The sequence below is a fragment of the Coffea arabica genome, chromosome 4c (assembly GCF_036785885.1).
Source record: "Coffea arabica cultivar ET-39 chromosome 4c, Coffea Arabica ET-39 HiFi, whole genome shotgun sequence".
In the NCBI taxonomy this organism is placed as follows: Eukaryota; Viridiplantae; Streptophyta; class Magnoliopsida; order Gentianales; family Rubiaceae; genus Coffea; species Coffea arabica.
The window spans coordinates 45779574-45851662 of NC_092316.1; the positions used below are offsets into that span (position 1 = coordinate 45779574).

General features: G+C 36.3%; 2 protein-coding genes, 1 long non-coding RNA gene and 2 pseudogenes across 3 annotated transcripts; 3 read left to right on the forward strand and 2 right to left on the reverse strand.

Annotated features, from left to right (window-relative positions):
- Positions 1-17004: 17004 nt before the first annotated feature.
- On the reverse strand, positions 17005-25849 carry LOC113738602 (sugar transport protein 8-like). The gene is made up of 5 exons (XM_072044976.1): positions 25629-25849; positions 25435-25532; positions 18317-18537; positions 17600-18220; positions 17005-17463 (listed from the first exon to the last, which is right to left on the reverse strand). The coding sequence occupies exons 1-5, from the start codon at positions 25847-25849 to the stop codon at positions 17005-17007; spliced, it is 1620 nt and encodes a 539-aa protein (XP_071901077.1).
- Positions 25850-33804: 7955 nt separating this feature from the next.
- Positions 33805-34500, forward strand: LOC140004988 (dirigent protein-like; annotated as a pseudogene).
- A 1224-nt stretch (positions 34501-35724) lies between these two features.
- LOC140004989 (uncharacterized) lies at positions 35725-36981 on the forward strand. Its single transcript, XR_011812810.1, has 2 exons — positions 35725-36351; positions 36456-36981. It is a non-coding gene; the product is annotated as an uncharacterized lncRNA (long non-coding RNA).
- A 2802-nt stretch (positions 36982-39783) lies between these two features.
- LOC140004990 (dirigent protein-like) lies at positions 39784-40503 on the forward strand (annotated as a pseudogene).
- Positions 40504-54260: 13757 nt separating this feature from the next.
- Positions 54261-56235, reverse strand: LOC113739214 (sugar transport protein 8-like). Its single transcript, XM_027266450.2, has 4 exons — positions 55981-56235; positions 55732-55884; positions 54856-55254; positions 54261-54719 (listed from the first exon to the last, which is right to left on the reverse strand). Exons 1-4 carry the CDS (start codon positions 56233-56235, stop codon positions 54261-54263), a joined length of 1266 nt encoding a protein of 421 aa, XP_027122251.2.
- Between the last annotated feature and the right edge of the window lie 15854 nt (positions 56236-72089).

Sequence of the window (72089 nt, forward strand, 5' to 3'; positions counted from 1 at the left end):
AAACAAAAGGAGCACATTCAAAACATAGACTTCAAATCTTGAATATCCTCTAGCAAGGTGACCAAAAGGAGCACAGTATCACCTTTTAACTTCTATATATTCTCGAAGATCCTTGTTTCTGACAGCCCTAGCATTGGTTCATCCATATATCCTTGCAATTCCCCTCTTTTCCTTTTCACAAACTAGTGATACACTATATTGGTAGAAATCAAAAGTGTTTTAGCTAAAATAGGTACATCCAATTCATCCCAAGAATGTCATGCCAATCTCCCAAATTCATGATCCAGAGGTTATCATAAAATTTATATTACTATATTTCACAATATAACCTTAGACATTATTAAAAATGGATTCGTCATCTAATAGTTAAGACCCATGTTCTTGACTTGCTTATACTGGACATAGTTGTTAGAACTTCTTGTGTCTTCTAATATGTAAATCACTACTCTCTAAAAGACACTACTAGGGTAATAGTCATTGCATATTGGCCTGAACTCATATCCCACAAAGTTCGAATCTAGACCAATGTATTGAGTTAAGGTGCGGAATACCTTGACCCTTCTAAACCACGAAACTATGAATTAAGAAGATTTTTAACCCACAACTTAATAATTTAGTGAACCAAAACTGTTTGTAGAAGAACGCCACAACCAAGGGTGATGACGTGAGTTCAATTTGAATACTTTCAAGAAACTCTCAAGTATTCAAGAAGGCTCTCTTAGGCAAGAGAAAGTGAATAACTCACAATAAAAGCTGGAAATTCTGAACTAACATTAATGTTGTAAAATGTCGGCTATTTATAGCCTTACAAAGACTGGAGACCGTAATGTGATTTGGAATCATTTATTGACTTAAAAGTTCAACTAGAATTTGGACTTCTTAGGAAGACTAAGTTGGCAGAATAATTACTCATTGGATAGCAAGCAAAAATTGATAATTAAACCCTTACTAACATTACTAACAAATGACACTAACTAACTAGCTAAAACAACGAGCTAATGATCAGCTTCTTGAAGGCTTCCATCTGAAACTTGACGTAAAGTGTAGAATGTAGAATTCTCATGTTTAAGATCTTTAATGCTCCTTATGTTGTTACCAACTTGATCTTGAATTGTGCATACAAGTACTTGTAGTGACTCCTTAAGTTTCTTGGCGTGAGACAGAGTAAGCGGACCACTTGATACTTGGACAACTTGACCATGCGAAGCTTGGACAGCCTTGAGCCTTTCGTCATAACAATTGGCTAGAAAAAAGATACATGTATTAGCTTACATTCTTATATTTCAGGGATGAGGCAGTTATACGATCTCTAGGATATAGGAGTGGCAGTTACTACTACCTATGTTTGGAGACTAAGGCTCCTTTTGATAAAACTGAATCTAAATTCTGAAATCTGAAATTTAAATACTAAAATAATTAATTTGCTGAATTTTAAGCACTGAAAAGAAATATATGAATGTCTAAATTTTAATACTAAACCTATTTATACTATTTGATAAATATTTATAACTAAATGCTTAATAAATTTAATTTGACAATTTTGCTTTTATATTTTTTCATTCAAAAAAGAAATAGAACCTATAATTTAATTAGTTTAAAATTGTTAGGTATGAAAATAACAATATTTATTTTTAAATCAAATTACTATAAAAAATGAAATATATTATATGCGGATTATGAAAAATATGTGAAAGTCATTAAAAAAAGAGAAAAAAGAATTGGATAAAACATAATTAGAGAATATCAGGATAAAACATAATTAGAGAATATCAGGTCGTTTAATTGGATAAAAATTTTGAACATAATTAACAAACAATGGTAGATTTGGCAGATAAGATAAGGTAGTTGAAGTAATTCTATTGATTCTTATCAGAATTAAACATTCAGTTAGGATTCTTGTGCTGAAAAAAATACACACAAGTTCAGCACTACTTAACAAATTCAGCAGATGGATTTTCAGTTATCAAACACTCAAAATATCTGAATGTCTGAAAAGATTCAATTTCAGCACTTTTTTATGTCATCAAACAGACCCTAATATGGTTGATAGAGAGCATAATGCTGGCATTAAGGGAGTTGAATTGTTGATTTTGAAGGGAAACTCTACCTCTATAAATAACCAAAGATACATCAAATTGAGGAACCCCGACTTCCAATTCCACAACTTGACAAATTTGATATTTCTCTCATTTTAAATAGCTTTGTTAGAAATCATAAGCTAGAATCAAGAATTCCTAAACTTAGAAGTATTAGGCTAATTTCTAGGATTTCTAGATTTTTGTGCAATCAATTCATTCTTAGTTCATATTTTCAACAGTTTCATGTCAGTCTTCTGACAAATCAGCAAGACTAGTTTGAAATTTCTTTCCATTTCTAAGCACATTTTATGTTTTATAATTCATTAACTTTAGCCACCAGTCATTGTCTGTGTATTCTTTCCTTCTTAGTCGATTACTCTTGGCACAGATTTTTAAGTCCTTGAGGCTATTCAAGACAGACAACAATCGTCCTAGAAGTCAACATAATCAATGCATTCTCATTTCCTCCAAATCAGTTCATTCATAAGGTTTTCTTGGTTTGCTCGTATAAATCGGGCGGCTCGCCAACAACTATCATTTCATCGACATCAACTTGTCGATTGGTAAAAACTGGCACAAACATAGTGGCATGTTTCAGTGGGATTGTGTCAAGAGAAAGTATGTGAACAATGTCAAAAAATAAAGATGCCACTAAAAGAACAACTCCTAGAGGAAATAACACCCCAAACACCAACTTAGGAGGAGGGCCAAGGAGAGTAGACCCTTTCCAGTTCTCAGGCCTCCACAGTAGGTGTTGACACTGACACCACAAGTCGGTCATAGCTAACCTTTTGGCTTTTCAAATCAAGATTGCAAAAAACATGATACACAGACAGGAAGCCTGCTGGAATACTATAGAAAGAGATCAGAAACTGTACGTGGAACAGACAATGAATAGAATCACTGACCACTCGCCAATAAATTCAGCCAAGAGACTGAAGGAGTAAAAGAGGCATCATTTTGAGCCTTTTCATCTCTAGAAGAAGAAGTTAGGTAAGTTTGCCAACAGACTAGTGTTGCAGTCAATGCTATGAGGTCGAAGTTGGACATTCAGACCGATCTATTAGTTGCTGATCTCAAAAGATTTGCAACCTCAATAAAAATTCAGATTAGGGGACAGATTATGGTAATGACAAGATGTGCAGACAAAAGGGCCACAGTAGTACCCATAATGGAAACTAGTTTCAAAGAATTGGTAGTAACGCAATCACCCATCACTAGCACGCGAACAAAGGGTGCCTGGAAAGGAAAAAGAACAGCAGTTGAAAACACTTCATGGGCAAATGAAAGGGTGGTGATGCCTTCTAGTATGTTGAAGGTGCCAGATAGGGTGCAGTTTCTGAAGAACTAGCCCGGAGCATATAATCATTACCAACATGGTGGAAGCATATCAAAAGAAGGGTTCCCCATCTTTCCACCAATAGGAGACCGACAAAGTTGGACTAACCAGGTATGACAATTTTAGTACTTGTCTAATAAGTATCGACCTAGTCAACAATTATATGCACCTCTAGCCATGAGGAGTGGAGAGTACGTTAACGATAATAGTCGGCCATCGAGGCCCCACAATACAAACAGACCCTTGAGGAAATAGTGACCGATGGGAAGCATGGTAGAATGACATCTTTTCACACCCTTGGGAAGAAAGTTAGAGTGGTCAAACAATACTACTACACACTGATGCAGAATTCTCACGGATGACTATTCAGAGAGAAACCACCAGCCTTTGGGCTGGTGGCCACCACCTAAGTGGGTGGGGTGCCTCCTACCCAAAAAATGCCATATTTTGCCTCTCACCCAAAAAATGTCACATTTAAGTGGTTTGTTTCTAAAAAAAATTCAAACAGGTGTGCCGTTCACCCGTCTGGTCGGTGGTGGTTCAGTCCCCTCTGAGTTACCCCTGGACCTCCTTAGGTTCGCCCCCTCCCCCTTAGTGTAAGATAGAATAGATTTATCATCTTCGAAAAAAAAGACTATTCAGAGAGAGTTCGATCAAGGTACCAATTACGTTAATTGGCAAGATCTAAGGGAGTTGATCGGGCTTATGGTTACTAATATGGTAAGGGATAGAGAAAGGTTAGATTATCACAAACCATACTCAAATTGGATTGATAGAACCTGTGTCCTTCCCAGGGGTTTCAAGTTCTTAATTTCACCACATTTATGGGGGAAGACAAGCAATTGACAATTGAGCACATAGGCCAATTCAGTATTTACTATGGGGAGGCTGGGACTAATGTGTTCCTGAAGTTCAAACTCTTCCCATATTCATTGACGGGTGTGGCACTTGACTGATACACCAAGTTGGCACCGAATTCAATAAAAGATTGGGATCAAATGGAGCAGGCCTTCCGCAATCGATTCTATAGTCTTTTGCCGAAATTGAAGTTTACCGACATTAGCCATATGATCGCAAAGGTCAATGAGACAATTGGACAATTCCTGGAACAGTTCAGATTGGTTAGAATGCACTGTAATACAAAAGTTTCCCCAGAAGGAGTATATTGATGCTGCTCTTGTAGGGATGAGGAACTTCGGGGTGGTCAAGCATTTTGAAGAAAAAGTTTTCAGGGACCTGGGGGAGTTGATAAACAGTATTAATCATATCAAGTGCGTATAGGAATAAGAGGCAGAGTTGAAGGCAGGATCAGCACGAGAGCTGGCATTTAGAGGAATAGAGCCTAGTGCTTTGTTCGTATATATAGAGCATGCCGATTCTACAGCTTGCCCAGAAATTGACGCGGGAAAAATTCTGGAAGATTGGGTATATTTGAAGCTACAACCGTATAGGCACAAACCGTCGCAATGAGGAAGAATCCCAAGCTAATTGCAAAATATTTTGGCCCGTTCCAAATCCTAGAAAGGATCAATGCAGTAGCTCATAGGTTTAAACTGCCTACTGGAGCAAATATTCATCATGTCTTTCATGTCTCACTTTTAGAGAAAAACTTGGGACCACAAGTGAATGTGACACCTAGTATCCCAGAACTAGATTCTAATGATTAATGCTTGTTAGAACCAGCTGCCATTCTCAAACAGAGAGTCATTATGATGAACCAATTGAGTACTTGATCAAATGACACCAATTGAGTGATGAAGAGCCCTCTTAGGAAGACAAGACATTCATTAAGAAGCAATTTCCTCAATTCTAGCCTTCAGGAAAAGGCTCCTTTCATCGCCAGGGAAGGAATTTGTCAAGCCTAAAAGGACTTACTAGCAAAATATTGTGAAATAATGGGCTTTAATGATAGTAATAGAAATTAGCAACCATCATGAAAAATTATTTGTAGCTAGTGTAATTCACTTAGTTAGTTGGATTGAGTTAAATCTATATAGCTCAGGCATAAGTGTATCTAATCAAACATGATGAATAAGAAATCTATATATCTCTATTCTCTCCCTCAACTCTCTCTCCTTCCTAAATTCTCATTTTCTAATAATTCTGAATATTTTCTCTCCTTAGTGAGGGTCAAATTTTCTCTCTTTTGGGAAATGTGCCAATCTTCCTCCTTGGAAGGGTACTGAAGCGTTTTGTGTCTGCAAACAGAGGAACAATTTCAGCACTAAAAACAAATCTTCACTTTAGCATTAAAAGGCATTCCGACATGTTTAGGACTACTATTCATCCATTGTCGACAAGATCTCATTGCCAGTTCTGATTGGTGGACAAACGGATGTAGCAAAGTGTAGGCATTACACTACCTTCCCTGTCGGACCTTTACTCCAAGCTACGACAGGTATCTTTAAGGCTGTTGTCCAAGGATCTTTCAAGGTCCTGCATGTACTCTTGAGCTGCATGTTTTTTTCTATCTGCTAGTCTCCTTTGGCTTTTTACACCAGCTTTTATTTTAAAAAAAAAAAAGATGATCAAGGGTTTTAAAAAAAAACTTTTCTAAAACTCCCAGTCCTGTTGGGTCTGTATCGCACACATTAGATGCCTGTTTTCTCTACATGGTTTTTTTGAGACAAATAGAGTAAGAGCGGAGCTCAGGGAGGGCTTCAGGTTTTCTTTGTCTGAACTTCTTGCCCTCAGTGAACCACACATTTGATACATTTGTAGTTAGGGGTCCATCTGGGGTCTGCCATCCCCCGCTTCTGATTCCTTCGATCTGGACTGATTTTGAGCGGTGATATTCCCCCTCTAACCATCAGTAGGAGTCATGGCGGAAGAATTAGCTGATATATTGGAAAGGTTTGAACTTTCTAGCAAAGAAAGGGGAGAAACAGAGCTGGACTTGGGAGATGTAGGAACAAGTGTGAAGGAGTGTAAGGAGAATCTGGTTGGGAAGATCATGGGGGAGAAAATCATTAATTTTGTAGGAGTAAAAAATTTCGTTACACTAGCATGGGGCTACCCGAAAGGTCTCAAGGTGGTGGAGGTTGGTGTAAACACCTTCCAGTTCTTTGTACCAAGCGAGAAAGACAGAGATAGAATACATACAGGAGGTCCATGGATTATTGATAGCCAGATTCTAGTTATTAGACCATGGTTCGCAGGATTTGAGGAGGAAGGAGCTGAATTTAATCTTGCTCCATTATGGATTCAAGTGTAGAACCTCCCAGTGCATTGGATTTCTAAAGAGGTGGGGAAAAAAATAGCATCAGTGTTTCGTGAAACTAAGGAAGTGATTATCCCTCAAGGAGGAGGAAAGGAAGGGAGACATATCAAATTACTAGTGCTGGCTGATATATCCCAACATCTCATGAGAGGTACTACGGTAAAGTTGGAAGGAAAGGTGAAGTGGTTAAGTTTCAAATATGAGAGGGGACTAGATTTCGGTTATACTTGTCGTAAAATAGGCCATAGTGAAAGGAAGTGCCCAAATAGCAGTTTAGGTGGGAGAGGTCAGCAGGATAATCAATTTGGCTCATGGATGAGAGTAGGAGGGGGGAAATTGTCGCCTCCAAAAGAAATGAGAGGGAGACAACCTGTTAACATTTCTCCAAACAAGCAAAGATGGGGTTTTAAGGATGGAGAATTAGTACCAAAAACAGGGGATAAGGTGCTAATGGAGAGGAGCATGGCTCGGGAGGATGGAAGTACACGTAAGAATAGTGGACCTGCTGGGGGAGACATAGCAGTAGATGCTGTAATGACAATGTAGGAATCAGAAAATACGGAAGACAGGGGTGAGGAGATGGAAAACAGCAAGGGAAATGAAAAACTGTCTCAGGAAATCATTGAAGGGAGAGTAGATGGTGGTCAGCTAGACATAGTCCTTGACAAGGAGGTAGAGCAATCCTCTAAGGAACCTGAAGCTGTGTACATGCAAGTGGAAGAGCAGATAGATGTTATGGATGCACCGAGTAACAATGGAATGGCGAGAAGAACATGGAAACAATTAAAAGCTCCAGTGCTAAAGAGAAAATCAATGCGACAGGCTAAGCAATCTAGGCTATGTAAGGAGACTACGGGGAAAAGAAAATTTCTTCTGACTGATGCGGATATGGTAGATTTGGAAATCACTGAAACAGTGGGAAAAAATGGGAGAAAGGGGGATGAGCAAGACAGCTGTGTAAGCCAATATGAAGGGGCGGTGGCCAGCCTAACTTGGCCACCCATGGATGAATGAAAGCACTGGTGTAGAATTGCCAAGGTGCTGGGAGCCCCTTGACAATTCCCCAGCTGAGGGAAAGGGTTCCGAAAAGTTGGGTAACGAGAACAATGTTCAAAAAAGGGGTAAAAAACTGAATGGAATTCTCCTTCTTGCCATATCATCAATGTGCTTTGCTGTTTTGGAGAAACTGGTTTAGTGAAACTGGAAATCCTATACATTCCATCAGTAGCTACTTATGTCACTTGTATAGTGACAGTGATGCAAAAATTTGAATTAAATTGCTTGACCATTACTTGAATATTTCATTGCAGAAATGATCATTGTTAACACATTTAAAACTTGACAAACCTTGCATTTTATGATGCTGAGGCCAAACAAGATTCAATATGTTGTTATATTTGTAGGCCCTTTAGGGAGTTCAGCATATTAACTAATTAACATCAGGCCCATAGCCTTCTGCTTGTATATGTCTTTACAATTTTTCTTAGACGTACATACATACTTTTGAATATAGACAGTATTGGTAGGTTTAGGGTTTCTTGTTGTTGAGATGCCTGTTTTGGTTCAATGCCATGTTATACATAATGAATAAAAGCCTTCCTTTTGAAATTATCTCTAAAGTCCCTGTAGAAAATTTTGTGCTCTTAAATGCCAAAGAAAATAGTGAAACAAGTAATAGGTGGAATGGAGGTGCTTTGATCTAAAAAATCAGTTTGCGGTACCTTCAATTACTGGCCATCCAAATTATACTTTACAAGCTTTAGAAGCTCATATTTCAATTCAAGTTTTGTGAGGATTTTTTTTTAGGATAAATTACATTTACCACCCTTGAGGTTTTGCCAAATTGCGATTTAAACCTTGATGTTTTACCAAATTAACCTTGAAACTCACAAAAGCATAACAAATGGTCCCCTACCGTTTCTTGATAAACATCTGACCTCTTATCCTTAGTAATGTCAACAAAAATTTCCAATTAAAGTCCCAAAACCATTAGTCCTCTTTATCCTCTTCCTCTTCTTTCTCTGTCTCTCTCTGAAAAAATCATATCAGCAGAAAAAGGTAGTATATTCTATTTGCCGTCATCTATCAATTTCATAATTCATAAAAATTTAAATTATCAAACTAAAATTCTTCTTCTGTAAACAAAGTTTTCAAACATCAAAACTAAAAAATGTAGAACAAAAATTATTCAAATGGAAGCTATTCACCAGCAATTTCATTACCACATTTACCAAACCATTATCAAAGTCTATCAAATCTTACATATTGTCAAGAGAATATAAGTATTCTTGTAGATAATAAATTAGTAAGGGTATTCTTGTAAATAGTTTATTAGGTTTGTACTCCTATAAATACTAGTTGGTCACTCATAATACGGTGACTAGATGTTTTCCTCCCAAAATACCTATTGTCATGGTATCAGAGCAAAAGTCCTAGGGTTAGGGTTAAACATCTAGCAAAAGTCTTGATACGATACTGTTCATCGCGCACTGTTCACGTGATACTGTTCATCACGCACTGTTCACCCGGTACTATTCACGGCGCACTGTTCATAGCGAATTTTGATTGCTGTTTTGTTTAAAGTGCTATTCGCTATGGTTGAAAGTTTTGCTAATGGGGTTACCACTGATCAAGTTAAATCAAGTTCTTCAGCACATGGGTCCCAGAAAACTGTTACTATATCCGAGGAAGATTATGTTAAATTCTTACAGTACCAAGCTACAAGTCACGCATCTCTTCCCTCTGCTTCTTTAGCACAAAAAGGTAATGACTCATGGATTATTGACTCCGGGGCTACTGATCATATGTCAGTTACCTCTAAAATTTTTTCTAATTTTCAAGAGTCTACTCCCTTTCCTCATGTTACTTTGGCTGATGGATCTACCACTAAAGTTAAAGGACTAGGCACTGTAGAAATTAATCCATCACTTCCGCTGTCTTCTGTTCTTTACGTACCCAATTTGCCATTTAATCTAATGTCTATTAGTAAGCTCACTAAATTTCTACAGTGTACAGTTACTTTTTGTCCTGATTCCGTTGTCATTCAGGATTTGAAGACAAAGAGGACGATTGGTGGAGGGCATGAGCATAATGGTCTTTACTTTCTCAACTTCAATGGTCCGATAGCATGTCCTGCTACTGTTTCTCCTCTTGAAATTCACTGTCGTTTAGGTCATCCGTCTTTACAAAATTTGAAAAAATTGGTTCCTACTTTGAATCAATTATCTTCGTTAGAATGTGAGTCTTGTCAGTTAGGAAAGCATCATCGTGTTTCTTTTGCTCCTAAAGTCAATAAACGTGTTTCTGAACCCTTTTTGTTAGTTCATTCTGATGTTTGGGGTCCTAGTCGAGTCACTTCAAAGTTAGGTTTTAAATATTTTATAGTCTTTGTTGATGATTTTTCCAGAGTTACATGGCTTTATTTAATGAAAGATCGTTCAGAATTATATTCCATTTTTTGTGCATTTGTTACAGAAATAAAGAATCAATTTGGTGTGCCTGTATGTATACTTCGCAGTGATAATGCGAAAGAATATTTTTTCACTCCTTTTAATACCTTTATGACTAAGTCTGGTATTATTCATCAGTTCTCTTGTCCTCACACTCCACAACAGAATGGAGTTGCTGAAAGGAAAATTGGACATTTAATCGAAATTGCTCGAACACTGTTGTTGCACATGAATGTGCCCAAACAATTTTGGAGTGATGCAGTTCTAACTGCATGTTATTTAATTAATCGCATGCCATCTAATATTCTTGAAGGTCAATTACCTCACTCCATTCTTTTTCCTCATGAACCTGTATTTAAATTGCCTCCTCGTATTTTTGGATGTGTGTGCTTTGTTCATCAGCTTGCTCCCGGGGTGGATAAATTAGATTCTCGTGCTATTAAGTGTATTTTCTTAGGATATGCACAAGCGCAAAAAGGGTATAGATGTTACAGTCCAGTTTTAAATCGATTTTTTACTTGTGCTGATGTTACTTTCTTTGAATCCACTCCATATTTTATCAAACAAAGTATGTCTTGTGAGTTAGACCAGTGTCCCTCTTTTTCCTCTCCTGATTTACCAGTCCCTTCCCCTTTATTATCTGAGTTATCTAGTCCACCAGATTCCATAGCTCGATTATCTTGTCCTCATCTTCAAGTTTACTCTCGTCGTTCCATGGTTGAAAAAGTTCCTGATATGTCACGCACTTCACCAATTAACTCTCAATCTTCCAATCCAGGTATGACGCCCTCCTCTGAGTTAGATCTTCCTATTGCTTTACGCAAAGGTAAGAGACATTGTACTTCCCATCCTATTTCTAATTTTGTTTCTTATTCTCGTCTCTCTATATCATATTCTTCTTTTGTTGCTTCCCTTGATTCTATCTCCATTCCTAAGTCTATTACCTATGCTCTTAATCATCCTGGTTGGAGATTAGCTATGCAAGAAGAGATGTCTGCTTTGGAACGAAATGGTACTTGGGATCTTGTCCCTCGTCCTTCAGGTCAGCCTGTTGTTGGTTGTAAATGGGTATACACTATAAAAGTGCAGCCTAATGGTTCTATTGATAGGTTGAAGGCTCGGCTGGTAGCTAGAGGATTTACTCAGGTGTATGGAGTAGATTACTTAGAAACTTTTTCTCCTGTTGCAAAGATTACCTCTGTTCGTCTTCTTATCTCTTTGGCAGCAACTTATAATTGGCCATTACATCAGTTGGATGTGAAAAATGCATTTCTGCATGGAGACTTGAAAGAAGAGGTATATATGGAACAACCTCCTGGATTTGTTGTTCAGGGGGAGAATCCGCGGTTGGTTTGTCGTTTGAAAAAATCCTTATATGGATTGAAACAGTCTCCGAGGGCTTGGTTTGGCCGGTTTAGTAGTGTTGTCATGGAGTTCGGTCTGACAAGATGTGGAGTAGATCACTCTGTATTTTATCGGCATTCTAATACTGGTAAAATTTTATTAGTTGTTTATGTGGATGACATTGTGATTACAGGTGATGATGTTGTAGGGATCCAGAAACTTAAATCCAATCTACAGGCAAACTTTCAGACAAAAAATTTAGGACATCTACAGTATTTTCTGGGTATTGAGGTAGCTCGATCTAAATATGGGATTTATTTATGTCAAAGAAAATATGTACTCGATATATTGAGTGAAGTTGGGATGTTAGGTTGCCGACCTATGGATACTCCTATGGATCCCAATGTGAAATTAGCAGGAGATCAAGGTGCATTATTTGATGATCCTAAGCAATATCGAAAACTTGTGGGTAAATTAAATTATCTCACTGTAACGAGACCTGACATTTCGTTTGCAGTAGGTGTTGTGAGTCAATTTCTTGATACCCCTCGTACTAGTCATTGGGATACTGTTACATGGATCGATTCTCAGGTATCTTAAGAGTGCTCCTGGAAAAGGGTTGCTGTATCAAAATCATGGACACACTGATATTGAAGGATATAGTGATGCAGATTGGGCTGGTTCTGCCTCAGATCGAAGATCGACTACGGGATATTGTGTGTTTGTTGGTGGTAATTTAGTGTCGTGGAAGAGTAAGAAGCAAACAGTTGTATCCAGATCAAGTGCAGAATCTGAATACCGCGCTATGGCTCACACTGTGTGTGAGTTGGTTTGGTTGAAGAGCATGTTACTGGAACTTGGGTTTGAGCATAAACAGCCTATGAATTTAGTGTGTGATAATCAGGCGGCTGTTCATATTGCGTCTAATCCAGTGTTTCATGAAAGGACAAAACATATTGAAGTTGATTGTCATTTCATTCGAGAGAAATTGTTTGACGGGGTCATCAAGACATCTCATGTACCGTCTGTAGATCAATTGGCTGATGTGTTTATCAAGAGTTTAGGGGGCTCTAGGGTGAAATACATTTGTAACAAGTTGGGTACTTATGATATATATGCTCCAACTTGAGGGGGAGTGTCAAGAGAATATAAGTATTCTTGTAGATAATAAATTAGTAAGGGTATTCTTGTAAATAGTTTATTAGGTTTGTACTCCTATAAATACTAGTTGGTCACTCATAATACGGTGACTAGATGTTTTCCTCCCAAGATACCTGTTGTCACATATATAAAACGTCAATTGCTTGTGAACAGTGCCTGGTGGTCCGGTTATATTGTGATTTTTGTGAGCTTGCGGGGTGTTATGGTCTTTTGGTGCTGAATGGCAGTGATTTTGCTGTAAATTCACCGCTCTCCACGTGTTGTTCTCGAACAGGAACAAGCTTAGTGGTGAATTAATGTACAGTGCAAGAACCACCGCTTGAAAGCTCTGCAATCTCCATTACCCTCTCATTCTTTTCTAGCCTTCTTTGCCGGTTGTTTTTTTTTCCCTCATCTCTTCCTATTTAATTGCCTCCTGCACCACGTCTTCCTCCATAATTGAATCTAAGTGTTCTGGAAAGAGTGCAAGAACCACCGCTCGAAAGCTTTGCAATTTCTATTACTTTGTCTCGTTCTTTTCTTAGCCTATTGTACCGGTCATTTTTTTTCCTCGTCATCTTCCTATTTAATTGCCTCCTACACTGCATCTTTCTCCATAATTGACTTTTAAGTGTTCTAGAAAGAGTAGGGAAATTTATGTTAGCCAATTAAGTCTAAGAAGGAGCAAGTGACTTGGTAGGTGTTATTTGCAGGAGCTGGTTAATTTTTGCTGTTTTTGACAGTGGTGCAATTTTATCTGGGGATGTGTTGAAATGGAACAGTGGATTTTAGGATTTTTCATCATTATTTAGGTGTTCTACAGGTGTTCTATGTGAGCTTTACTCTGTTTTGTTGGCTTACGTGAATGGCTTATGTGTAACTAAGAAAGCTCGGCAGCGGATATATGAGGACGAGTTGCTAATTGTGTTGGGTAAATTGAGTTGTAGTCTTTTCTTTTGCTTTTGTTTTTGTGTTTTATGATGCCAACAAGTAACTTGCTAAGACACGACCTGGAGGACATGTGGCAATTCCGTGGCAAAACACTGATAAACTTTGCTTCCCACTCTTCCTCTTCCTCCTCTCTACTGTTTTCTATCTAAAATCCCCTAGCAAATGCAAAACAAGATCTTCAATTCTCCTATGACTGGCAGAGTTTGAAGTACCAACCTCATTAGTTTTGTTTTCCATATACCCATCTTATATCCATCTCCTACACCAAGGGCAATTTGATTTTGCTGATTCAATCCCTTTTTATTTTTCATATACCTATCTTATATCCATTTCCCTCCACCATCATTTCCCTCCACCAAGGCCAATTTGATTTTGTTGATTCAATCCCTTTCTCTGGATCCTATGAGACTTAATGCCCATCAATTTCAGTTTTGGGACTCTCTCCTAATCTCCGGTCCTTTGAACTGATCTTGTGCTAGATATGAGGTATAATTGGTCTTGTATTATTCTGCTATTGTTGATTGTCATTCATGTGTGTTCTTCAATCATGTTGAGGTTTATATAAATTAGAATCTGGCTGGTACTTTGCATGCTGTACTTCGGCTTCTTTCCTTTCAATTCTTATGGAGCCTGAGCATTGGATTAAGTTTTGTTTATCTCATGGATATTTCTGAATTAGGATTGGTTTTTGGTGGCAAATTTGCATTTACTACTCATTACTATTCATTGGTTGCAAATTTTCTACTCATGCAGATTACTACTCATTACAACTCATGACTACTCATTGGTTGCAAATTGGATGTTTGATGTTCGTATATAAGTCATGCTTTCTCTTTTTTAGTTGCTTTACTTTTGTATCATAGTTATGCTTTTGGCTTCTGTATCATTGATCTAAGCTTAGCAATGTTTCTGATGCAAGATAAGTCAAAGATATCGATTGTACTAAGCCATATCTCAAGCATTTGAAGCTTCCCCAATAGATGGTTTCAGGTAATAATTGAATCTTTTTGCTAAATGTGTCTATTGCGATGTTAGATTTGTCTGTTTCAAAGTTCCGTTTCATTTAGTTTAAGTTTATATTGCTGACAAGGATCTTCAGAGAGGCTTGTTATCTCTATGTGATTAAATTGTGTCTTGCTTTATTGAGACTGATGCTATTGCGTGTTATTCCTTTGGGGTATTTCCAATTGATTGAATGTCTCTATGGTGATTATCAGCTCACGTAGTAGTGCTTTAGCAGGAAGTAGTTAAGACTATCTCAGTTTTGGGACTCTCTCAATCTGCTGCATTTCCTCATGTTAATTGGCAAAAAAGGACTAGATAGATCTTGGCAAAATTGAATGATCTGGTAATTTTGAATTCTCTCATAGATCTATTTGCATTTATCTTTGGGTATTTTGTTTCTTTACACATAATCTTCGGGCAAATCTAAGTTGTATAACTGGTATATGTGGAGCTTGTGTCTATTGGCTACGGAAGTGTGTAAAGAGTACTCAAAACAATTACAACTTTAGAAACTTTTGTGAAAAGTCTAAATTAGACAAGGTGATAATTTCACGAATTGTCAACAGATTGATAAAGCATGAGAGAGCTTTGGCGTTGTTAAGTTGGAGGACTGTAGTTTATTAAGATACCACTTTTTCCCCTTTTTCATGCATGATATTGTTTGGAAATGTTCTCCCACATCTGCCATTTTATTAGGTGGCACTTTACCTATTTCTTCTATAAATGTACCTTTTATCCTATGCTCCTATGCCTTTTGATAGAAAATTACATCATTTAAAGATTAAGTCTTGCAATGCCACTTCTGAGGTAGTTCCATCATTTTAACATTCTCTTTGTTTGTATTAAAGCTTTTGAGTCATAGTTAAGATTGTCATTAACTCTATTCATCAATATTTCCGTTCCACATGCACACACATGAACACTACATCTAACGAAGGGAAAAAAAACACACACACACACGCGCGCACATAGACCAGCTAAATAACGAATCTCAGCTACCTAAATTTTGGCAGTCAGCAATTTCGACCTCCTCCTGTCGGTTGAATAATTCTTTCTGCCCTCCAATTTTTCAAACTCATACTCATTATAATAAAATACCAGGTCGTACCTACCTGACGCATAGCGTCAGGGCAGAATACCTAGTTAACCAAGAAACTCCAAATGGAAAGTCAAGAATGAACTGGTGGCCTTGGGTTCAACCCAAAAAGAAAAAAGAACCTCAACTTTAATGCAAACATTAGCATAAAATAGATCAACATTATCAAAACCAAAATTAGGTCGAGAGCACCAACTGATTCCTCTACTGGGATCTTTGATTCCTTATAAATCCAACAACGTAGGTTTTCTGTTTGTATTTTTTTTGGCTTGTACAAGAGAAGATGACAGTGGAGGAGGAAATCCTAGAATTGAGAAAGATGGAGAGAACAAGAAAGGATGATAGGAAAGATGATGGGTATGCCATAAGCCATAGTGACAGCGAAGGATAGTGATGAATGGCAACAGTAGCAGGGTGATGGTGGTATTGGTGACAGTGGCAACCATGGAGAACTATATGTTTTGAGGAAGGTGGTAGTAGTGGAGGCAGACCTTCTTTCCTTCATTTCCTTTATTTTTAGGGCTTGCTTCTGTTGTATTCTTTTACCAATCAGGGGAATGCCTTTTTTGGCTTTCTTTAGCATAATTTTTAATTGTCCTGTTCTTTAATATGTATATTTCTTTTTTTTAATCATTTTCTTTATTACTATAACTCTTTATTCATCTCCTATTTTTTCAAAGAATAAAATATCCGACTTCTATGTTGAGTATAAGGGCAGATTTGTCACTTCAGGTATTTCTGTTTGTGGGTTTAAACAGTTTTACTAAAAGGGGTGTATGTAATATGGTCAAATCTCAGGGTCTGAATTGTAATTTGCCCAAACCTCAAGGGAGGCAAATGTAATTAACCCTCGTTTTTTTACTTTTCCCACAGGCTTGGTCTCCTCCGTGCTTTTTTTTTTTTTTCCCCTTTTTGGGGTGTAAGAATGTGCTGTTGGGTTGCTCAAGCTGAAGTTTATTAGTATAGGTTGTGTGCTTTCTTGGGGGAATAGAAATGAAGAAAAAAGAAGATGGGAGCAAAGCTGCAACCTTCTCCATGCAAGGAGGATTTTTTATTTTATTTTTTTTTGGGGGGGGGGGGGGGGGGGGGGGGGGGAGGGAGGGGTTGGGTGGAGGAAGCAGAGAGAGTTTTAATTTTTATCAGAAGTTGAGCTGAGAGCTGGAGGCAAAATGTCCTTTTTAATCAAATCCAGTAGAAGACATCCAAAGAGTAAGACTTTTTACTTCAGAGCAAAGAACCTCCTAGAATATTTACCGATTGTTAACTTGTATTTACCCTCTAAAAGTGCTGTGTTGGAGCTACATATAGCTTTGGTCCAACAAAGATTCAAGTTATTATTAATTACAACAATCAATGTCATGCCTTAATAACAACTATCAACACTATACTCTCTGCTTTGAGCATGAGTCTTCTTCCTTTACGAATTTTAAGTCTTCTTCCTTTATAAACTTTTTCCAAAACCACTGCAGCATCCAGATGAGCCTTGTCATGTTATAAGTTCCAATTTGAGAGGCCTCCGGCACTAAAATGTATACAAAGGAAGTAGTGAAAGCTGCAAAGAAGCCTGTGAACACATAAACAAAGGCCTCGATTGTACAAAACATATGGATTAATGCCACATTCATGATAACCATCATGAAAGGGCCAAGACTCTTCAACCAAGCGTCTGCTAGTGCTCCACCTGGTCCCTCTATTGAGCTCTTGATCCAGCCATATGGGTTGGTTAGCATATTGAAGCCAGCATAGTTCAGAGCTATTGCTCCTATCATAGTATAGGCAACAGGCTTTGTGAAATCGCTGTGTGAATTTGCAAAGAAGTGTAAGACTACCCACAAGGAGATCTGCAACAATTAGAAAAGTACTAATAAACCAAGAAATTATTGCATGTCTATATGGTGAACCCTTGAGTGTAAAATCATAAAAGGAGGATGAATGTCAAATTTTGAATCAAAAGGGGAGAAGGGTAAGAAGTGAAACCTGTGATAATAATGTAAGGAAAGAAGAACCAATGGCCACCCTTCTTCGTCCACATCTCTTGAGTAGAAAGAAAGAAACAAACAGTGTCATGAGGAAACCCCACAATCCAGCCCCGGCTGATGTGATGAATAGGATATGTGAGTTAGAAGAGACTGATGTTGAAGCCAATGGCCCGAAGAACATTAGAGAAGATGCTCCTAACAATTGAGGCACCAGTTCTGCTACTGCCTTGATGATCAAAGTAGCTCTGTTTTGAGGACTTAGCAAATCTTTGACCGCACTTATCTTTTTCTCATCCTCTATGGCTTTTTCAAGCTCAGCAAATTCCTCATCAACAATGGTCTTCCTCGGATCCCTATACTTTGTGAAAACATGTCGAGCAGCTTGCACTTTGTCTTGCTGAATTAGGCATCGTGGACTTTCATCAATAAAAAATGAGATAACTAGCAAGACCACAGCGAGGAAACAGAGGATGCCAAATGGAACTCTCCAGACCCATTTAGGTGAGTAGGATGCAATGAGATAGATCCCCAAGACAACAAAACCACCCAAACTTTGGTATCCATATAAGACACTTAGGTTCTCTTCTGGGGCTAACTCAGAGCATATAATGGGAATGACCTGCAATTGATAAACATAACAAGTTACATTACTGAAATCCAAAAAATCTTCAAACAAATCAAATAATCAATTGTACTCCTCATAATATTATTGTACCTGATTTGTAATGCCGCTACCAAGACCACTCATAATCGAACCCACAATCCCCAAAAATGCAAGTGGAAGCCAAGCAAAGAGACCTGATCCCACTGAAAGCAGTATGAGTCCTATCCTGAGCACTGGCTTCCGCCCCCATCGATTGGATAATACATGTGCTGGCAGCACTGATATCGAAGCACCAAGGGGGATGATTGATGAAATCATTAGAGATTTAAAATCTGCATAAGTGCAGAAATTTGTTCTCTTTGCCATGTTTATCTTTCTTCTGACTTTTGGAAATTTTTTCAAGAAAATTGGTATGCTGAACATACCTCCTGAAAATCAACCGCTTCATATATAAGAAAAGTTGGACATGACACTTATAATCAGGATTGACAACAATCATTAATTCCTAAAAACTTCATATCATGTAAATAATCAAAATGTCAAATTTTTCATAGAAAAGAAGATTCATTAGAGGAATAAGGTGATATATTTATTATGTGTAAACCCAAGGCTTTGTAGTAGATTGTATGGTGATATATTCAACAGAGGAATATGTAAAAATTAAGCTAATTCATTTTCAACCAAAACAATGCTTGTAAGCTAGAGAAAACTCAACGGTAAGTCTAAATTCTTCGATTAATATGTAAAAGTAAGCTATTTCCTTGGCAACCAAAGCAAATTGCTTATAGGATAGGCATGACTCAAAGGAACATTTAAGTCTAGCTTCTTCAAGTTGCTTTCATTTTCTGCTTACTATACAACTAAGCCAGTGGTTTGGTTTTCTTGCTTATGTTAGAAAATAGTTTGAGCGGCAGTTAAAGATGAGATCTTCTTAGAACGACTTAACTTTTTCAGATTTTACATGATGGACAGCCATAAAAGACATAATTTAGATCCTAAAAAGCCTAATGCTAGGTCCTGGTTAAGGGCAGAATTGTTAGTGGTTACAAAAGATGATTTCCATTCACTGAGAGAGGAGGGTTTATATGTGTTCAAAAAGAACTGTCCCCAGAATCATGTCAAATTCTCTGCCAATAAGTGGAAAGTGCTCCAAAATCATACGCATGTTGTAAATAATGCAACCCCACTTTGTTCAACTGCGAAGTGAGGAACCATAGTTTTGAATTTTTACTACTCACAGCAAGAGGAAAGATTGGAAAGAAAAGAAAGATGGAGAGAGGGGGAGGCAGGGAGAGGGAAGTGAAGTGGGGTAGAGGAAGAGGGACATGGTGAGAGAGGGAGAGAGAGATGGGGAACAGAGGGAAGGAGAAAGAGGGAGAGAGGGGGAGGAGGAAGGAAAGGGATTAAGGTAGAAAGTGGGAGAGAGAGTGAGTAAAGTGAGAGAAGCTTTGCTAGTTGCTGTTGGTAATTGGAATGGAGTTCCTTTCAGTCCCAAGGTTGTCCGTTGCACCAGAGAATAGGCCTACAGCCATGGGCTTAGCTGAATGGCAACTTCTAACATTACTTTGTATAACTTGACATATTAACTTAACCCATGTAGCCAACAGGTTTCTTTTTCACTTTTCATTAGGTTTTGATAGGCAGGCATTGTTCATACCCTAACTTTAAATTTATTCTTCGAAATGTAAAAGGGCCTTGGGCCCCCTTAGAACCAAAAAACAAATCAATTTTATTCTCTGGGAAGGGTAATGGATCTATGGAAAGGTAGTGAATTTTATGTCTTTTAACTTCTTTTGGCTCCAAATCCAATCAATTTAATCTTCAAATCCCTAATTGCTTTTCTCTTTCAATTCCCCTCTTCTGTCTCGCCCTTTGCTGAATTTCACATCTCTATCTCTCTCTCTGTCCACCATTCCCTCTGTCTGTCTCTATCCTTTTCTTTTTTGTGTAAAATCTGTCTGTCTCTGGTCTCCTTTTGTATTTATGCTGATTTTTTATTATTTACTACTATTGTTTAATTGTTTTGAGTTTGCAGGTGGGCACTTTTGTAGTAGTAGCTGATGTATCTTGAATTCCATATCAGGGAAAGCACAGAACAGATGAAGTCTACATTACTGAGGTACCTTGTCTATCCTCTCTCTTTCTCTTACAAATGAATCATCTCCCTGTATTAGGTTATTTGTTCTTATTTATACCATCTTTTTGTAGATATCTACAGGAAAATAGATGGTAGAAAATTTGTCCAACTGTTAATAGACAGTTTTGTCTTGAGTACTAGGATGTCAATTAGCACAAATCAGTTTTGTGTAGGATATGTAATGGAATAGCTGTAAGATAGCATCATCAATATCATTATCTTGAATTAGTAGCAGCAGCATACTATAAAAATCGACTTGAAAGTAGCATACTACCTCCCACTTTGTTCAACTGTGAAGTTAGAAGTCACAGTTATGAAGCTTATGGTGACAGTTGTAGGTCAACAGGGAGAGGAGAGGGAGATTGGGGTGTTACAGAAGGAGTGAGAGAGAGAGAGAGAGAGAGAGAGAGAGGGAGGGAGTTATAGGGGAAGAAGGGGACAGACGGAGACAAAAGAGAGAGGGAGAGGGAAAAAGGAAGGAGGGAGGGCGGAGAGAGGGGGGAGAGATAGGGAAACTTGAATGCATGCCAAACACATCAAAATCTCATTAGATGATGCAGGGTGCGTTTAGGGCAACTTGTTTGGACACTAGAATGCTATTACTGTGTAAAAATCATTCTCCACTGCATAAATTTCAATGTCTGAAAGAATAGGCAAAGCATCGAGTCAATCTACAATGTTTTCATTTTTGAATCATAAATTAACCTATTGAATAAGGCATCTTTAGTTGGTCCATTTTTATTTCTATGTATGATGTTAGAGAAGCGGTTCTCTAATATGGGCAGATTAATACCATATCTGTATAGATTTATTCAGAGCAAATACTAATGGATAATAGTGTACGTATTGGAAAATTGAAATCAGAAAACGCTTGAAAAGAGTCATGTACTTGCACCAGAGGATAGGCCTATAGCCATGGTCCAGCCCAATCGCAAATTGTAACATATTTGGTCTACTTGACATGTATAGCATAATCGGTGTATCCAACAGACAGTCATCCCTTTTTTTTTGATAAATTTGATTTGGCTCTGATAGGCCGCCATTGTTCATACCCAAACTTTCATTTAATCTTCCAATTTTGTTTTTATTCCCTGGCAAGGGTGAAGGATCTATGCAAACGGAGTGAAGGAACTGAGATGGTTTTATTCCTGAATTGGTGAATTGAATTTGCTTCTAATTTTTTTTTTAATTCAGTCAATTTCATCTTCAAGTCCCCAATTACTTTTTTTTAACCCCTCATCTCATGCCTTATGCTGCAAGTACCACATCTCTTTCTCCACTCTCTCCCTTTCTCCTCTGTCTCTGTTCTCCTTTTATATCTTTGCTGATTTTTGGTTATTTGCTACTTTGTTCAATTATTCTAAGTTTCCAAGAGGGCAAAATTCTTAGCAGTACTAGATTATTTTGAAATCCATATCAGTGGAATTAGGATGAAGTCCACATTGCTAAGCTACCTTCCTTATCCGTCCTCTTAACTCTGTCATGCATATGAATAATCTTCCTGTGTTAGGTTGTATGTTCTCATTGCTAGCATGTTTTTCTAGATATCTACAGAATAATAGATGGTAGAAATTTTCTTCCATCATCAATAAACAATATTTGTTGACAATCTCCATCTACATCAACCTTCTGTCTTGCTATATATTGCATGACGATCGAGCGTCACTAATGCAACTTAATCTACATTTGGTTCCCAAAGCTTCAGACATTAGATGCCAACAAATTGTCAACAGTCTCCTTCTGAGTCTCGGAGTTGGGTTGATCCTCTCAACACCACTGCTAGTGCAATGCACACTAGCCACGTGTTTACATGGGATCAATTATTCAGGGTAGTATGATGATACCTACATTCTTATGCAAAATGCATGTGTGGAATGCTGTGCTCACCTTCAAAGTGGAGGAATGAACAACAACAATGCATCAACCCGATTTTGAGTCAACTTACTCTTGCTAATATATCATACATGCGCACATCTAAATATATAAAAGGGAGAGTTGGGTACTGAATAGTTCCTTTTTGGTCAAGCGGCTATGCTGTAATTGTTGTTGGATGTGGAGGCTATTTTCGTCAATTGTGTGAAATGACTTAGATTAAAACCAAAAGAAAAAAAAGTGGTGGTGGCATGCATAAACTGCATTATTATGATGCATAGATTAGGGAATGGTGCATCACGTGTCTTCACACTCAAGGATCATCACCATCACCTTATCTCTCCAGGAGCAGCGTGTGTATCGCTAAGACCACTTAGATATCTAACAATTATATTATACCATATTATAACATATATATATAATCTATATAATCTAATTATATAAAAGGGAGAGTTGTCCAATGAATATTGCATTTCTTGTCAAGCGGTTATCCCGTAATTCTTGCCAAATGGTTGGCCTTTTTTTGTCAATTGGACTGCTTCATTTGCTTCCAGCTGTTGCTACCTCTTTGTTTGCTACTTTGCCTGTAACTAAATGGAAAGTGACCGTGATTTCGTATCTGCCAGCAGACGCCCATCACGCCCTCCTTTTTCATGATTCATCCCTCTTGGGTTTGGGACTTCCTTTTTGAAATTTGGATTGAACGTAAAATGCTGGATTTTATTGATTTCTTATATTTCTTTAATAGTACTACTTGAAAAGAAGAAGAAAAACAAAATTATTGATTGTCAAAATTCACATGTGCTACTTTACCATCCAATCTAACTTTTACCTTATATGTTGTACATCTTAAAAAGAGACAATTTATGTGATTTAATGTTATTATATACATTTTTATGTAGGCTCTTTAAGTTGGAACGTTGAATTTGGTGATTTTTTTTTTACTTTTTTAAAAAAACTTAAAAGTTAGTCTTGTATTTTTAGTATAAAGTTAATTTTGTGGTTAATTATTTGCTTTTGAAGTTTTTTGTAAATGCACAATTATTGAGGAAACAATTAATAAATTATTGTTGGCTTAACACGAAATAAAATTGCTAAGTGTTCTGTAAATACACATTGAGGAAATAATGAATAAATTATTATTGGCTATAGTGACTTTAAAAAATGGATTTTATTACTGTGACATGAAATAAAATTGTTTGCAGAAAAATGAATGCATATATTGCAAAAACATGAAATAAAATAGTGTTTTGTAAAATTGTTGAATGCAGTGGTTGTTTAGCATGTTCAGCAGTAGCTTTTGACCGCACGATTCCCAAAAATTGAATACCAATTAAAAAGAAGAAAAGAGAGGTCCAACATTGTTATCACAATCAACCAAAATCGGTTAAGGTGTTAAGGGTTTGGACTAAAAATGGTTTCTAATCCTACTACTTTTTAAAACATACAATTATAAAGATATATTAGTCTATATGTCCATATTTACTCTATATAATTATTACAAATTTCTAATGTCCTTGTTTTTATTCTTATTCTCTTCATTCCCTAAAAAACAATAATTAGTTTGTAATTTACTAATAGCCCAGACATCCAATAACAATTGTAGGATAATCACTTGACAAACTCTCACTTTTATATTGTTAGATAGATATCCATATTTAATGTATATATATAATTATTATAAAATTTTTAGCATATTCATTTTTCTTAATGGTGCTAAATTGCTCTAAATTGTAAAGCAATGTTGTATGCTATTTTTTTTATTATTCTTTTAGTCAAGCATGCAACATTAATTAGATTTTTTCTTACATTAAAAAATTAAAATACTGTAAATTTCAAAAACAATGTAATAATACATGGCTCTTAATGTGGATTTAATGATCTAATATTAGTGAGCAATATTTTACAAAAATATGATAGAAAAATAATTGTTGTGATTATATTGATTATAATGTTTTAATTTGTACAAAAAAAGGAAATAAGCTTATATTTATGAAACTTAGTGAGTAATAGATATATACATAAATATAGATGGGTATCTTTATAATTGCCTCACCCAGACCACATAATTTATACAAATCATACCACACAAATGTCGACACTGCATTTTCTCAATTATAGTACTTTATTAACCATTATATTATAAAATATCCTCCATAGTCCATAGTACACAAACTATTAACATTATATTCACCCAACCAATTTACCATACTATTATTTTATAATTCAAGCCAGACTTATAACAATTATATGACTCTCTATATTATAAAAAATATATAATGGCTAAAAATTAAGCAATTTAATACGGAACATATTAGCCCTCCTGCGCATAGCGCAGGCCATCTCACTAGTCTATCTAAATCAGATACTAATTACAATTTACAAAAGAAAACCAGCAAGACAAATTATTATTAAAAAAAGGAAAGTAATTGCATCACATAATAGGCCTATAGCAATGGGCCAGCCCAATGGCAAATTCCAACATAATATGGTCTACTTTACATATTTAGGCATTTAGCTTTATATTAACCTATGTATCCTACTGCAGCCATCGTTCTATTTTTTTTCACTTTTTTTTATTTAATTTGGATTTAACATGTAATCATCATTTATATACCCAAACTTCCGATTATAGTCTCAAGAAATATGCAAAGTGAGCGAAGATACTGACAACAATTTTATTCCTAAATAGGTGGATTGTATTTTTTTTAACCTATCTTGGTAATTTCAATCAGTCAAATATTGAAATCCATAATTTCTTTTGCTTTTGATTTCTCCACTTCTCTCTTGCCCTATGCTGCAATCCTCTCTTTCCCCTTCCCTCTCTCTATTTATCTTTCTCCTATCCTCTGGCTCTATATATTAGGTGGAAGTGGAATCCCTCCCTAATTTTCCCTGTTCTTTTTGGGTTTTGCTAATTTTGGTTATTCACTACTGCAATTGTTCTGAAATGCCTGCCATTCTGAAACTCCATAGCAGCTGGGATGAAGTATACATTATTGAGGTTCTTTTTCTTTGTCATCTCTCTATTCTGAATTAATGGTCTCTCTTTGTTATCTTAGACTTGTTTTTACTATGTTTTTGTTCTGGGTAGAAAATTTTGGATCATCATCATGTATCTAGTTCGTCTTTCCAATTTCTGAAACCTTGTGACCCATTGATTTTAATTTTATGCTAAACTAAACGTTGGTAGTAATAGTCTAGTTAAAAGGATTGTTACCTGAAACATTGAAGGCATAACCTACAGTTATCCCACCCAATAGTGCTAGCAGCTTCAGAATTCGAATTCGATTGATGACATCCTTCCTTTGAACAAATCTGCAATTTTCAAAAGAAAATCATGCTGACTTCATTAGCAAGGAAGTGTGAGTTTTCGCATTAACATGTAACTTTACACAAAATATACTAGATTACCTAGGTGAATGGGTAGGCATAATGTGTTCAGATTGAGTAATAGAGACAGATTCAGCACTGAACCGGACCTCTGCTGTAGACTCGGGCTCAACAGTCCATTCTTCAATCTCTAGCAGGTACCGGGATTGTTTGGGTTGGGGTTTCACTGTAGACCAGGATGAACTAGGCTCCTCTTTGATCTTTTGTGGGGTTGTGGCTTTTTCAACCTGTGTGGTTGGCATAACAACTAAAGAAGTTTTAGGGTTCACACATTGGTAGAATAGTTCTTCATTTAACATCTAGTGAAATAATTGATCTCCTTTATACATGAGCCCTATAGACAATTCTACATCCACACAATTAATAGATTTTGATGAAAAGTTTGATAAAGCTCGACTTCCAAGAAATATTTGGTTACAGGGTGCCTAATCATGCTTTCCTAGTGTTGAATATATCTAGATATGTGTGATATATTATACATCAATTATAGGGATTAGATAGCCTGATTATTAGCCTGATTATCCTAGTTTAATTATAGGAAGTAGATAGCTAATTATTCTAACTTGATTTTAGGATCTTGATAGCTTGATTTTAGGATCTAGATTATTTCAATCTTGTATATATATGTCAGTTGTACTACTCACAAAAGAGTGTGAAGGAATGTTATCCCAAAATATCTTCCTCTCTTGCTTCTTCTCTTTCATGGTATCAGAGCAACTGAGAAAAAGAAATTCGTTTTCTAATCATCCCACCCGGTGATTTTACCCGGTGATTTTCTTTAACCCAATATCATTATGTCTACATCCGATACATCTATAACATCTACATCTAAATCCACAACTCCTCTCATGTCCAATCCATCTATTACTGGTTCTACTATTATTACTACCGAAAAACTAAAAGGCAGTAACTACTCTACTTGGGCTGCTGACGTTGAGCTATGGTTTATGGGACAAGGATATAAAGATCATCTTACTACTAAACTTGATGATACTATGACTGATCCATCCAAGTGGGAGCGAATCGATGCTCAATTGTGTAGCATGCTTTGGCAGACCATTGATTCTTCACTAAAGCAAATTTTCCGTCCACATAAGACTTGCTTTAGTGTTTGGGAGCATGCCAAAGCATTACACACTAATGATATATCTCGTGTTTATGTCGTTTGTTCTGATTTGATGAGTCTCATTGCACCTCGAAAACTTGATATGCCTATGAGTTCTTACTTAGGCAGAATTCAAGGGGTCCTTTCCGATTTCAATGAGTTGCTACCCCCTGCTGCAACTCAGCAGGAACAACTCTCTCAGCGAGGTACATTTTTTATGCTTTTGGCTCTCTTTGGATTACCTGCAGAATATTCCACCATTCGTGATCAGATTCTTGCTAGCCCCATAATTCCTACTTTGTCTCAAGCTTTTTCACGGCTGTTACGGCTCCCGGATGAATCAAAATCATCTTCGGAGAATATCGTTGTTGATTCATCAGCTTTGGCATCTCAATCCAACCAAAGAGGAGGTCGTGGACGTGGCCGTGGTCGAGGTGGTTATAATGGTAACAAAAATCGACCCTACTGTGACTATTGTAAAAAGGTTGGCCACACAGAAGATCGGTGTTGGCTCTTGCATGGACGTCTTCCCCAACAAGTGGCGAATATTGTTCAATCCGAACCTTGCGCAAGTTCAGAACCAACTCTCAAGCCCGAGTATGAAGATTTTGTGAAATGGTTTACAGCCAAACAGTCTTCCACACCTACTGCCTCAGTTGTACACACTAGTAATGTTAGAGCATGTGTCTCTCAATCTCCATCTCTTGGCCCATGGGTTTTAGATTCTGCTGCCACAGATCATATATCTGGTAATCCACAACTTTTCTCTTCACTCCATAGTTCTACTTCTCTACCCAATATTACTCTTGCTGATGGCTCACAAACTCAAGCTAAAGGGATTGGCAAGGCTAACCCTCTACCTTCTGTGCCTCTCGATTCTGTTCTTTTTATACCCAATTGTCCTTTTAGTTTAGTATCTGTTCGTCATTTGTGTCGTTCTCTTAACTGCTTAGTTACATTTGATGAGGAATCTGTAATTTTACAGGATCGAGGTACGGGGCGGACGATTGGCACAGGGCGTGAGTCTCAGGGACTTTACCATCTGTCTTTACCAACACCAGTATCTTGTTCTGCCGTAGATGATCCTCTGCTAATCCATAGTCGTTTGGGTCATCCAAGTTTAAATAAGTTTCGAAAGATGGTGCCATTTATTACTATGTCTTCCTTAGAGTGTGCATCATGTCAGCTTGGAAAACACACTCGTAGTCATTTTCCGAAAAGGGCTAATAGTAGAGCTGAATCTCTATTTTCTTTGGTCCACACTGATATTTGGGGACCGAGTCGTGTTATTTCTACTTTAGGTTTTCAGTATTTTGTCACTTTCATTGATGATTATTCTCGTTGTACTTGGGTGTTTCTTATGAAGAATAGATCTGAAGTGTTTTCTATTTTTCAAAGTTTTGTCTCTGAAATTCAAACACAATTTGGTGTTTCCATAAAAATCTTACGTAGTGATAATGCACATGAGTATTTCTCCACCTCTTTCAAGTCCTTTATGGAGTCTAAAGGGATTATTCATCAATCATCATGTTCTCACACCTCACAACAAAACGGGATTGCTGAAAGGAAAAATAGACATTTGGTTGAAACGGCACGTACTTTACTTCTTCATGCAAATGTTCCGTTACGTTTTTGGGGGGATGCCATTCTCACTGCATGTTATTTGATTAATCGCATGCCATCATCTGTCCTTAAGGATCAAGTTCCTTACTCTTTTGTATATCCTAATGCTCCACTATTTTCTATTTCCCCTCGTACATTTGGCTGTACATGTTTTGTACATGATTTCACTCCTAGAAAAGATAAGCTATCTTCACGTGTTGTCAAATGTGTATTTTTGGGGTACTCTCGAACACAAAAAGGGTACAAATGTTTTTCTCCTGATCTTAGACGATACATCATCTCTGCAGATGTTACGTTCTTTGAGTCTACTCCTTTCTTTCAGCTTAACAAGTCTGACCATTCTACAATCACGGAGGATATTCCTGTTTCTACTTATTTTGTTCCTCTTACTCATGACACTGACATTAGTCAGCCTCCTAAAGAGTCCTTACCTTCACCCGCATCACCACCATTGCTCACTTACCAGAGACGCAATGTAAGGAATTGTCCTACTACAGTTCCAGATAATGGTGTTGGAAAATCTGCTGATGTCCCTGATGCCTCACGAACTATTCCAAGTTCGTCACCTACCACGATCTCCTCTCCAGCCAGCCCACCCATTGCTGTCCGCAAAGGTATTCGTTCTACTCGCAATCAATGTCCCAACTATACTTGTCTCAATTATCAGCGCGTGTCTTCATCCTATTATGCCTTTTTGTCCTCTTTGTCGTCCATGTCTGTTCCTAAAACTATAGGTGAGGCTATGTCCCACTCTGGGTGGCGTCAGGCAATGAAAGATGAAATGGCTGCTCTTCACTCCAATTCCACTTGGGAGCTGGTCCCACTCCCACCTGGTAAATCAACTGTTGGTTGTCGTTGGATTTATACTGTTAAAGTTGGTCCGGATGGTCAAATTGATCATCTTAAAGCTCGTCTAGTAGCTAAGGGTTATACTCAAATTTTTGGTCTGGAATACACTGATACCTTTTCTCCAGTGGCCAAGATGTCTTCTGTTCGTCTCATCTTATCTCTTTCTGCTGTTCATCATTGGCCTTTGCACCAATTAGACATCAAGAATGCATTCCTTCATGGTGCATTGCAGGAGGAAGTTTATATGGATCAACCACCTGGTTTTGTTATTCAGGGGAAGTCTAGTGGAATGGTTTGTCGACTAAAACGTGCACTCTATGGTCTCAAACAATCTCCTCGGGCCTGGTTTGGACGCTTTCGTGATGTTGTCCAAAAATATGGCATGATCCGTAGTGAGGCTGATCATTCAGTGTTTTATCGTCATTCTCCATCAAAAGGTAGCATTTATCTTGTCGTTTATGTCGATGATATTATTATCACTAAATTTCCGGTATGAAAAACCCACAGAAAGGTGCGAAAGGTTAAAACAATCAAACCAAAATAATAACAAAGCTGTCAACCTGAGGTTAACAGCTTCATTCTTTTCTTTATTTTTTATGTTTATGATTCAACTTTTCTTTGCTTAATTCTGGTGGATTTTAAAAGTAAAAAGAAATAATAAATAAAGATTTCAAAATTCAGCTAGGTTGTAAGTATGACAGAACCCATAGAACACAAAAAGAAACAATTAAGTTCAAACCAAGATAAAAACAATGGTGCTAACCTGAAGAGGTGTGTCCACGGATGCTCCTGCCATACGAAGGGGTGTGCTATCTTCTAAGCACATCTCAATTTGGCGGTCAATGAAACACAGGAAGAAGATCTCAGAATATAACCCCTGTAGGAATTGGAGCTCCTCTTGAAGCTCTCCCTCTCTCGTCTCCCTCTCTCTCATCTATTTTGTTAAAACAAATAAATACAGAAAAATGTGTAAAACATCTCTTGTACAAACATGCTCCATGATCTCGCTCTCGCTCATCTATTTTTTTCAATTGAGCAGGGAAATGTGTTAGATGAACAAAATTTTGAGGTAATGCAACTAAATTTCTAGTATGAAAAACCCATAGAAAGGTGCTAAAGGTTAAAACAATCAAACCAAAATAAGACCAAAGCTGGCAACCTGAGGTTAACAGCTTCCTTCTTTTCTTTATCTTCTTATTTTTATGATTCAACTTTTCTTTGCTTAATTCGGGTTGATTTTAAAAGGAAAAAGCAATAATAAATAAAGATTTTGAAATTTAGCTAGCTTGTAAGTATGATAGAACCCATAAAACACAGGACAAAACATTTAAGTTCTAACCAAGATAAGAGCAATGGTGCTAACCTGATGAGGTGTGTCCACTGATGCTCCTGTTATACGAAGGGGTGTGCTATCTTCTAGGCATATCTCAATTTGGCGATCAATGAAACACAAGAAGAGGATCTCAGAATATAACTCCTGTAAGAATTGGAACTCCTCTTGAAGCTCTCCCTCTCTCGTCTGAGCATGAAACTCTTCATGAAGATCCTCCGAAATCTCCCTCTCCCTCATCTATTTTGTTAAAACAAATAAATATAGAAAAGTGTGTTAAACTCCTCTTGTACAAAGCTTGCTCTCTCTCATCTATTTTTTTTTTCAATTGAGCAGGGACATGTGTTAGATGAACAAAATTTGGAGGAAATCCAACTAAATTTCTAGTATGAAAAACCCACAGAAAGGTGCAAAAGGTTAAAACGATCAAACCAAAATAATAGCAAAGCTGGCAACCTGAGGTTAACAGCTTCATTCTTTTCTTTATTTTTATGTTTGTGATTCAATTTTTCTTTGCTTAATTTTGGTGGATTTTTAAAGTAAAAGGCAATAATAAATAAGGATTTTGAAATTCAGCTACGTTGCAAGTATGACACAACACATAGAATGCAAGAAAAAATATTTAAGTTCAAACCAAGATAAGAGCAATGGTGCTAACCTGATGAGGTGTGTCCACTGATGATCCTGCCATATGAACGGGTGTGCTATCTTCTAGGCACATCTCAATTTGGCGATCAATGAAACACAGGAAGATGATCTCAGAATATAACTCCTGTAGGAATTGGAGCTCATCTCGAAGCTCTTCATGAAGATCCTCCAAAATCTCCCTCTCCCTCATCTAGTTTTGTTAAAACAAATAAATGCATAAAAGTGTGTTAAACTCCTCTTGTACAAGATCCTTCATGAGCTCACTCTCGCTCATCTATTTTTTTTTAACTTAGTAGGGAAATGTGTTAGATGAACAAAATTTGGGGGTAATGGAACTAATTTCCAGTATGACAAACCTATAGTAAGGTGCAAGAGGTTAAAACAATCAAACCAAAATTAGAGCAAAGCTGGCAACCTGCGGTTAATAGCTTCCTTCTTTTTTTTATTTTTTGATGTCTATGATTCAACTTTTCTTTACTTAATTTTGGTGGATTTTGAAAGCAAAAAGCAATAATAAATAAAGATTTTGAAATTCAGATAGGTTGTAAGTATGACAGAACCTATAGAACACAAAAGGAAACAACTAAGTTCAAACCAAGACAAGAGCAATGGTGCTAACCTGATGAGGTGTGTCCACTGATGCTCCCGCCATACGAAGAGGTATGCTATCTTCTAGGTACATCTCAATTTGGCAGTCAATGAAACACAGGAAGAGAATCTCTGAATATAACCCCTGTAGAAATTGGAGCTCCTCTCGAAGCACTCGCTCTCTTGTCCGAGTGTGAAGGTCTTCATGAAGATCCTCCAAAATCTCTCTCTGCCTCATCTGTTTTTGTCAAAAACAAATAAATACAGAAAAGTGTGTTAAAGTCCTCTTACAAAGATCCTCCATGAGCTCGCTCTGGCTCATCTGATTTTTTTTTTTAGGTAATGGAACTAAGTTTTTAGTATGAAAAACCCACAGAAAGGTGCAAAATGTTAAAACAATCAAACCAAAATTAGATCATAGCTGGCAACCTAAGGTTAATAGCTTCCTTCTTTTCTTTATCTTTTTATGTTTATGATTCAACTTTTCTTTGCGTAATTTTGGTGGATTTTGGAAGCAAAAAGCAATAATAAATAAAGATTTTAAAATTAAGCTAGGTTGTAAGTATGACAGAACCCATAGAACACAGGAAAAAACATTTAAGTTCAAACCAAGATAAGAGCAATGGTACTAACCTGATGAGGTGTGTCCACTGATGCTCCTGCCGTAGGAAGGGGTGTGCTATCTTCGAGGCACATCTCAATTTGGCAATCAATGAAACACAGGAAGAGGATCTCAGAATATAACTCCTGTAGGAATTGGAGCTCCTCTTGAAGCTCTCTCTCTCTCTCTCCTGAGCGTAAAGCCCTTCATAATGATCCTCCAAAATCTCCCTCTCCCTCATCTATTTTTGTTAAAACAAATAAATATAGAAAAATATGTTAAACTCCTCTTGTGCAAGACCCTTCATGAGCTCGCTCTTACTTATCTACTTTTTTTTTCAATTGACCAGGGAAATGTGTTAGATGAACAAAATTTGGAGGTAATGCAACTAAGTTTCTAAGTATGAAAGAACCACAGAAAGTTACTGAAAGTTGAAACAATCAAACCAAAATAAGAGCAAAGCTAGCAACATGAGGTTAACAGCTTCCTTCTTTTCTTTATCTTTTTATGGTTTTTATTCAACTTTTCTTTGCTTAATTTTGGTGGATTTTAAAAGCAAAAAAGCAATAATAAATAAGGATTTTGAAATTAAGCTAGGTTGTAAGTATGACAGAATCCATAGAATACAAGAAAAAACATTTAAGTTCAAACCAAGATAAGAGCAATGGTACTAACTTGATGAGGCGTGTCCACTGATGCTCCCACCACATGAAGGGGTGTGCTATCTTCTAGGCACATCTCAATTTGGCGGTCAATGAAACACAGGAAGAGGATCTCAGAATATAACTCCTGTAGGAATTGGGGCTCCTCTTGAAGCTCTCCCTCTCTCGTCTGAGCGTAAAACTCTTCATGAAGATCCTCCAAAATCTCCCTCTCCCTCTCCCTCTCCCTCATCTATTTTTGTTAAAACAAATACATATAGAAAAGTGTGTTAAACTCCTCTTGTACAAGATCCTCCTTGCGCTTGTACAAGATCCTCCTTGCAACTACGTTTCTAGTATGGAAACCCGCAGAAAGGTGCAAAGGGTTAAAACAATCAAACCAAAATAAGAGCAAAGCTGGCAACCTGAGGTTAACAACTTCCTTCTTTTCTTTATCTTTTTATGTTTATGATTCAACTTTTCTTTGCTTAATTTTTGTGGATTTTATGTCAAAATGAATCAATGATCAAAAGATTCTAGTTGTCGAAGTTGGCAACATTCACTAGTACCATCGTTCTTTTGCTTCAGCTGCTGTAATCACAGAAGCTTGAAATAGCAAAGAACCAGAGAAGCCAATAAAATTAAGCCACCTAGTCGGTCTCCACTTTGATTAATTTCAAACATTTTAGATTTTAAATAGAGGACAGTAATTCGGATGTCTTTATATGAACTACTTTGTAGTGTGAAATTAATGCTGACTATTTTTCATTTAATCCGTCTTATTTTAGTGACCTTGGCTCTCACTCGCCATTGCATTTTGGTGGAACTTTTTTGTTAATACTTTTTATCATCAATCATCTCCAGAGAGAACAATCGAAAGGTGAAAGCAATGGCTGCAAAATCCCTCATCCCAACTCTCTTCCTTAGCCTCCTCTTCTCCATCTCCACCACCACACACAGCTATATACTAGTTCCTCAACCTCAATCACAACCTTGCAAAGAGCCCGTCTTTTTCTTTCACAATATTTTGTACAAGGGAAACAACAGAAACAATGCAACTTCAGCCATAGTTGGGGCACCAGACTGGGGTACCAGAACTGCATTGGCACCCCCTTTCAACTTTGGAGACGGTCGTTTTCGATGATCCCATCACTCTAGACAAAAATCTACATCAACCCCAGTAGGTAGAGCACAGGGCTTGTACCTTTATGATTAGCACTGGTTTGCTTCCTTTCTTGTTCGTATTCAATTCAACTGAACATAAGGGCTCCCTTAATTTTGCGGGTGCTGATCCAACCTTGAACCCGACGAGAGATATTTTGGTAATAGGTGGAACTGGTGACTTCTTTATGGCTAGAGGGATTGCCACTTTAACGACAAATGCAATAGAGGGAAATGTTTACTTCAGGCCCTGAGTGGATGTTAAATTGTATGACTGCTAGAAGTGACTTGAGTAAAACGACTATGTGCTTCTAGCATGTTTCCTTTTCTTCAAGAAACAATAGTCATTTGCCTATAACAATAAATATAACACTAATACTTTTCATTATAGTAACCTTTTTTTTAAAAAAAAAAATTCCACTGAAAAAATGTTGGAACTTTGGCTTAGTTAGATGACTTGCAATTTTTTTAATTCATGGTCTCTTTTTCATGTAACATGTATTGTTTCTCTTTTTTTAACCTAAAAATACAACTATTAGCGGATCGAGATTTCATGCATAAAACTAGTTCTTACTCATTCAAATTCAATAAAAATTTGTTCATATGAAAAACAAATCGAATTTAAACAACTTATAATCAATTTGAATTCGAACGTGTTGGCAAATTGATAGAATAGCTCTATGAATACATATGTGAATAAATAACTAAATAAATATATGTAAACATATACCACTTCTATCCCACTTTGATAGTTTTGTTTTCATTTTTCATCTGTTCCAAATTATAGTCCACTTTTAAATTAAAAAATATAGTTAACTTTTAACTTTTCTAAAATACCTTTATTTAATGTACTTTGTTATTAGAGAATATATCCTACTGTATTTATTAATTGCTTTGATTCATGCCTTGAATAGTGCAACTTTTCATCAATATTATTGTTGCAATTAATGTAAAGGTATAATGGTTACTTATACTACTAATATTAATGTAATGTATCTTAGGAAAATAGTAGGCTAGATTTACACTTCCAATAAAGTTAACTAACTATTCTTAAACCATGTAAGATAAAAAATACCAAAACTATCAAAGAGAGACGGAGAGAATATATACATACATGCACAAAAACAAATACAAATACATATATGTACATATATACATATGCACAAATACACACACACACACACACACATATATAGGGTTTTTTCTAATAGGTGCCCTAAGAACTCTTGTTAATACATCTAACATTCACCGGCCACCAGAACTTCAACCCCAAGACCCTTATCCCAAAGGATTAGGGTTCGAATCTTGGGGAGGCCCCCCTCCAAGCACCCGTTGCTGAGGCAGACAAATACTCAATTGGCCTCCACAAAATACATTCTAGCAATTATTATACTCTCTTGTACTTGCATACCTTACTTATTTAATCTTGTCTACCCTCTCTTGCATTTATTACTTTTTCTAATTAATTTTATATTTCTGAAAATAAAAATTTAAAATATATCTTAACGAATATACTATGAATACTGATATATATATATATATACACACACACACTCACACACATATACATACACAAACATACACACTCACACACAGATATGTATGTGTGTGTATGTGTATGTGTATAAATATATCAACGCCCCAAAAATTTGCCCATAGTTATATAGCCGATAATGCGAGGGTGCTACTGAGTACTTGGTGGTAGCGGTAAATTATACTACAAAGTGGGTAAAAGTTGCACCTTGGACAATATAGCCTCTGACACTATCGGCTACTACTAGGTACTCAACAGCAGAGGGGCTGCTAGTGTGTGTGAATATATATATATATATATATGTATGTATGTATGTATGTATGTATGTATGTAAGAAAAAGGGAGTACCTCAGGGGAGGATTCTGAGACCACTGGAACCGACTTAGAGGAAGAGCAGCTTGAAGAGGAGGACGGAGAGTATGAGGAATCTAAGGACGAGCCCTTCAAGATGGGCATAGAGGAACCCTCCTGCACCAAAGAAGTTGGATGATTTTGACTTTGAGAAGGTCCCCACTTTTGGAGTTTCACCACACATTCCAATGCCACAAGCATTAGGACAAAATACCCTTTGAAAAGGTCCTTCTCCATTGATATTCCTGAGCCATCACAGACGGTGACTCAGCCTCCTGAGGGATCAATTGCCATCTACTATGAGGAATAAGATGTAGGGCTCTACTTGCTGATATCACCATTCTTTTGGGCTAGTCTTTAGTACTGGACAACAACTGTCAGTTAGCTAATTCTAAATGCTATCTGTATCGTGGTCAGGTTTCAAATGCTATGCAAGCACCTCAACTAGAGGTATTGGTTGGCCACATAGGGCAGTTCTGCACTTTGGAAAAGGGAAAAAACTAAGGTTGGTTTTGCTTCGGCTCGTGGGCCAAGGTATGAATATTGATGGCAGATGCCCTAAACTTCATCAATTAGGGGAAGTATAGGTTTTTCTACATCTTGAGCTCTTACTTTCCTTGGGGATTTTGGTGAAGACCCATGAATAGCCCTACTAACCCCAACCCTGGAAATACTGAGGAAAAGGCCTTCTAGAAGATAAACAAATTGAGCCTTGTCTTATACAGCTACTTCTTCCCTGATGCAATTTTGGTGGACACGAGTTGAGCTAGGCTAATCTCAACCCTATGAAGAAGCCCTACTTCTATCCGAGGCTCTAGAAGCCTAATAATTTCCTTTCCTTTTGCTTTTGTATATTTACCGTGAGCATTAACTAATCCTTGTGCTCTTTTGTTGTATCGAATGTAACTGATATGATCTTGAGAAGTGGAATGGTTTTGCCAAATGTAAGAGAAAGGCTATTATTAAGATGGTGACCTTGAGGAACGTCTCTACAAAGATCATAAAAACAACTGCTACTCCGCCTAGCTCATAACCTACTCTTGAGACGCAACAGCTGATCGTAATCCTTGATGATCAGCCGATGAAGCCCTCGAGCCGTACAATCAAGATCTTACCTTAAAGTTTGGGGCTAAATGCTCAAGGTAAAGCCCTCCAGTCACATTACTTAGAACAGAATTCCCATATAACACATTAACTCAAATATGGAGAGCAGAATTCATCAAGTAACTTGAAGAGATACATAGCCAAATCAATTAACACACAGAGAGAGAGAGAGAGAGAGAGAGAGAGAGAGAGAGCATAGTCTCAGTCTGAGGAGATCCACTAACAACCCGTGTGTTTGCAGCAATGGAGGCATGAACTGAATTGAAAAGAAATCAACATCAGCTGAAAAGAAATTATTTGTAAAGACTTGGCATAAAATAAAAACACAAAATACACAATGACTGATGCTACCTTTGGGGTTGATGAATTGGATCACTACATCTTCCTCGAAAATATTGACCTCTTCAATTGCTGGTATGGCATTCACTCCTATCCTCTTCAAGGTATTTTGAAGTCTTTTATCATCTGTAGTTGTGGTCTTGTGAATTGCCTTCTTCTTTCTGTAATAGAGAATATATGAAATATACATCATATCAGTAATTTAAAGTTAACCGAACTCCGAAACGGCCTATATACACAAAAAGTTTAACTTCTAGACCTACAATAGAAACATTTCTTTTCCGACAATACTTGCTTCCATGTCATTGCCCCCAAACAACCCAAAAGGCTTTCAAGGGCAAAGAAGTTGGTCAACTAATATAACAGAATATTGCTAGAATCAACCAAACGACAAATGTCAGACCTTCCACATTTATTGACAAACATCCAACCCTGCTTATACTCACTCATCTTTCCCAGCACATTACCATATCGCTACGCCTCTATCCATTTAAATGCACAATTTTACCTAGTCCGGTAAAGCAGAGAGAACTTTAACAATGCATCAGAAAGAAATAAACATTCTCATGCTACCCTTCCACCGGTGCACATACGTTCTTGGAAATTTTTTATGCTTCCGTCATGATTTGAAAATGAATATTAATACTGAAAATGGTAAAACAAAATTTGAGTTTAAACTATTTGTAGTCCTTCTTGTAATTTAAAAAAAAAAAGAAACAATCTAAATGACATAACAAGCCAGAAGTTCGACTAAATTTTGTTCAAAAACTGTAATAGAAAAATAAAAAAGAAATTAGAAGAGACTTTTTATATTTTTTTTATTTCGGATTTCTTTGAGTAAAAAGTGATAATGGTATTTCAATTCCATTGCTTGGATGTTACAAGTCCAGTGAAGATGACCACTTCCAATATACTGCATGCATAATGTGGTAAATTGGTCGTAAGGCATGAATGATGAACCAAAATGGATAGTTGAATTGAGCTTGACTAGTAAGATCACAATTCCAAACTCACAAAAATAACTAGATAAACTTGATTAAAAACATAAAAATCATATGAGTGCAACTAATTATAATACAAAATCGATAAAAAAAAGTTTTTGCTAATACGTAGTTTTTGTAGGATTATAGTGTATTTTGACCATACAGCGCTAATTATTTTCTTGAGCATCCAATTAACTTTCAGGCAAGCCTTCAATAGAATAGTTCCGTCTTTTGCTGCAGCCTTTGTTAAAGTTATTAGTAGCCATTGATCACTGATGACCTTCATAACTACCACAGAGCAATAAATGTTCATTCAGTTCTTACACTGAAAATGTGTTAGTTGAACAAAATTTGGTGGAAATGCAACTAAGTTTCTAGTATGAAAAACCCACAGAAAAGTGCAAAGGGTTAAAACAATCAAACCAAAATAAGTGCAAAGCTGGCAACCTGAGGTTAATAGCTTCCTTCTTTTCTTTATTTTTTATGTTTATGATTCAACTTTTCTTTGCTTAATTTTTGCGGATTTTATGTCAAAATGAATCAATGATCAAAAGATTCTAGTTGTCGAAGTTGGCAACATTCACTAGGACCATCGTTCTCTTGCTTCAGCTGCTGTAATCACAGAAGCTTGAAATGGCAAAGAACCAGAGAAGCCAATAAAATTAAGCCACCTAGTCGGTCTCTACTTTTGATTAATTTCAAACAGTTTAGATTTTAAATAGAGGACAATAATTCGGATGTCTTTATATGAACTACTTTGTAGTGTGAAATTAATGCTGACTATTTTTCACTTAATCCATCTTATCAAAAGATTCTAGTTGTCGAAGTTGGCAACATTCACTAGGACCATCGTTCTCTTGCTTCAGCTGCTGTAATCACAGAAGCTTGAAATAGCAAAGAACCAGAGAAGCCAATAAAATTAAGCCACCTAGTCGGTCCCCACTTTGATTAATTTCAAACAGTTTAGATTTTAAATAGGGAACAATAATTCAGATGTCTTTATATGAACTACTTTGTAGTGTGAAATTAATGCTGACTATTTTTCACTTAATCCATCTTATCAAAAGACTCTAGTTGTCGAAGTTGGCAACATTCAATAGTACCATCGTTCTTTTGCTTCAGCTGCTGTAATCACAGAAGCTTGAAATAGCAAAGAACCAGAGAAGCCAATAAAATTAAGCCACCTTGTCGGTCTCCACTTTGATTAATTTCAAACATTTTAGATTTTAAATAGAGGGCAGTAATTCGGATGTCTTTATACTACTTTGTAGTGTGAAATTAATGCTGACTATTTTTCACTTAATCCATCTTATTTTAGTGACCTTGGCTCTCACTCGCCATTGCAATTTTGGTGGAACTTTTTTGTTAATACTTTTTATCATCAATCATCTCCAGAGAGAACAATCGAAAGGTCAAAGCAATGGCTGCAAAATCCCTCATCCCAACTCTCTTCCTTAGCCTCCTCTTCTCCATCTCCACCACCACACACAGCTATATACTAGTTCCTCAACCTCAATCACAACCTTGCAAAGAGCCCGTCTTTTTCTTTCACAATATTTTGTACAAGGGAAACAACAGAAACAATGCAACTTCAGCCATAGTTGGGGCACCAGACTGGGGTACTAGAACTGCATTGGCACCCCCTTTCAACTTTGGAGACGGTCGTTTTCGATGATCCCATCACTCTAGACAAAAATCTACATCAACCCCAGTAGGTAGAGCACGGGGCTTGTACCTTTATGATTAGCACTGGTTTGCTTCCTTTCTTGTTCGTATTCAATTCAACTGAACATAAGGGCTCCCTTAATTTTGCGGGTGCTGATCCAACCTTGAACCCGACGAGAGATATTTTGGTAATAGGTGGAACTGGTGACTTCTTTATGGCTAGAGGGATTGCCACTTTAACGACAAATGCAATAGAGGGAAATGTTTACTTCAGGCCCTGAGTGGATGTTAAATTGTATGACTGCTAGAAGTGACTTGAGTAAAACGACTATGTGCTTCTAGCATGTTTCCTTTTCTTCAAGAAACAATAGTCATTTGCCTATAACAATAAATATAACACTAATACTTTTCATTATAGTAACCTTTTTTCAAAAAAAAATTTCCTCTGAAAAAATGTTGGAACTTTGGCTTGGTTAGATGACTTGCAATTTTTTTAATTCATGGTCTCTTTTTCATGTAATATGTCTTGTTTCTTTTTTTTAACCTAAAAATACGACTATTAGTGGATCGAAATTTCATGCATAAAACTAGTTCTTACTCATTCAAATTCAATAAAAATTTGTTCATATGAAAAACAAATCGAATTCAAACAACTTATAATCAATTTGAACTCGAACGTGTTGGCAAATTGATAGAATAGCTCTATGAATACATATGTGAATAAATAACTGAATAAATATATGTAAACATATACCACTTCTGTCCCACTTTGATAGTTTTATTTTCATTTTTCATCTATTCCAATTTATAGTCCACTTTTAAATTAAAAAATATTGTTAACTTTTAACTTTTCTAAAATACCCTTATTTAATTTTACTTTGTTATTAGAGAATATATCCTACTTTATTTATTAATTGCTTTGATTCATGCCTTGAATGGTGCAACTTTTCATCAATATTGTTGTTGCAATTAATGTAAAGGTATAATGGTTACTTATACTACTAATATTAATGTAATGTATCTTAGGAAAATAATAGGGTAGATTTACACTTCCAATAAAGTTAACTAACTATTCTTAAACCATGTAAGATAAAAAACTTCAAAACTGTCAAAGAGGGGCGGAGAGAGTATATACATACATATACAAACAAATACAAATACATATATGTACATATATACATATGCACAAATACACACACACACATATATAGGGTTTTTTCTAATAGGTGCCCTAAGAACTCTTGTTAACACATCTAATATTCACCCAACTTACCACATATATATACATTCTAGCAATTATTATACTCTCTTGCACTTGTATACTTTGCTTATTTAATCTTGTCTACTCTCTCTTGCATTTATTTACTTTCCCTAATTAATTTTATATTTTTAAAAATAAAAATTTAAAATAAATCTTAACGAGTATACTATGAATACCCATTAAACAAACTGATATATATATATATATATATATACACACACACTCACACACATATACATGCACAAACATACACATTCACACACAGATATGTATGTGTGTGTGTGCGTGTATATATATCAACGCCCCAAAAATTTCCCCATAGTTATATAGCCGATAATGCTAGGGTGCTACTGAGTACTTGGTGGTAGCGGTAAATTATTCTACAAAGTGGGTACAAGTAGCACCTTGGACAATATAGCCTCTGACAATATCGGCTACTCCTAGGTACTCAACAGTAGAGGGGCTGCCAGTGTGTGTAAGGGAGTAGCTCAGGAGAGGATTCCGAGACCACCGGAACCAACTTAGAGGAAGAGCAGCTGGAAAGAAGATGGAGAGTAGGAGGAATCTAAGGACGAGCCCTTCAAGATGGGCATAGAGGAGCCCTCCTGCACCAAAGAAGTTGGATGATTTTGACTTTCAGAAAGTCCCCACTTTTGGAGTTTCACCACACATTTCAATGCCACAAGCATTAGGACAAAATACCCTTTGAAAAGGTCCTTCTCCATTGATATTCCTGAGCCATCACAGACGGTGACTCATCCTCCTGAGGGATCAATTGCCATCTACTATGAGGGATAAGATGTAGGGCTCTACTTGCTGATATCACCATTCTTTTGGGCTAGTCTTTAGTACTGGACGACAACTGTCAGTTAGATAATTCTAAATGCCATCTGTATCGTGGTCAGGTTTCAAATGCTATGCAAGCACCTCAACTAGAGGTATTGGTTGGCCACATAGGGCAGTTCTGCACTTTGGAAAAGGGAAAAAACTAAGGTTGGTTTTACTTCAGCTCGTGGGCCAAGGTATGAATATTGATGGCAGATGCCCTAACCTTCATCCATCAGGGGAAGTATACGTTTTTCTACATCTTGAGCTCTTACTTTCCTTGGGGATTTTGGTGAAGACCCATGAATAGTCCTACTAACCCCAACCTGGGATTTGGTAGGTCAAAATTTGAGTTTAAACTATTTGTAGTCCTTCTTGTAATTAAAAAGAAAAAAGAAACAATCTAAATGACATGACAAGCCAGAAGTTCGACTAAATTTTGTTCAAAAACTGTAATAGAAAAATAAAAAAAGAAATTTGAAGAGACTTTTTATATATTTTTTTATTTTGGATTTCTTTGAGTAAAAAGTGATAATGGTATTTCAATTCCATTGCTTGGATGTTACAAGTCCAGTGAAGATTACCACTTCCAATATACTGCATGCATAATGTGGTAAATTGGTCGTAAGGCATAAATGATGAACCAAAATAGATAGTCGAATTGAACTTGACTAGTAAGTTCACAATTTCAAACTCACAAAAATAACTAGATAAACTTGATTAAAAACATAAAAATCATATGAGTGCAACTAATTATAATAGAAAATCGATAAAAAAAAGTTATATTTTTGCTACTATGTAGTTTTTGTAGGATTATAGTGTATTTTGGCCATCAGACAACGCTAATTATTTTCTTGAGCATCCAGTTAACTTTCAGGCAAGCCTTCTATAGAATAGCTTCGTCTTTTGCTGCAGCCTTTGTTAAAGTTATTAGTAGCCATTGATCACTGATGACCTTCACAACTACCACAGAGCAATAAATGTTCATTCAGTTCTTACACTGAAAGTGAACTGGCAAACATTTTGTGAAATCCAAATTTCATTTGTTTATCAGATGGTTAGCCATATGATTTGTACATTAAGAAGTGGTTCTGTTTGGTGGTTGGATTGCCACCCCTTACATATCAAAATATAGAGAAAAATTGAAATCTGTTAGGTGATGTGGCATTTATGCTTGTTGTTCTACATATTTCTGTGATTTATGGTTTTTTGTTGTCTGGTTTGGACTTTCACCAAGGTGGTGAATCGCATTTCTGTTGAAATTAAAATGTGTAGAAATATCTCGGTGCCAACTCTTGCCACCCTTTTTATGGTATTCGCACATTGTAGCCCACCAAAAAGATTCCAACTCACATGTCAATGTTTCTCTAAATCATGACTAAATTTGCGGTATGTTGAAGTCTGTTAAAAACAATAGAACTAATTGATGCAGAAATTTCCATTTAAGAACTAGATTTTAATTGTCGGGTGAATAAGGTCGGAATTTGCACTTTTTCCTATCAGGTATTCAACTAATATATCACATTCAAAGTTTAGAAGGCTGCCAGGTACTTAACAAGCATTAACCAAGTTCATGCCCATCACAACCATTTCTTTGTTTTGGAAGTAGAATCTATTCAAAGTAAGATGAATATCCTTTTCAAACTTTCTTATGCAAAATCTTATGTGTCACATTCATTGCGTTCACAATCATTTCCCTTATTCAGTTTTATGGCTTTGTAGAGGGTGCTATAGCTATCTGTTTGTTACCCACTAGACACAATAAAAACTAGACTTCAAGCAAGTTGGTTGTGAAAAGTTGATATTTTTGACCACCCATTGCTGTTTTCTCAATTTTGCTTTACTTTTCTATGAGCTCTACACTGAATGTGCATTAGCAGACATAAATTAGGGATTTGACAGATATAATTCATACAAGAGGTCCATGGGATCAGATGCTAGATGCTCAAGTCTTTTGGGGCTTCCAACTACTGCAGGCTAAGAAAGTGTCCGAGCAGCTTTTCATGGATTTATGTTAGGCAGTTCCTGGTGAGGAAAGATTAAATTGAGGGGCCTTAGTTGTGATTGGCTGGGAAACTTGGTGGTGTCTTGCTGTAAGCCTTTATAACTGGAAATATCTGGATGATGTTGTTGTTCCAGCCGGTCTATACTGCTTGTGAAATTGCATGCCCAACAGTTGATTTCTGCATAATACATGTAATTTGGCTAAGTAGGTTGCAACTTGTTTATTTTGAAATTTCTTCCAGATTTCAATTTCTTCGAGGACTGAAAATGGCTTGTCCATTTGTTAATTCTCTCATTGGATTGCAACTTTTCTGTTGGATTGCCAAGATGCATTTCCTTAATGAAATTGTAAAAGACTGCATACTTTGCGGGCCATAGATAAATTAATAGCTAAATGGTAGTTATAAGCATGATTTTGTTATCTTTTACTATTTTCTGTAAGAAAATGATGGAGCATCATTTATTTCTTTTGTTGAGATAGTATCAAGACTAGTTCTACTGGGAGAGGAAAAAAATAAGCCAAATCTTTGGCAGGAGGTGAACTGATGTTTTCAGTGCCAGGTCTTCAAGTTGGACTTGAAACAAATATAATGACTATATGTTCTAATAAGTCAAATTGGTGTCTTCATTGAGTGGAAGGATCTGCTGCTTCAGGGAAGAAGATAGTTATAGCCTTATTTGTAGCCAAAGTTGGCCAAACTCTCTTAAGGTAATTTGGTTACTATTAATGCTTACAGTTGAATTATCAGTTTCTCTGGCGTGTCTTGCATCTTATTTCTGGTTGCTGCTTTAGTATTACTTGAATAGAAAGAAATAAAGTCAAAGCAAAACTGAAGTAAGAGTAAAAAAGAAAATGCGAATTTTGCTAGAACTCTGTGTAGCAAATTGTAAGATAAATCCTCACTTTCTAGCTAGGTAACTAGATCTAGGAAAGTCTAAATAGTCTTGCTTACAATGTGGTTACTTTCTTGTGTTAAAATGTTATTTAACTCTACCTCGTAGTTATCCATTTTTGCTGATTAATTAAATAAAATAGCAGAATATCCGGATAGTAGTTGAACATAATCTACCTCGTAGTTGAAAACAGACCAAGTTGCAAAATCTGGACCTAATTTTGCAGCTCACCTCAATGCCTGGAAAATAGTGTGAAAAGAGAACATTATCTACCTTGTAGTTGCACTTGGGGATTTGTGGCAGTTTTATTTGATTTCGGTCATTGATTGTCGATGGCTTGTGACTCAAAGTTAAACTAGACTGCAACTATTGAAATGGGGAGTAATTTGTTCTCATTTTGCTTTATTTTCTTTCCCTATACATCGAGGACAATGTGTATGCTAAGTGTGGGAAAAGAAATGTCTTAAGTAGAAGTTACTTTTGCGTTTGAACGTTTGGATATGTTATTGAAAAATTGCCGGTATGGTGAATTGTTGATGTTTGGATTTGCTAGCAGAGAGTTTTCATCCAATTTTAAGGAAAAATTCTGTCAACATATTATTGGAAAATTGCCTGTATGGTGAATTATTGACGTTTGGGTTTGCTGGCAGGTAATTTTTGTTCTGGTTTAAGGGAAAATTCTGTCAAAATTTTTCCAAGATTTTATCCAAATTTCCACTTTTGCCACCAAATTTTTCATATCTACTTCACTTAAGTCCACAAGTGAATGATGTTTAAGTTCTTTTTTGTTTCAAATTCTATTGTATGATTGAAATGAAGTAAGTAATTTGAAAATTCAATATTCACTCAATTTGGTAGCAATTATTATATGATTAGCATTATTGCATGTAAGAAAGTATATCTTGTAAAATAGGGAAAATTATGCCCATAATTTTGCATGATAATGAAATCTCTCATTTTATTTGTTTTTACATGTAATTGATTTGTATAGTTGCTAAAGTGTTTTCTTCCTTGTATCTACATTATTGAGGGGATTGTTCATCAAAAAAACAAGAAAGAAAAGAGAGTGCTCCAATAAATTCTTATACTAAGTAATTGGGACTTTTCATCTAAAAATGTCGATTTTCGTGTAAGAAGGTATTTGAATTAAGGAGTAACCGAGAATCTTCATCTAAAAATATCGATTTTCATATCAAAAGATACCTTCACACTTTCGAGAACGAATAAAAGAGAAATAAATTGAATAATTCCCTCTTAAGGTTCATAAAGTAAACATTTCATTTCAAAGGAAGAATCTCTAAGGTGACTATATAGGTTGGTTATTTGTGAAATTAGGTGAGATAGAGAGATTGACTTTGTTATGTTGAATTTTGGGTATAATTATCTCTCTCTTACATGATACGATGAGTATTGTGGGTGATATGAATACTTACATAATGAAGGCTTGCCGAGCTGAGAGAGATTGAATTTTGAGTTCACTTGATTCGTTTCACTTCTTAAATCATTGTCGGATTATTTTTCTTATTGTTTGAAGACAAGCAATGATTTAAGTGTGGGGGAATTTGATAAGTGTTTATTATATATGGATATTGGCAGCATTTTGTGTATAAATTAGGAGGATTTAAAATATAACTTACTCCTTAAGTTTCTAAATTTTGCAAGCTTTATTTGAGCAACCTAATGTGCAAAAGTTGGTTATATTTGCAGGAACTAAGGTGAGCTGAAAACGCTGGATTGAGATGGATCCGATTCGAAGTCATTAGCTCTTGATTCAATGGTAATTCGGAAAGTAGAAGATCAAATGCAAGTATTAATGATGCATTGGATGAACAAACATCTGGACATGATGATTAGTGAGGAATTGGAGCAAAAAACAATCAAAAAATCAATCCATAAGGCAATACGCGACCTCAATACGTGGACTTAGGTCGCGTATTGGATGATTGTGTATTCTCTTTGTGACGACCCCACGTTCCCCTAGGGCGTACCCAAGGGTTTGGCGGGTCACCTGCCCAACTCTCGTAAGGACTCACTACGTTTATTCTAATAAATTCTCAAGATATCTGTTCAATCCTCCAAAATAACATTTGAATTCTACAATTCAATCAAAATTCAAATTTAATTACAACCTAAAAGTAAAATGTAAGATACACTACCAAATATCAATATACAATCTATCTGTCAAGAATACATGTGTAAGAGGATCATTACACGCTAGTTCAAGCTTATCTGCTTCGGATCTCAACTCCTGTAAGGAAAACAAACTAATAAAATGAGCTAGAATCCTAGTGAAGTTCCCAAACAAGTATTCAAGCAGTTAAATCACAGACATATTACATTTAACAACAACCATTCGAGGAAAACATTTGGAACATAAAAGTAACAGTAGCACACTATAGTAAAAGGATATGTGCTCACTTGGAGCTATTCATTCATTCATTCAGTCATTCTCCATCCATCTCTTCCTTATAATTTCCAGCATTTAAAAACATTTGAAAACAAAAACTCCCACAGTGATCATTTCATTCAGTCAGTCATTCAATCATTCATTTCAGTCATTGCATTGCATTCACTAGCCAGTACTCCTGATAAGTGACTAATTTACGTAATAATTGTATGACATTTTATATTATTTTTAGTCACTTTGGGTATATTATTGGAAGAAAATGATTCATTTTGGCTATAATTGGTATAAAATGCTTTTGTTCAATTAAATGAGTTTTATATCACTTTTTACTTGGATTTTGTGTATTTTGACAGTTTTGATACATTTTCGTATTTCAGCTATAACTTGAGTTACAATGATCGGATTAGGATGATTCTTGAACCTATTTGAAGATAAGAGATAGATCTACAACTTTGGTGAAGACATCTGAATCCAGTTTGAAGGTTTTCCAGGTCAAAAAGCCAAAGTACAGAGTCAATTGCTATTGGTCGAAACTGGAACAAGGCATGGAGCAGGCAAGGGTATTTCAGTCATATCTCAGCCTACACAGATCCAAATGAGGTGATTCTTGATGCATTGGAAAGATAACTCAAAAGGCTACAACTTTCGTGTTTTAGACATGAGCTGGTTTAGCCTCTAACATCAAGAAAAGATCGGTTGAAGTTGAGCCAAAAACAGAGCAAGTGATCCACACTCGGATCCACTATTCATCCGAACCCTCGGCTATTTCTGGGTTAGTGGATCCGAGGTACTGTAGCAGCTCGGATCACTGTAGCAGCCCAGATTTACTGTAGCAATCCGGCCGAAATTTGGCCGGATTTGTGGCCGGATTCCTGGCCGGATTTGTGGTCAGAGAAGGCTGCTTTTTACGCGGAAAACTCAATTTCACCTCCACCAACTCACATGTGATGCTAGACATGTGAGAAACATTCCCAGCTGTAAAAGGGAGATGTAATCCTCATTTCTTGACCACCTTTCATCATTAAAGAGCCAAATTCATTGCAACAAGAGGGGGAGATTGGAGTAGATAGCAGAGATGGGAGTTCATAGCAGAAAAATAGAGTGAGCTACGGGAGAAAGCTTGAAGCTACAGAAATGTAGCTCTTTCATCTTCCTAGTGTTAGTTTAGCTTAGTATGGAGTAGTGTAGCTTTCCCATTCTTGTTTATTATCTAGATTAGGATGAAGATGGAGGATGAAGAAGGCAAGGAAGAAAGCTCATGTGACAAGGGTTGTATTCCTTCCAAACTCTTTATCTTTTGTATTTGATTCCAAGTTTAGTTAATATACAAGTTCTGGATTTTGTGTTCATTATGTGTTTCTAAAGTTTATACCTTGGGTTTGGTTGAACTTTCTATGATTGTTAGTGTTAATTGTTTGGTTATTTGATTGCTACGATTTGAGCAAGTTATTTAGCACTTTGGCTTCTTAAATCATGATTAATCTGGTACCATTGGTTGTGATTATCTAAGGTGTTGTTTCTGCAATGAAAATTGAGATTTAACACTAGTTCAAGAAGTGCTAAACATAGGGAGTACACTCACGAAAGTAGAGGTGCACTTATGTGGTTTTTAGTGATTCATTTCATGTAATTTCATTGAAGAAATGAACTTGTAGCTAATTTCATAACCATGAAAATAGGTATGGATTAGTTATGAGTATAGTTGATTCACTACGAAAGTAGGTTTCACATGTTTAAGGAAATTACACCATAACTAGCCTAGATGTAGTACTCAATGATCCAAATATAACACTTGCATGAGTAGTTAGGGATACCACAACCTAAGCAGCTTTTATTTGTTATTTTGTATAATTTCAGTAGGTTAAATTCGTTATAATTCATTGATAGTCTAAATAATAGAGAAGCTTTAGTAATACCGGTAATTGTTCACTCTTCCCTGTGGGATCGACCCGATATATACCCTAAACTACTAGTTGATCTGTATACTTGCAGTGAACGGGTGTAATTCGGTTTTTTAACTTGCATGTATGTAAAATACCCGTCAACTCCACCCGACTTCGTAGTCATACTCGAGCATACCAAAACACTGTCCCAGAGCCACCAGCCTCCCGACCGAATTCGTTAGCAACGAAGGGTAAGGGCCCAATTCAACCAATGCGATATAGTACACATCGCTTACATTCATGCACAAGTAATATTCAATCATTTGATCATTGAAAATTCACATTCACATAGATCGAGTGTGATAAAGTACACATTCGTCCATTGAAAATCCATTTAACAATCATTGGAGAACATTTAGCACTCAAACAAACATTCAACATAGTCATTTATTGCACAAACATGCAAGGAACACTCACCAATGAATCACAATAGTTTCACTTCAAACCCCTAATTTGTCGTCCTAAATATGCTCAATTCCTATGATCAAATAATATATCAAGAATCTAACCACTTGAGGCACACATAAATGACAAAATGTAAGTTTCAAAACTTCACTTAGAAAACAAAGTAATTTGCAGGGTTAACCCTCATATCACTTGTCAAAAGTGCCACGGTTTCTTGTTCAAATCAAGGTCAAATCAAGGCGGAAACCATATGTATGATAGCTCAATGTTTCAAGTATAATATAGGGCAAAAATACGTCACTTAAAGTCAAGAATTTTGAGAAAAAACTAGTCAAGATTTGTAATGTTCAAAGCTGGAAATTTCTGACTCTAAAACAGTTTGGGAAAAACTCATTTCCTTTCACTTAAACCTCTTTCTTTGGCCCAAAATCGATATACAAGTAAAGAATAAGATTGTAACAAGTGTCTCGAGTAATGTCATATGCAAAAGGAAAGAAAAAATATCCTAAAGTTACACCTCAACTCTCACTCTCTCTCACTTGACCAACAAGGAGAAAAAAATCCAGCAATATGTCCTCCAATTCTTCAAGTTAACCATTCAATATTCAACCCTTGTTTCATGGCAATTTGCAATTAATCAAGCTAACACGTTATAAGGCCTATGTGGTACATATTCTAGGCATCAAAAGCTATCAAACTTTGACATATAAAAAGCTCCAAGTAAACTACATCAAAGATGGAATTTTAAACCCAAAAGCTGAAAATTTCAACCAAAGCTGGAAAACTGCATATAGAACTTAGAAAATTCATATCAAAGCTGAAAAATCATACACCAAAGTTTAAAAGTTCATATCAAAGCTAAACATCTCGTATCAAAGTTGAAAAGGGTTCGGTGTGAGGGCCCGAAAATTTTCTTATTTTTATCTTATTTTACTGACTTATTAATTATTTATTCACCCGTTTACCCCGAATAATTTATTTCATTCATTTTAAACCCATTTGTACACAAAAACGTCTCATTTATACTTTTAAAACGTTTCGCTAGCAAATTTAATTTTTCGGAGACTAGTTTAGTGAGAAATAGAGAGTACACGTTTTCGAGACAATATTCGATCCGAAAGTGCAATAATCTTGGAATATTAAGAATGATCAATAGTAGACTAAGAAAAGTTAATTGAGGGATTAGAGGTGAGTGAGTTCAAATTTTCGCCTTATCGCGCGCAAATCGGAAGTTCGCTAAGTGAAAATTTAAGAAACTTATACTAAACTACTAAGAGTTAATAATTATACTGTTAAAGGAATTACATTTGAGGATTAGTGTACAAGTGCAACAAACAAGAGAGAAAAGTGGTAGTACACTTCACTATTCACACACTATTGCGAGTTGACTTTTTGCACTTTAACTTGGCTTCCTTAACACACTTCATCCACCAACCATCAACACACAAAACCCTCTCTTTTCTCTCTCTTGGAGCCCGCCGAAAACAGCAAAGGAGGAAGAGGAAGAGAGCTCCACTCCATCTTACTTCATCTTGCTTCCATTTCACTTCCAAAATTGCAACCAACTTCAAAACTACTTCGAGATTAACCTTAGCTTGGAGGAAGACATCATCTAGTGGCAATTTCTTGGAGTTTTTGTGGTGAAATTTCTGGTTTCTTCAAGGGTTAAGGAGGTAACCGTCAACTCTTGCAATCTCTCCATTTTTCTTCAAGAATCAAGCTTAGATTTCACGGGTTTGACAACCCTAAGCTTGAAATAGGTAGAGGACATCAGGAAACCCATTTTATCTTGTTTTAACACTAGGCTAGTGGACTTGGTGATGCCTTTAGGTAGCTACCTTGAGGTGTAATTAGTTGATTGTGGTTGTTTACATGTTATTTGAGTTGAATACGGTTAGAAAGTGAAGGAAAAATCGAAAGAAGTTGGTGCATGAAGCTAGCCGAAACTGCCCTGTTGTTATCGTGCATGCATTTCAAATTTTTGTTGGTTCCTTGGCTTTGAAATTGGTTGATATATGTTGTATATTGTGTGTAGAAAGTGTCTACCAAAAATCATTTGATTTGGTTGAGCAAAACTTGAATTTTCGAAATTTGAAGAAATCTGGAAATGGGTTCAGGGCAGCCAAACAGTGCTCCTTTGATCGAACATATCTCTCTGTATAGAAGTTAAAATTGAATGCCATTTGTGGCATTTGAAAATAGACATCCGTATCTTTCTAATGGTATAAAAATCATTTGCTGGTTCAAAATGACCGAACTGTAGTGATCCAACAAAGTTGACTGTCCTGTTAGGCCTATCTATCCGAGAGGAAATGAGAGGCTGAAACTTGTGGCTTGAATTTGAACTACTTGTGAACTGATTTTGGAAATGATTTCTTCTGATGAAATGTAACATATTGAATCTAGTTTCCAACTCCACCAACCATTCTTAATTTGAACTTGTATTGAGTGAGTTATGGCCTGATTTTGAAAGTGCGATAAAGCTGGAAAACTGGAAAGTTTTTCCTTCTTGCTGGCTGACTGGTCTAGTTTGTGGTGGGATGTTTTATTTCGAAAATTTTGATGTCAATCAACCATCAAGTGTTTATTAAAGGTTTCTAGGACCTTGGTTTCAAAAATAGATCAAATTTGGACTGATTTCATAGTGCAAAATGTTTGGAAAAGAAATAAAAGCAAGAAGGCAGATTAGCCTTGAAATATTTTCTGAACTTTGGTAGTTTTGTTAACTGCCTTCCCACTTAATTTTTTGCATAAAATTTGATACAGGGGTAGTCCATATACAGAGGTTTAAGTGTACCAAAGTATGTTTAAATTCAATACCATTTTGATACCCAAATAACGCCCCAAAGTTGGGTCTTCAAATCTGGAAAATTTCTGTATAGTGTACAAATTCAGCTGAATTTATACTATTATATATCGATGCTCAAAAACTCCAAATTTAGTTCCGTTTGTCATGTTCGAAACCTTGGTTAGAGCTCTTAGTGTGTCACAAATTTCAAGGGCTAATTCAATTTCTGTGAATTACAGCGAATTTCCAAAGATGACTGCAAAACCAAGACTGTTTTAAACCTGTTCCATTGGAACTGAAACTTTGAGTTGAAAAATGATGCTTTCCGTTTAGAATCTTGGAAAAATGTCTTCTAGGGACTTTTACCACTTTGGATCTAGTTTCCAAATGTATAAATTTTTCCATTTTTGGACATACAAAACTCAAGATCTGATTTTACCAAATTTGTCGCGCAAAGCTGAAATTCTTGATTTCTTAGAAAATGAACTTTTAAGAACTTTCCATCCTCCCTTGCAATTGTTGGACAGTTTTAGGTATAATTTCATGGAGGAATACACGGTTTTATTAGAACTTTAAACCTTCATTTCAAATCTTGGTTTCCGAAGGTTAAACCTTTCCTAATGCGTTTTCTTGGTTGTTCTACTTTCTTGGTTAATGACACCTTATTTTATACTTGAACCTTGGAACCTTAGCTTTGATATTTTTTTTTTCTATGAAATGAGTGGAGTTTTGGATGTTTGACTTCATTAGCTTGGAAAAAAAATGCGAATACTCTTTACCTTCCAAAACTTGGACATGAGATTTTTTGTAGCCATTGAGATTTTTTGATCTTTTGTTTATTACTATAATTCTTTATTCATCTCCTATTTTTTCAAAGAATAAAATTTCCGACTTCTATGTTGAGGATAAGGGCAGATTTGTCGCTTTAGGTATTTCTGTTTGTGGGTTTAAACAGTTTTACTAAAAGGGGTGCATGTAATATGGTCAAATCTCAGGGTCTGATTTGTAATTTGGCCAAACCTCAAGGGAGGCAAATGTAATTAACCGTCGTTTTTTTTACTTTTTCCACAGGCTTGGTCTCCTTCATGCTTCCCTTTTTTTTTTTTTGAGGTGTAAGAATGTGCTGTTGGGTTGCTCAAGCTGAAGTCTATTAGTATAGGTTGTGTACTTTCCTAGGGGAATAGAAATGAAGCAAAAAGAAGATGGGAGCAAAGCTGCAACCTTCTCCATGCATCTGCGAGCAGCTTAGCAATTGGGAAAAGCAAGGGAGGATTTTTTTGTTTTTTTGGGGGGGGGGGGGGGGGGGGGAAGCGCAGAGAGAGTTTTAATTTTTATCAGAAGTTGAGCTGAGAGCTGGAGGCAAAATGGCCTTTTTAATCAAATCCAGTAGAAGACATCTAAAGAGTAAGACATTTTACTTAGGAGCAAAGAACCTCCTAGAATATTTAGACATTTTTCTTCAGAGCAAAGAACCTCCTAGAATATTTACCGATTGTTACCTTGTATTTACCCTCTAAAAGTGCTGTGTTGGAGCTACATATAGCTTTGATTCAACAAAGATTCAGGTTATTATTAATGTCATGCCTTAATAACAACTATCAACACTATACTCTCTGCTTCGAGCGTGAGTCTCCTTCCTTTACGAATTTTGAGTCTCCTTCCTTTATAAACTTTTTCCAAAACCAATGCCGCATCCAGACAAGCCTCGTCATGTTATATGTTCCAATTTGAGAGGCCTCCGGCACTAAAATGTATACAAAGGAAGTAGCAAAAGCTGCAAAGAAACCTGTGAACAGATAAACAAAGGCCTCGATTGTACAAAACATATGGATTAATGCCACATTCATGATAACCATCGTGAAAGGGCCAAGACTCTTCAACCAAGCGTCTGCTAGTGCTCCACCAGATCCCCCTATTGAGCTCTTGATCCAGCCATATGGGTTGGTTAGCATATTGAAGCCAGCATAGTTCAGAGCTATTGCTCCTATCATATTATAGGCAACAGGCTTTGTGAAATCGCTGTGTGAATTTGCAAAGAAGTGTAAGACTACCCACAAGGAGATCTGCAACAATTAGAAAAGTACTAATAAACCAAGAAATTATTGCATGTCTATATGGTGAACCCTTAAGTGTAAAATCATAAAAGGAGGATGAATGTCAAATTTTGAATCAAAAGGGGAGAAAGGTAAGAAGTGAAACCTGTGATAATAATGTAAGGAAAGAAGAACCAATGGCCACCCTTCTTCGTCCACATCTCTTGAGTAGAAAGAAAGAAACAAACAGTGTCATGAGGAAACCCCACAATCCAGCCCCGGCTGATGTGATGAATAGGATATGTGAGTTAGAAGAGACTGATGTTGAAGCCAATGGCCCGAAGAACATTAGAGAAGATGCTCCTAACAATTGAGGCACCAGTTCTGCTACTGCCTTGATGATCAAAGTAGCTCTGTTTTGAGGACTTAGCAAATCTTTGACCGCACTTATCTTTTTCTCATCCTCTATGGCTTTTTCAAGCTCAGCAAATTCCACATCAACAATGGTCTTCCTCGGATCCCTATACTTTGTGAAAACATGTCGAGCAGCTTGCACTTTGTCTTGCTGAATTAGGCATCGTGGACTTTCATCAATAAAAAATGAGATAACTAGCAAGACCACAGCGAGGAAACAGAGGATGCCAAACATGGTTCAAAGTCGCAGTCGCGGTCACGGTCGCGGCCCGAAACGTTCCACATTGGTTTCAGTATATCGGTCGCGGTCTCGGTGAGACGCAAATTTTAAAATATTTAATATTCTAAAAATTATTAATAATATAAAAAAAGTATGCTAAATAAAAATAATAAAAAATAGCAAAAGAAATGGCCGAGTCAATCCGTCACGATGTAACTCGACCGATTTCTCATCTTAACACGGGATAACTCGGAGTGACTCGGTGTGACTCGGCCGAGTCAATCCGTCGCGATAACGTCTCAGCCGATTTCTCGACGAGTAAAGTATCTCGGTATCGTTTCGTCACGGTAGGGGCCGAGACGGTGACGATTCAGCCGAGTCGTCTCGGTCTCGGCCGAGACTTCGAACCATGATGCCAAATGGAACTCTCCAGACCCATTTAGGTGAGTAGGATGCAATGAGATAGATCCCCAAGACAATAAAACCACCCAAACTTTGGTATCCATATAAGACACTTAGGTTCTCTTCTGGGGCTAACTCAGAGCATATAATGGGAATGACCTGCAATTGATAAACATAACAAGTTACATTAGTGAAATCCAAAAAATCTTCAAACAAATCAAATAATCAATTGTACTCCTCATAATATTATTGTACCTGATTTGTAATGCCGCCACCAAGACCACTCATAATCAAACCCACAATCCCCAAAAATGCAAGTGGAAGCCAAGAAAAGAGACCTGATCCCACTGAAAGCAGTATGAGTCCTATCCTGAGCACTGGCTTCCTCCCCCATCGATTGGATAATACATGTGCTGGCAGCACTGATATTGAAGCACCAAGGGGGATGATTGATAAAATCATTAGAGATTTAAAATCTGCATAAGTGCATAAGTTTGTTCTCTTTGCCATGTTTATCTTTCTTCTGACTTTTGGAAATCTTTTCAAGAAAATTGGTATGTTGAAAATGCCTCCTGAAAATCAACCGCTTCATGTCTAAGAAAAGTTGGACATGACACTTATAATCAGGATTGACAACAATCATTAATTCCTAAAAACTTCATATCATGTAAATAATCAAAATGTCAATTTTTTCATAGAAAAGAAGATTCATTAGAGGAATAAGGTGATATATTTATTATGTGTAAACCCAAGGCTTTGTAGTAGATTGTATGGTGATATATTCAATAGAGGAATATGTAAAAATTAAGCTAGTTCATTTTCAACCAAAACAATGCTTGTAAGCATGGTTCGCCGTCGCGGATCTCGGTCGCGTCGCAGTCTCGGTTGTTCTACATCCGTCGCGGCATATCGGATGAATATCGGGTGATACATACATTATAGTATATAAAAATTTTCAAAAAGTCTGAAAAAATTACTAAAAATATAAAATACCATAAAAAGCACAATTATCAACTTAAATTTACTAAATACCTACGGTATGATGCATTATTTAGATAATAATAAAATTATCTAAGTATATTAAATTTTTTCTAATCAAGTTTAATTATGCAAATCAATATGCATTATTTAGATAATAATAAATTTTTTATTATCTAAATATATTAAATTTTTTCTAATCAAGTTTAATTATGCAAGGTAATATGCATTATTTAGATAATAATAAAATTATTTTTTTATTATATAAATATATTAAATTTTTTCTAATCAAGTTTAATTATGCAAGGTAATTTGCATTATTTCGATAATAATAAATTTTTTTTATTATCTAAATATATTAAATTTTTTCTAATCAAGTTTAATTATGCCAGGTAATTTATACTTTGACAATTTGCCCAATTCAATTTTTTGTTTAACTAACTGCAACCAACTCTTTTTTTTTTTTTTTTACTTTTTCTAATTAATTTGCCTAAAATCATTTTAACCAACATAATTGAGATACATGAAAATAAATAAATTACATTTATGATCATTAAAATGTATCCAAATAATCACTACATATTTTCTAACTAAAATTTAGATAAGAGACTACTAATACAAATTAATCATATACTTAATAATATGTAAAAAATGTCAAAAAGCATTACTTAAATTTACAAATACCTAAATATCATATCTGAATGCTAAATTAAAAAAAATTAAAATTGATAAGTTATTTTGAAAGAAGATGCGGACCTGTTGACTGATGCTTGGGTTTAAGATTAGGAGTCTAATCTCTTAATTACTTGGGCCAAAGCTGGACTTTACATGCTTCTAATTTTTCCTTCAATTTTTTTCCCTATGGCTGGCTTCGGTACAAAAGCCCATCTTCTGTTTAGTGCAGCCGCAAGTCCTTCAGTTTGTTTAATGCACTTGCGGATTCTTCCCTTCGGTTTGTTTAGTGCAGCCGCAAGTCACTGTGTGACGGCCCCACCTCCCCCTAAGGCAAACCAGAGGATTCGGCGGGTCGCCTGCCCAACTCTCGCCAGGACTAACGGTTTGGTATAGAATGAGCTAATACATCCCGAAACTTACCAACGCGGGTAAAAAAAAATAAAAAAATAAAAAAATCGAAGTCGGCTATGAATAGTAACCGACCCGTCAGAATCCAACCAAATAACAAGCAAACATTCCCATCTTGAAACTTAGCATTTATAAGCCAAAGTGGCATACAAAAGTATTCAAAAGTGGATACATGTCTGGTTTGCCAAATCAAAAGGAAAACAGTTCCCAAAAGTACATTTAAGATTTTAATACATGAGCTATACAAAAGATATGTTCAACTAGCTCAATTTGGCAGCCATTTGTCAAATCCAGTCCAAAAGTATTTATTTTCCTGTAAGGAAAACAAAAGGAACAGAAAGGGGTGAGTTTGCGCTCAATGAGGTACCAAACATATAGCAGAAAAATCATGACATTTCACATTTAACAAATCAGATACACATGCCAGATGTAAAGTAAAGTAACTAATGATTCACATAGGAAGGATACAGGTGGCTCTCAGGAGCCAAATTTCCAGCGCAGTACTTGATCCAAACCGGTTGACTCTCCGTCATATAGAACCAACGCGTCCGTAGACCCACTTCGCACCGAATTCCGTCCACCAAACACCCCTTTACCGGGCCCGCTCACCTCAAACGAACAAAATGGTAATACTCGAGTATACCCGGAATCAAGGGTCTCAATACCCAAAATTTCCGAACAGACTACCGTGGTTCGTTATCTAATCGTCCAGACCCTTGCCGGCCCGACTCGAATAACTTAGCCACAGGACTGAGCTCATAGGTCATAGAAATCCGAACAGATGCAGACACAGATAACAGATTCTAATTTTGCATAGTAAATTGGCATATGAACAGACAAGAGAACGAGTGTGATAAAGTACACACTCGTCTCAAACAAATAAACAGATTGCAGAGCAGAAATCAAGTTAAACAGCAATGGAGGGGAGTGGTACACTCACAGGCTCAATTTCGAAAAGTTTCACTTCAGATTGGCCTTAATCGCCAAGAAATCCTAAAATAACCAAAATAAACCAATTGAAGGTTTCACATCCATAATCGAGTAAACAAAATGCACATGAGGCTCGACTACTAGTCGTATGCCTCGCCAAATAATTACTAATGCAAGGGTACAAAACATGATTTTTGGGAACAAAAAGATAGCATAAAGACCTAGGTTCAACAACCCAAAAGCCCTTTTATTTCTGCCAAAAGGCAAATCCAACTTAAAAGAACCAAACGGCCTAGAAAATCGGGCAGCACTTCCCCTAAATTTCTTACTTTTCCAGCCATTAAGGCTTCATTATTTCCTCGAATCAGTCCAACATCTCACACAAAATTCACCTCATTTCCAAAAGCCATTCACTAGGCTCAAAGTAAAAGTTAACTAGGAAATGACCGGAATAAAAGTAAGCCTTAAAACATACAAAAAAGTACAATGAGACTCGATAACTAATCATAAATCAATGCCAAATATGACCCCAATAGGGTTCCATAAGCATATACAATCATTAGAGAAAACCAGAAAATTCGGAATTGCAATTAGCTTTGGCCCTGAAAAAACAGTTTTTGACTTCTTTTTTTACGGTAACGGTACCAAATGCCCTATGATTATCGGATGAAGGTGTAAGACCCATGATTTCGAAGCTAAAAGATAGGGCTACAACATCACAGAAGGTCACTCAACCCAGTTTTGAGTGCAAATAGGTCAAAAATGCAAGATACCACATCAAAAACGTAAAACAGATTCACCAAAACGCATTCTAGCGGAAACATCATAACTCAGGCTCTACAAGTCCAAATCCAGAAATTCCAAAACCAACTGAAATCTAAGAAACAGGGATAAATTTCATCAGAAGGCCTCAACAACCAATTCGGAATCAATTCAGACCAAAACACCCAATTACAGTCGCAAATCTCAATTTCGGGTAAAACCAGAACAGCAATAGTAATTTCGACTTATCTCATTCCACACTAATCCGATTGACTTGAACTTTTGTAAGCACCTCTAAAATGTTATTCCCTACAACTTTCATGTTTTGAGCTAAGGCCAATTCAGCCTCTATCTATGACCTAAAATTTCGGACAGAATGAAGAACCAAGGAACCCTAATTTTCCAGATTTCTTCCAAACCCAAAATTGGTTGCAATTACCAATCATTTACACCTACTAGAGTTATTAAACATCATTTCCAACCATCATGAACAGCCACAACATCATGATCAAATTAAACCAGAAAAATCATCAATAAATTAAAAACTTCACCAATTCATCTCAAACCAAGAAATAAACCACAAATTTCAGCACTTTAGCTCCCACTAGGCATAACTTAAGCTTCATTAAGTGTAGGAAGAAGTTCAATCACCACTCACCTAGTGAACAAGAGAGGGAGAGTTTTAGGACACCTTAGCTCCTCCAAACACTTCACCAAACCACTAAACAACACCAAATGAAGAGGTTTTATGGAGTAGAAACAAGTTTAAGGGATTGCTTGGGATGATTTGAGCTAGATGGATGCCAACCTTTGAAGAGTTTTCTTCCTTCCTTTGCTAGAGAGAGAGAGCCGACCAACAAGGAGAGGAAAAGAGTGAATTTTTGGTGATTTTTGGGGTATTTAATCAATTAGTCAAAAAAAGTCAAAAGGTGAATAGTTGTCCACCAAGTCCAACCAATGGAAGAGTGACACTTGTCACTTCATTAAATGCATTCCTATCCCTTTCTTTTCCTCTCACATCAATCACTTCGCATCCTCTACTTATCTCTTAACACCCGATAAATTTCAACCAGTATCCGAAATTTAACCTAATTGGCCGAATTTTTCCGAACTTTTCGCACTAGTGGGTTCCACGTCCGATATATATCCTTAATTTTTCAAAAACTCTCCAATACTAGAAAAATCATCTAAAAACATAATTACTCATAATATTCACCAGGAAAATTTTTTTCCTAAGCCAGAAAATGCAGAAAACATGCCATTAAAGGGGATAAACCCTAGGAAAATTATTAAGAGGAATTTATGGGTTCTCACACTCTCTCCCCCTTAAAAGAATTTCGTCCTCGAAATTCCTTGATAAGTGACTAATTTACGTAATAATTGTATGATATTTTATATTATTTTTAGTCACTTTGGTTATATTATTGGAAGAATATGAATCATTTTGGCTATAATTGGTGAAAAATGCTTTTAAGTGATTAAATGAGGTTTTTATCATTTTTTAGTGGGATTTTGTGTATTTTGACAGTTTTGACACATTTTCGTATTTCGGCTATAACTTAAGCTACAATGATCGGATTGAGATGATTCTTGAACCAATTTGAGGATAAGAGATAGATCTACAACTTTGGTGAAGACATCTAAATCCAGTTTGAAGGTTTTCAAAATCAAAAAGCCGAATTACATTAGCTAATTTCTGTTGGTCGAAGCTGAAACAGGGCAATGAGCAGGCAAGGGTATTTTGGTCATTTCTCAGCCTACACAGATCCAAATGAGGTGATTCTTGATGCATTGGAAATCTAACTCAAAGAGCTACAAGTTTCATGTTTTGGTCAAGAGCTAAATCAGCTTTTATTATCAAGAAAAGTTCGGTTGAAGTTGGGCCAAAAACAGAGCAAGTGATCCACACTCGGATCCACTATTCATCCGAACCCTCGGCTGTTTCTGGGTTAGTGGATCCGAGGTACTGTAGCAGCTCGGATCACTGTAGCAGCCCAGATTTACTGTAGCAATCCGGCCGGAATTTGGCCGGATTTGTGGCCGGATTCCTGGCCGGATTGTGGTCAGAGAAGTCTGCTTTTTACGCGGAAAACTCAATTTCACCTCCACCAACTCACATGGGATGCTATACATGTGAGAAACATTCCCAGCTGTAAAAGGGAGATGTAATCCTCATTTCTTGACCACCTTTCATCATAAAAGAGCCAAATTCATTGCAAGAAGGAGGGGAATAGATAGCAGAGAAGAGGGGATGATAGAGTAAGAGATAGAGAGACATACGGGAGAAGCTTGGAGTCTGCAAAAATGTAGCTCTTTCATCTTCCTAGTATTAGTTTAGCTTAGTATAGAGTAGTGTAGCTTTTCCATTCTTGTTTATTATCTAGATTAGGATGAAGATGGAGGATGAAGAAGGCAAGGAAGAAAGCTCATGTGACAAGGGTTGTATTCCTTCAAAACTCTTTATCTTTTGTATTTGATTCCAAGTTTAGTTAATATACAAGTTCTGGATTTTGTGTTCATTATGTGCTTCTAAAGTTTATACCTTGGGTTTGGTTGAACTTTCTATAATTGTTAGTGTTTATTATTTGGTTATTTGACTGCTAGTATTTGAGCAAGTTATTTAGCACTTTGGCTCTTGAAATCATGATTAATCTGGTACCATTGATTGTGATTATCTAAGGTGTTGTTTCTGCAATGAAAATTGAGATTTAACACTAGTTCAAGAAGTGCTAAACATAGGGAGTACACTCACGGAAGTAGAGATGCACTTATGTGGTTTTTAGTGATTCATTTCATGTAATTTCATTGAAGAAATGAACTTGTAGCTAATTTCATAACCATGAAAATAGGTATGGATTAGTTATGAGTATAGTTGATTCACTACGAAAGTAGGTTTCACATGTTTAAGGAAATTACACCATAATTAGCTTAGATGTAGTACTCAATGATCTAAATATAGCACTTGCATGAGTAGTTAGGGATACCACAACCTAAGGAGCATTTATTTGTTTTTTATTTGTTATTTTGTATAATTTCAGTAGGTTAAATTTGTTATAATTCATTGATAGTCTAAATAATAGAGAAGCTTTAGTAGTACCGGTAATTGTTCACTTTTTCTCGTGGGATCGACCCGATATATACCCTAAACTACTAGTTGATCTGTATACTTGCAGTGAACGGGTGTAATTCGGTATTTTTTAGCTTGCACGTATGTAAAATACCCGTCAAGTTTTTGGCGCCGTTGCCGGGGAAGATTTGGCAATATCAGTGTGAAGAGCAACTTTATTAGTTTAGACATATTATTAGTTATACTGTGAATGTTATTTTCTGTGTTTTATATGTGCATGTGTTTTATCACCTATTTTTCTTACTAATTTTGCTCTTGAGGTTGTTTAAAAGCAATTTTAGGTAATGAGAAGGGTAGGTCAATTTGGAGGACAAAGCTTGAGAAGTGGAAGATTGGCAATGGATGGTTACCAAGTGCAAAGCTCCTTCAACAGAGGTAACCAAGAATTTACTGAATGTATGTCTTTTGAAGATGGTTTGAAGTGTTTAAAGGAAAAAGTTGATGTAATCATGTTACAAGTTCAAATGGACACAATTATGCATGAAATTGAGCAAGGGAGGAATGTTAATGCTTTTAATTCTTATCATGTGATTTGTGACTTGTGTGGAGGTTATCATGCTACTAATACATGTATGCAAGTACAAAATGTGGATTATTATGATGAATTAGAGCATTACAATCCCTGTTTTGATCGATATAGTGCTAATTGGAGCAATTTTCCTGCTTATGGTTGGAATAATCAATGTACTTATAGTGATAATTCATATTTTTATGATCACCAACCTGAAAGTGTCCAATATGAATCAAAACCATCTTGGGAGTTGGCAATAGAGAAGTTAGCTAATGCACCTCTGCCTTGGGAGTTAGAAAGTGAACCATTAGCTAATGATTCTAATGCATCTTGGGAGCTAGCTGTAGAAAATTTTTCTAATCAATTTGATTTAGCATTAGAAAAGCTAGCAAATGCAACTTCCGATCGTTTTGATAGGATTGAGGAAAAAATAGATGAATTAGCTTCTCACTTTGGTCGAATACATGAGCAATTGAGTGCATTGTGTGAAGTTATTTCCTCTAATAATGTGCAAAATGATCCTAGCATGAATGGTGGGAATGTTGTATGTGAAAATGGGTTGCATTTTGATGAAAATGATGAATCTCAAGAGTGTTTTAATGAGCAAATATCCATTTCACATAATAATATCTTTGGAACTAACTTTGAACCTCAAGAGGTGAGTTTTAATGGCTCAATTTTCACCCCTCTTGAGGAGTGTATAAAAAGTACAGGTTTTAAAGATATGCCTGCTCAAGATACTCTCATGGCATTCCCTTTGGTAAGTTCTCAAGTGGTGTATATTCAAGGTAATATCTATGAAACACTTGGGATAGGTAAGTCACTTCCATTTCTCACATCATTAGATCTTGTGGCTTTTGCTATAAAGTCACCATTTAATGATCCACCACGACCACAAATGGTGGATTATTCGCTAACAAAGCCTCCTTGAAAAAATGAGGAGAAATAGTCAAGCTATTGACTTTAAAGAAGCGCTTATTGGGAGGCAACCCAATGTTTGTTTAAGTTCATTTTACTTTGGAGTGATTTTATGTTTAAAGTATAAGTTTGAGTAATTTTGTTGTTTTTCATTTGTAGGTTTTGGAAAAGTGACCAAATGAGGTGAAAAAGGCGAAGTTTGATCAAAGATCTCAATACCTCAAATTCAGTAATTATGAATTTTGATGCATTAAAGAGGTTTAGAATGCATGTTTAGATCATTTTACATGTGCGTGAATGGTTTATTTTGACATAGAAATGATCTAGGGTGTATTTTGAAGAATTGAGGTCAAACTGAAAATTGCAAAAATTCTGCAATAAGTGCAGATTCAATGGATCCAAGGCCTCGGATCCATATGGATCCAAGGCCTCGGATCCACTTCTGCAATCAGAGAAAAACTTCGAGCTTCTTGATCCGAGCTCGGATCCATATGGATCCAAGGCCTCGGATCCACTTCTGCAATCAGAAAAAATTCGAGCTTCTTGATCCGAGCTCACTTATCATGATCCGACCTCGGATCCTTTCAAAAACGACCTCGGATCCTTTTAAAAACGAAGGCTTGGATCACTTTTCAACTCCACTTTTCTTCATGTTGGCTTGTTTTTAGTAAGTTTTAGTTGTTCGATTAATGTTTTTGTGTGTTTTGTAGGTGGCAATGACAAGAGTTCATGCAAATGATCTCAATTGCAAAGGTGTTTATATTAAGGCAAAAAGGGAGTTTTCATGTTCAATTGCTGCATTTCATGCATTTAAAGTGTTTCATGTTTAAGTTATATTCATGCATGATTATGTTAAATTTGAATTTTATTCAAAGAACATGAAGTAGGTTGAATGTGGAAGGTTGGCCAAGCAAATTTGGAGGAAAAACTGCAGAAAACAGCTTTTTCTGCAGCAAATCCGGCCATAAATCCGGCCAAATGTTGGCCGGATTGAAGGCCGGATAGTCAGGGGAGAAAAGAAAATTTTTTCGAGCATTCTGGACAGAATCCGGCCGAATATCCGGCCTGAAATCCGGCCAAAAACTGGCCGGATTGTAAAAAAAAAAACCACTGTAGCAAATCCGGCCAATAATCCGGCCGGATATGCAACAGTAAAAAAAAAAAAAAAAAAAAAATTTCTGCCCAGAATCCCTCCAGCAATCCCTCCACGAATCCCTCCAATTTCTGGCCGGATTGTGAACAGTAACCAGCGTAAGATGAATCCGTTTCACGGATTCCTCACAATTTTTCTCCCTTCTTCTTCAACCCAACTCACACACTAACACCTCAAACACACACCACTCAGTAAAACACCACTTTTCACCATTTAGTCTTCAAATAACCTTCACCAAATCACTTTCTCCCATCCTCTAGAGTGAATTTCATAGTTCATATTCTTTCAAAAACAACTCTAAAGTGGTTTCAAGCTTACCATTAGTTAGGGTTCTACCTTCTTGAAATCACTCAATTGAGGTTAAATTGGAGTAAGTTTCTTGGGGGTTTTCACATCATATTCATCTCTAAACATCACCAAACCACCTTGAGGTAACAATTCTTCACCTAACTTTGTTATTTGAATTTTGCCATGAATGAATATTTTCTATTTTTAGGTAATTTTTAATATGTGAAGTTAGGTGCATTTATTTGAGCTTATTGATGCTATTGGTGATTGTTAGTGATAACTATATTTTGTGATTTGCATTTATTGTACTTATTTGGTGAATTCTTGCTAGTTTTATACTTAATTTGGCTTGGGGACAAAGTTGCATATTAAGTAGCCAAATGTAGCATTTTAATTAGCTTAGTGGGAGTTTTTTTATATTTATGTGAGTAATTTAGATTATCTAATGAATGAAAAGGTGCTTGATTGAATGATTTCGTGAATTCTTAGATAATTCTAAAAGAAGAGGTGAATTGAAGATGACCTTAATTGATGAAATTCATAAATGCACTTACAATTTTTGTGGTTCAATAGTTTTTAGTATTTCATGAATTCTCACGAAGGTCATTTATATTTTGGTTCGGTGTATTTGCCTCCATTTTGAGATTACTTTTGTACTTGCGGGGATTTGATCATTGATGACAAAATGTATAAATGGAACTTATTTTGTTCATGATTGTGGATTTTTTGTGTGAAATTAGCTTCCCTTTGCTTTGGATACTAATGCATATATTTGATTAGCAAGGATTAGCTCATTTCATGTTTTTATCCCTTGAACATTGTATGGTTCCACATGGTTGATCATCTTTCCTTTTTCCTTGACTTGCATGTTTTCTTTTTGTTGATTGCAACCTTTTATTTTTAAGAAATTTATTTGTTTTTATTTTGTCTTTTTCAGGGTGCAACAAGTGAACTCTCCATTCTTTCTCAAATATGGTTGGAAATTCATCACTTGGACATGGATTCGGATTACGCAAGTTCAATTGAGCAGTATTTTCTTTTACTCTTCATTTATTTTCCTTTTCTCATATTGAGGACAATGTGAAGTTTAAGTGTGGGGGAGGAAAGTATTGAACTTGCATTTACTTGCCATGTGATGATATTTTGGTGATTTAAATGCTTAGAAATGTTGGAATTATGTTTGAATTATTTGCCATGTGGATAATTTGCTTGAAATTGGGTTTGTTGGCAGGAAGTTTTCATCCATTTATATGGGGAAACTCCGTCAAAATTTTTTCTAAAACTTTTCCAATATTTCACTATGGCCCAAAAGTTCTTCAAATTCTTGCATTTTCATTCAAAAAGGGCCAATTTGTTCCAACCTTAAGTGTTTAATTCTTTCAATTGTTGAAATGTTATATGTATTTTGGAAGGTTTAGTCCTCATTTAACTTGGAAATAGTATTATGCAATTAGAATTTTTACATTTTAGAAAGTATATTCGGTAAAGTGAGGAAAATTATGCCTATAATTTTACATGTTTAATGAGATTTCTTCTCTTTACTTAATTTTGCAAGTAAGTGATTGATATAGTCGATAAAGGTTATATTCCTCCTTTGATTATTCTTATATATTTTCTAAGAGGGAATATCTATTTATTGTCCTTTATTTCTGAAAAAGAAAAAAAAAGTAGAAAAAAAAAGAAGAAAAAAAAAGAGAAAAGAAAAGAAAGTAAATAAAAATTGTTCTACTCCAATGATTCTCGTACCGAGTAACCGGGGGTTGGCATCTACAAATGTCGACATTCGCGTAAAAAGGTACTTGAATTAAGAGTATGCATTAGCAACTTGAATAAGTGAAATGTTGAGTAACCGGGGATCTTCACTTAAAAGTGTCGATTTTCGGGTAAAAAGGCATTCTCACTATTTAAGTAAAATTTGTGTGAATAAATCCCTCTTAGTTATAGAATTTTGAGAAAAAGATGATTATAAGGAGGAGGAAAGCTATAAATTGACTATGTGATTTGCTTATTTGTAAAATTAAGTTAGGGTAAGAGATTAAGTTTAACTTGTTGAATTTAGGGTATAATTATCTTTCCTTTACTTGATATTATGAGTATTTAGTGTAAATTGAATAATTGTACAATGATTATTTTTCAAGTCTTGAGGAATTAAATTGGACAGAGTGCATATATTGTTTCACCTCTTGAATCATTGCATTTGATTATGTGTGAATTGCTTGAGGACAAGCAATGATTTAAGTGTGGGGGAGTTTGATAAGTGACTAATTTACGTAATAATTGTATGATATTTTATACTATTTTTAGTCACTTTGGTTATATTATTGGAAGAATATGAATCATTTTGGCTATAATTGGTGAAAAATGCTTTTAAGTGATTAAATGAGGTTTTTATCATTTTTTAGTGGGATTTTGTGTATTTTGACAGTTTTGACACATTTTCGTATTTCGGCTATAACTTGAGCTACAATGATCGGATTGAGATGATTCTTGAACCAATTTGAAGATAAGAGAAAGATCTACAACTTTGGTGAAGACATCTAAATCCAGTTTGAAGGTTTTCAAAATCAAAAAGCCGAAATACATTAGCTAATTTCTGTTGGTCGAAGCTGAAACAGGGCAATGAACAGGCAAGGGTATTTTGGTCATTTCTCAGCCTACACAGATCTAAATGAGGTGATTCTTGATGCATTGGAAAGCTAACTCAAAGAGCTACAAGTTTCATGTTTTGGTCAAGAGCTAAATCAGCTTTTATCATCACGAAAGGTTCGGTTGAAGTTGGGCAAAAAACAGAGCAAGTGATCCACACTCGGATCCACTATTCATCCGAACCCTCGGCTGTTTCTGGGTTAGTGGATCCGAGGTACTGTAGCAGCTCGGATCACTGTAGCAGCCCAGATTTACTGTAGCAATCCGGCCGGAATTTGGCCGGATTTGTGGCCGGATTCCTGGCCGGATTGTGGTCAGAGAAGTCTGCTTTTTACGCGGAAAACTCAATTTCACCTCCACCAACTCACATGGGATGCTATACATGTGAGAAACATTCCCAGCTGTAAAAGGGAGATGTAATCCTCATTTCTTGACCACCTTTCATCATAAAAGAGCCAAGTTCATTGCAAGAAGGAGGGGAGTAGATAGCAGAGAAGAGGGGATGATAGAGTAAGAGATAGAGAGACATACGGGAGAAGCTTGGAGTCTGCAGAAATGTAGCTCTTTCATCTTCCTAGTATTAGTTTAGCTTAGTATAGAGTAGTGTAGCTTTTCCATTCTTGTTTATTATCTAGATTAGGATGAAGATGGAGGATGAAGAAGGCAAGGAAGAAAGCTCATGTGACAAGGGTTGTATTCCTTCAAAACTCTTTATCTTTTGTATTTGATTCCAAGTTTAGTTAATATACAAGTTCTGGATTTTGTGTGTAATATGTGTTTTTAAAGTTTATACCTTGGGTTTGGTTGAACTTTCTATGATTGTTAGTGTTTATTATTTGGCTATTTGATTGCTAGTATTTGAGCAAGTTATTTAGCACTTTGGCTCTTGAAATCATGATTAATCTGGTACCATTGATTGTGATTATCTAAGGTGTTGTTTCTACAATGAAAATTGAGATTTAACACTAGTTCAAGAAGTGCTAAACATAGGGAGTACACTCACGGAAGTAGAGGTGCACTTATGTGGTTTTTAGTGATTCATTTCATGTAATTTCATTGAAGAAATGAACTTGTAGCTAATTTCATAACCATGAAAATAGGTATGGATTAGTTATGAGTATAGTTGATTCACTACGAAAGTAGGTTTCACATGTTTAAGGAAATTACACCATAATTAGCTTAGATGTAGTACTCAATGATCTAAATATAGCACTTGCATGAGTAGTTAGGGATACCACAACCTAAGGAGCATTTATTTGTTTTTTATTTGTTATTTTGTATAATTTCAGTAGGTTAAATTTGTTATAATTCATTGATAGTCTAAATAATAGAGAAGCTTTAGTAGTACCGGTAATTGTTCACTCTTCCTCGTGGGATCGACCCGATATATACCCTAAACTACTAGTTGATCTGTATACTTGCAGTGAACGGGTGTAATTCGGTATTTTTTAGCTTGCACGTATGTAAAATACCCGTCATTCCTTATCATTGACTACTCCGGGATTCAATTGAGCATTATACTTAGCTAACAGATCTGTACCCCTTCACTGGTCAGGTTCAATAAATTATTACTGTAACGGCCCCACTTCTCCCTAGGGCGTACCCCAGGGTATCGGCTGACCGCCTGCCCAACTCTCCCCGAGACTCAGTCAGTCACTATAAGAAAAGATAAGAAAATCCACAAAACAATCGGAATAACAATAATTCCAAACTTAAACGTGAACTTATATACATTACTGTCTCAATGGAAGTACAACTGACAAAATATAGGTTCTCAATTCACCATACAACCAGCCCGTGCCAAGCACTAGGGCGAGAACCTTTACAAAAGAAACCAAAGTACTACAACGGCTAATCTATTCGTAGCTTCCGTCCTCGCACGTCTTCCCCTGCTAAGGAAAACAAAAACTAAAGGGATGAGCTGGAAAGCTCAGTGAGGTTCCGTACACATAGGCAACAAGAGAAACAAATGCATGTAAACAACAATTCACGATACAAGTACAATAAAGCGATAAACACATTCATTAAAAGGATACGGGCTCACAAGGAGCCAATCGTTCATTCATTCATTCATTCATTCTCCTTCCATTCTCCTTCCTTCAATCATTTGAAAATGCATTTTGTATAAGTAAAACCCCTCGTTCATTCATTCATTCATTTCATTCACCCCGTCCCTGGCTTTTGGCCAGGCTCCACCAACCTACAGGGTAATACTCGAGTATACCGGATCGTTCACCCAAGTTCCTAATCGCTCGACCGAGTCCGACTGGCTCGAGACGACCGGTAACAAGGGGCTATGGCCAGTTCAGCCCGAAGGCCTACATTCATGCACAATTAACATTTCAATCGCTCAATCATTAAAATTTCACAATCATTTAGGCTAAGTGCGGTAAAGTACACACTCGCCTCGAAAATCATTTTAGCAGTCATTGAAAGCGTTTAACACGTTATCAATCATTCAAACAAGCCATAAAATCAGGAAACATAACAAATAAGGAACACTCACCCAGACACGCAAAACAACGCCCACTTCTCAATCACCAAGAAAACCTAAAATGACATAAAGACCACATTACAATCCATCTAACATGATTTAGATGAAAACAACAAATACCCGACTACTCGCGAGTAAACATATAAAAGACCCTCAAAGTGTAAAGAGGGCACTTGGATTCGTAGACAAGAATAACCCTAATGCAACCCAAACCAAGAAGGTTATAAAATCTCTAAGAGGAAACACTCACTCCAAACAATTCGAAATTCCAATAGAGCTAAGAAAACATTCTTTCGGAATTGCGTATGTGATTCAAAAGCATATATCTTCAAGTGGCCAAGAAATGACCGAAGCCTTGATGAAAATCATGCGAAAAAGAGGTCAAAATACCTTAACTTCCACACTTAAAACCTTGCTTAGAAACAATGCACTTATGGCCGATATAACCCGAACTCCTACCTTTATAGGTTGGAAAGGCTTAAGGAATATTTGAAGTTTGAAACGAAAAAGGTATCATGTTTTCAAAAGATAAAACGGTCACATTACTTGCCAAAAGACAATATACGAGTTCGAATAGAAATGTAGTCTTCGAACCCTTATTCAAAAACCCGAAGACACTTCCAAGGAAATACGTTCAATATGATACAAAATACATTTCAAAAAAACCACTTTAACTTATTCATTTTACAAGAAAATAAACGGACGGCATGTCCCTTGTGTTTACCTATTTTTCCAGCCATTAATGGCTTCATTATTTTTCTCAAATTAGTCCCAACATGTCATATAGAATAATCTCATGTCCAAAAGCCGTTCACTAGGCTTAAAATCATATAAACACAACAATAACTACGAAAAGCAAGCTAGAAACATTTTCAGATAAAACAGTGATTGACAACATTTTGCGGAAATGGCACTAAAGGCACTCCGATTTTTGGATTAGGGTGTAAGACCCACCGTCTCGAAGCTAAGAGATAGGGCTACAACAATGTAGAAGGTCACTCAGTCCAGTTTGTAGTGCAACTAGGTCAAAAATACAAGACACTAGTTCAGAATCGTAAGAGCAGGGGGACCAACCACGTTCTGGTTAATGAGCCACAATTCAGTCTACCTAGGTCCAAATCCATTGATTCCAAAGCCAAAAGACAGCTAGGACATCAGGCTACATTTCTTCAGAAGACCTCAACAACCAGTTCAGAAGTATTCCTAGCCAAATTAGCTAATTACAGAAGCAAGTCCCAAGTTCGGATGAAACTAGGGCAGCACGGGTATTTTTGACTTTTCTCACTCTACACTACTCCGATTGACCCGAAATTTTGTAGAAATCCTAAAATGTTATTACCTACAACCTTTATGTTTTAAGCCAAAGCTAATTCGGCCTCTAACTATGGTGAATAGGGCCGGACAGAATTGAAGGGTGTGACACCCTCACTTTTCCAAATTTCCTTCTAAACAAAAATTTCTTGCTATTAACCTT

What these genes read in the sequence shown, in the direction of transcription:
- LOC113738602 (XM_072044976.1), bottom strand. Translation starts at nt 25,849, where the DNA reads ATGCCAACCACACAGGTTGAAAAAGCCACAACCCCACAAAAGATCAAA. An exon ending in ATGCCTACCCATTCACCTAG is followed by an intron (nt 25,533 to 25,628) that starts GTAATCTAGTAT and finishes TGAAAATTGCAG; the next exon opens with ATTTGTTCAAAGGAAGGATG. An exon ending in GTAGCGGCATTACAAATCAG is followed by an intron (nt 18,221 to 18,316) that starts GTACAATAATAT and finishes TATCAATTGCAG; the next exon opens with GTCATTCCCATTATATGCTC.
- LOC113739214 (XM_027266450.2), bottom strand. Translation starts at nt 56,235, where the DNA reads ATGGCAAAGAGAACAAACTTATGCACTTATGCAGATTTTAAATCTCTA. An exon ending in GTGGCGGCATTACAAATCAG is followed by an intron (nt 55,885 to 55,980) that starts GTACAATAATAT and finishes TATCAATTGCAG; the next exon opens with GTCATTCCCATTATATGCTC. An exon ending in GAGTTCCATTTGGCATCATG is followed by an intron (nt 55,255 to 55,731) that starts GTTCGAAGTCTC and finishes TGCCTAATTCAG; the next exon opens with CAAGACAAAGTGCAAGCTGC.